The sequence below is a fragment of the Oenanthe melanoleuca genome, chromosome 20 (assembly GCF_029582105.1).
Source record: "Oenanthe melanoleuca isolate GR-GAL-2019-014 chromosome 20, OMel1.0, whole genome shotgun sequence".
Classification (NCBI taxonomy): Eukaryota; Metazoa; Chordata; class Aves; order Passeriformes; family Muscicapidae; genus Oenanthe; species Oenanthe melanoleuca.
In genome coordinates this window covers 5,335,205-5,405,219 of record NC_079353.1, presented here as the reverse complement: position 1 = coordinate 5,405,219, position 70,015 = coordinate 5,335,205, and the positions used below count along the sequence as shown (strand labels likewise).

At 45.8% G+C, this 70,015-nt stretch overlaps 3 protein-coding genes across 5 annotated transcripts; 1 reads left to right on the top strand and 2 right to left on the bottom strand.

Moving 5' to 3' along the window:
- Window positions 1-722: 722 nt before the first annotated feature.
- BHLHE23 (basic helix-loop-helix family member e23) lies at window positions 723-1,398 on the top strand. Its single transcript, XM_056507583.1, has one exon. The coding sequence runs from the start codon at window positions 723-725 to the stop codon at window positions 1,395-1,397; it is 675 nt and encodes a 224-aa protein (XP_056363558.1). The 3' UTR covers window position 1,398.
- A 38,145-nt stretch (window positions 1,399-39,543) lies between these two features.
- SLC17A9 (solute carrier family 17 member 9) lies at window positions 39,544-59,239 on the bottom strand. Of its 2 annotated transcripts, XM_056507705.1 has the most exons (16): window positions 59,100-59,219; window positions 58,367-58,454; window positions 56,779-56,795; window positions 53,163-53,183; window positions 51,270-51,467; window positions 50,237-50,376; window positions 49,513-49,612; window positions 48,451-48,581; window positions 47,556-47,652; window positions 46,610-46,706; window positions 44,625-44,712; window positions 44,286-44,320; window positions 43,642-43,757; window positions 42,683-42,738; window positions 42,152-42,181; window positions 39,544-42,048 (listed from the first exon to the last, which is right to left on the bottom strand). In XM_056507705.1, the coding sequence occupies exons 1-16, from the start codon at window positions 59,186-59,188 to the stop codon at window positions 41,885-41,887; spliced, it is 1,467 nt and encodes a 488-aa protein (XP_056363680.1). In that variant the 5' UTR covers window positions 59,189-59,219; the 3' UTR covers window positions 39,544-41,884. The 2 variants fall into 2 exon arrangements, with proteins under 2 accessions (XP_056363680.1, XP_056363679.1); XM_056507704.1 differs by lacking the exons at window positions 53,163-53,183; window positions 56,779-56,795; window positions 58,367-58,454 and having other exon boundaries at window positions 59,100-59,239.
- Window positions 59,240-63,251: 4,012 nt separating this feature from the next.
- Window positions 63,252-69,797, bottom strand: GID8 (GID complex subunit 8 homolog). 2 transcript variants are annotated; one of them, XM_056507702.1, is made up of 5 exons: window positions 69,705-69,797; window positions 68,442-68,571; window positions 67,102-67,298; window positions 66,405-66,602; window positions 63,252-66,065 (listed from the first exon to the last, which is right to left on the bottom strand). In XM_056507702.1, exons 2-5 carry the CDS (start codon window positions 68,557-68,559, stop codon window positions 65,892-65,894), a joined length of 687 nt encoding a protein of 228 aa, XP_056363677.1. In that variant the 5' UTR covers window positions 68,560-68,571; window positions 69,705-69,797; the 3' UTR covers window positions 63,252-65,891. The 2 variants fall into 2 exon arrangements, with proteins under 2 accessions (XP_056363677.1, XP_056363678.1); XM_056507703.1 differs by lacking the exon at window positions 69,705-69,797 and adding an exon at window positions 69,365-69,479.
- Between the last annotated feature and the right edge of the window lie 218 nt (window positions 69,798-70,015).

Below are 70,015 nucleotides of genomic sequence, written 5' to 3'. Positions count from 1 at the left end.
CAGGGAAGGGAAGGGAAGTTTCAGGGAAGTTTCAGGGAAGTTTCAGGGAAGTTTCAGGGAAGGGAAGTTTCAGGGAAGGGAAGTTTCAGGGAAGGGAAGTTTCAGGGAAGGGAAGTTTCAGGGAAGGGAAGGGAAGGGAAGGGAAGGGAAGGGAAGGGAAGGGAAGGGAAGGGAAGGGAAGGGAAGGGAAGGGAAGGGAAGGGAAGGGAAGGGAAGGGAAGGGAAGGGAAGGGAAGGGAAGGGAAGGGAAGTTTCAGGGAAGGGAAGGGAAGGGAAGGGAAGGGAAGGGAAGGGAAGGGAAGGGAAGGGAAGGGAAGGGAAGGGAAGGGAAGGGAAGGGAAGGGAAGGGAAGGGAAGGGAAGGGAAGGGAAGGGAAGGGAAGGGAAGGGAAGGGAAGGGAAGGGAAGGGAAGGGAAGGGAAGGGAAGGGAAGGGAAGGGAAGGGAAGGGAAGGGAAGGGAAGGGAAGGGAAGGGAAGGGAAGGGAAGGGAAGGGAAGGGAAGGGAAGGGAAGGGAAGGGAAGGGATGCGCGCTGCCCTGCGATTGGCGGCGGTGTCCCCGCGGCCCCAGTCGCCGATATAAGTGCGGCGGGGCCGTGGTGCGCTCACTGCCCGCCCCCAGCCCGGGCGCAGCGCCGAGCGGAGCGGAGCGGCGGGGCCGCCTCCTCCTCCTCCTCCTCCTCCTCAGCGCCCAGGCAGCGGCGGCCGAGCGGGACTGCCGGCGATGGCTGAGCTCAAGTCGCTGGGCAGCGAGGCGTACCTGGCGCTGGCCCCGGGCTACGGGCCCTCGGCTTTCGCCTACGGAGCCGTGCGCGGGGGCGCCGAGGGCCCGCGGGGCGCGTTCGCGGGGGGCGGCGGGGCGGACTTCCACGGCGGGGCGATGGGCAAGTCGGCGGAGAGCAGCGGCGAGCAGAGCGGCGACGAGGAGGACGGCTTCGAGACGGGCGTGAAGGGCGGCCCGGGCTTCGAGCGAGAGGGGAAGCTGAAGGGGGGAGCGCTGGGCAAGAAGCCCAAGGAGCAGCGCTCGCTGCGGCTCAGCATCAACGCGCGGGAGCGGCGGCGGATGCACGACCTGAACGACGCGCTGGACGGGCTGCGCTCCGTCATCCCCTACGCGCACAGCCCCTCGGTGCGGAAACTCTCCAAAATCGCCACGCTGCTCCTGGCCAAGAACTACATCCTCATGCAGGCGCAGGCCCTGGAGGAGATGCGGCGGCTGGTGGCCTACCTGAACCAGGGCCAGGCGCTGAGCGCCCCGCTGCCCGCCACCCTCAACCCCTTCGGACAGTCGCCCGTGTACCCCTTCGGCGGCGCGGCCGTGCCCGGCTGCCCCGAGAAATGCACTGCCTTCACAGGAGCCGCCTCCGCCCTCTGCAAACACTGTAACGACAAGCCTTGACTTCTGCTTTCTTCGGGCTTTTCCTTTCTTTTCTTTTTTTTTTTTTTTTTTTTTTTTTTTTTTTGGTATTTTTTCTGTGCACTTTTCTTTCCACTGCCATCAGCCCTGGCTTCCTTCCATCAGTTAAGTCTGGGTTTTCTTTTTTGTTCTTCTCTTAAATCCCTCGCCCCCTTCCCCATTTGGAAATATTTGGCAGTTCACGTGGACCCCCCCAAAACGCCCACTTTCTACTTGATTTAGTTCCCCCCTCACACGCAACTTCATCTGTAGAGTTATTTCCTTCCCAGCCTGTCAGTGGATTGTGAGCGTAATGTTGCTTTTCGCTTGCTCTGAGCTACAAAGTTTTTGAGCAGTTTAGAAACAGAACTATAGAAAAACAGAGAGGGAGAGAGATCTGGAAATGGAAACCTCAGTGAATTTGCTTTGGCACGATCGACCTGTGTTAAAAATAGATTAAAAGGAGGGAGGGGAAGCAAAATCCAGCTGCAAACTATGCAATGTTTCAGAATCACGGGCAGAGGGGGTTCTGTGTAGCCAGCTGGGGTTGGACTGCACCCCCAAACCCAAACGGAAATCATTTGGTCAGAGCTCACGGGAGGGGGGAAGTCCAGTCCAGTACTCTCGCTAAAACAATTGATGCTTCAAAGTAAGATGCTTTTTTTTTTTTTTTTCTCTTAAAAAATTAACCCGTTCTTGGACTGAGAGGAGCCTGTGATTGTATGCTAATGCTTGCTGTTTGCCTGTTTCTCAGCTTGGTTAAGTTTTCCAGATGATTTTCCAAAGTTGTTGCTCATCATGATAAACAAAGCAAAAGGTGACTTAACATATTTATATGTATTTATAATAAATAAAAGACATGAATAACCACTTTCTCTGTCCTACATGTCTCTAAAACCAGCTGGCAGTCCCTGCTAAACCCCTGCTGGAGTTAGGTAAAGCAGGAATGGATGCGACAGGAGCAGCCGAGTGAACTTAGGGGAATGATCAGAATACTTGGAAAAAGCTTGTGGATGTTCAGCTCCTTATCAGCAGGGATTTGCATTATTTTTTTCTCAGTTTCTCCTGAATTATGAGCCCACAAAAAAACGTTGCTTATGTCTGACTCTGAGTTAAGCAGGCAAGGGTTTAGGTTGTGTATTCTGTGCCCTGGAAGTGGTGTTTGACTGGGGTTATTGCAGCAGCGAGCTTAGCTCTGAGCACACCCATGCACAACATGCAGGGAAGGAAATTGCTTAAAGACTCTGCTTATCCCTCTGGCTTGGTTTTCTGTTCTATCCACAGCTTGACCCTAGATCTGCAGCTGGGGTTTGGGCCACTTAATATCACGACTGAACTAATGATCTCTTGCAAATACTGTGTTTGTACAAGTTACAAAGTGCGTCTCTCGCTGGCTGAGTTTTCGGTGTGGCTTGTCTTGGTTTACTTTGGTTTTCTGCTTTGTGTTGTTCAAAGCTTTGGTGCCTTGTATGCTTCACTAGTCATTATATAATTATAATAATAATAATTGAGGTGCATTCAGTGCTTTCTGTTGGGGTTGGAAATACCCACCCAATGTCAGAGCAGCCACGTAAACTGGTACAGTCGCAGCCTCAGGGGCTCGAGCTGTCCGTGGCCATTTGTGTTAGGAGTGGGGTGTAACTATTTAGGGTTATTAAACCAATTTCCATGCCTGTCGCTAGTGTTATGCTAATTTGAAAAGGACTGCCATCCCTCTGAAGCGCTTGTCCATGGCACTTAATTTTAATTAATACATTTCCAAAAGACTTTTTGTGTTTGGAAAACGAAGTGTGTGATTAAGCCTTATTCATAAAGACATATGTTTAAGACTGGTTCCTGCTCATTTCCATTTTTATATCTTCATTTCTTTCCTGTAATTAAAAAAAAAAAAAAGAAAAGAAAAGAAAAAAAAAGAAAAAAAAGCCAGCAGTTTTACAGAAGAGTTTATCTCTTGTACATTTCCATAAAAGAAAATTTTGAAAATGCTCTTAAAGCACGTCTGATGAAATGAAAGCCAACCAAAACCCCTCCTGAAGCAAAAATGACTGGAAACCGCAGATCAGCAAAGGTCACTTAAAATTTTGCAGACTGAGTTGTTGCTATGAAATATTTTGGGGGGGGAAAAGGGCCAGTTTAACAGAGAATCATAATTTTTAAATATGCAGATGTATGTTACTTCTAGTTAAAATTAGAAAAGATTGAGGATATTTAAATGGAGATTAGCTTAACTGTTCATTTTTACCAGAACTAAAATAGTTGGAGAATAAAGTATTTAACAGCTCAATATTTAATCTGAGTTTGGTTTAGTTAAAGACTTAAGGCTAAAAATAATGGAATTTGTAATCGCTTCTTTGTCAAATAATTATGGCCCGAAAAAGAAGTCTTACTAATTTCAGAGCCTAAAAACTCCTCACAGTCTGAGACAAGCTATTTTTGGAATGATGGGTTTTAGTGCAGTGATTGTTTTAAATATCTTCCTTTCATTTATGTTAGTAAAAACTTACTCACACTATCATACCTACCTAGAATCCTAAAATTCTCCCTTCTGAGAGTCCTTGAAATATTGAGAAGGCTTTTCAAGATCCCACTTGGAATTAAATGATCTCAGGAGGCTAAGTAAGGAATTTCAAATACAGAAGAAAAAACCTCCATTAATTTTTTTTTTTTAAAGGAAAAATAGCAAGTTAGGCTGTTTAAGTGCTGTTTAAAGGCCAGGTATTAAAAACAAGTGCAGAACTTATCAAAACAACACTAAAGGCAATTAACCTTAAAGTACAACGGTTCCAATTCAAAAGGAAAAAGAAGATGAATCATAACTTTTCCTGCAGCAAACAATATTAAACAGAAACAAAGTTGACCAACTTCTCAGTTAATCTGGACGTTCAGTGCTGTGAGCTGCTTCTGCCCAGCCTGGACTTGCAGGATTTAGCTGGTGCTGAGGTGGAGCCCGTCCTGAGCCCTCTGCATTGCCCACCACAGGAAGGCATCTGCTCCAAGGTGATTTACACGCGGCTGAGCTGCTGCTAAAACTGCTACCAAGTGAATGCCTAATACTTCTCGAAGATTATTTTGTTGGGAGGGGATAAATGAGCAGCTGACCATTGCATTTGTGTGTGTGAAGCATCACTGCTAACCTTTGCAGATTTGTGTGGCTATCCTGAGGATGAAACCCTGTATCTGTCATTTGTTTTTCCCCTTCTCTGACAGATTTTGTGTACCATGTAATCTTTTAAGTGTCTGTTTTCATTTGGTGTTTCAGAGAATATGAAGGAAGGGCTTGAGAAAAACTGAAGATTTTTTTTTCTGCTCAAATGTTCTTGTTATGATGCCTGCTTCTTTTTTTTTTTTTTTCCCAATAAGGATTTATTGTGTATGCTCAGATGGAACTGAAATGCAGATCATGTGTTCTAATGTACTTAATATCCTGATTTGTTCATACTTGGAAGAAAACATAATGCCAACTTTTAATTAAACATAATATATTGTTTTCTAACCTCACTTAGTTTTTATTTGAACTCCAAGACTGAACAGCAAGAATTGCCAGAAAGAGGAAATGCTGCTTCACTGTCTGTTGCATTTTTTAACTTGTGTAATTCTGTCACTAACCAAAATGAAAGATTTACTAACTAACACATATAATGTCACTAATAAGGGGTTGGAAACTGCATCAGGCCAGGTTTAACATTAGCAGTCTTGAGCCTGCAAGGTAAAATGTTCTTTAACCAAATACAGGGAAGCAACAGGTTTGAAGATGGAGCTGTCTACCTCAGAGACCAGCAAAAAGTTAAATCAGTTGGAGTTCCTGGAAAGAAGTGTGAGAATCATGAAGCTTTCCTTGTGCTTTGATCCGTATCACTGATTTTGTGGCATTTTCTGACAATACCTGAATACTGCTGCACGCTGGGCTTGTTTCCAAGACTTTAGAAAGTGATTGCTTTCTGTTCTCTGATCATTTTTCTGGTATTGTCCTTTACATATACATTTCTATAATTTCCATTTTATAAGAGCATGTGACATTTTTCAGGGTGAAATGAATGTAGAGCCCAGCCCTGGTGCTGCTTTGCACATTGGCAGCGTTGGTGATATTGGTGACAGCAAGGCAGGGCTTGGCACTCCGGGGCACAGTGGTCATTTCTGACCCAACCAGCCACCTTTAGAGGCCCAGAAAAATGTGTGCAAGTTTTAAACCCTTATTATATCAGCCTTGTAGCATGTGTAAAGTGTAGGATAAACCCCTCACTGAAAAGCTTTCACCCTGAACCTGCCCATCAGTCTCAGCACATCCCTCCAGGCTGAGTCCTCACATGCAGCAAGTTTCCAGCCCAGCTTGCCACAGCTGGAATTATTTTACAGTTTAGGAGAACAAAACCAAGCATTGCAGGTTTCACTTCCACAGCTTTGTGTTTATCAAGTGTGTTCCTTGAGTGGACTCTTGAAAACAAGAGGCTGGACACTGCAGTGTTCCTGAAATTTGTTTTACCTGCCCTTGTTCCTTGCCATGTGAGTTATCAGCAGAGAAATCATTGCTTTGCTCTGAATCAGGGAAAATGCTTCTGAAGAGTGCTAAAATGCACCAACCAATATTTTCAATTTTCAAAACTGCTTTTATATTGTTCTCTGTAATTTGATAGAAATTTGATTAGTATTGCACAGTAGAAAAGTTGGGGGGGGTTTGTTTTCACTAATCCTGATTAAGGCTAGAAAAGACTCTTGATTACAGTAATTTTAGTAATGTAAATTTGTTTGTGATATGTCTTTATTCTTTAATCCCCTTTGGCATTCCATTCAAAGGGAGATGAAAATTTCAGGGATTTATAACATTTAAATCAGTCATTCCATGAATGTTTCTCAGGCAGTTTTTCTCCTACCTAAAATAAAAAATGCCTAAATGGGTATGTAACATATTTTGTGATCAGATTAGAAATACATTTGCATGTGGTTTTTGTGGGAAAATAGCTTAATATCGAGCACTTTTTCTTTACAATAAAGTATATGTCATAAGAAAAAATGTAACCAATTATCAAAACCAATAATATATTTGAGATCTTTGCCATTCTTTCAGATGTTTTAAAGTAGGATTTTCACCGAGGACTTTATATAATCTTTTCATAATCAAAATTAATGTTAATTCTTTTAGCCATTACTCCAAATTCTTATCTCTATTTGTATTTTTAAATACATACAGTTTTCAAATTATCCATTTAATTTTTAAGTAGTCTTAGCTTCACTTCACATTAGTAAAATTTGAGTTAATGTTTATTCCTGAAACACTGAACAATTTTGAATGCAACCCTCATATTTCTGTAAAGCCGAATAGATTAATCTTAAGTATTAGCTTTACAATAAACTAATGTATGGAGATATTTAGTCAATTTAATTCAGGGTGAAAATAAAGGGATTTATTATTTTTTGCTATGCTGAAGGCAGTGAAATTTGCAGAACAAAGACTTGCAGAAGACAAACCACAAGTACTTAAGGTCTTACAACACAGAGGAGGGGAGTGTGCTGCTTTTCGAACTCCTTGCCGTGTGAAGCAGCTCAAATATATCTATATTTAAATTATTTAACAGCTTATTTTAATTTTTAAGTCTTCCAATTCATCAGTGATTCATGTTCATTAAAATCTGCTCTGTTAATGCCATTAGTATTTGCTCAATTCCTCTTCCCCCACGCTAACATTGATGTTTTGTGTGTTTGTGTGTATCGATACAGAATTGTACTACGAATATAACCCAACCTTCCTCAGCTACCAATAGGGGAAAAAAAACAAACCCCATCTGCTCTTTTGCCTTGAGTATTTCAAAGGGAAAAAACATGGCTGAGCATCACCCCAGTTCTTCCTCCAAGCCCACTTTTGTCTAAAGTAATGAGGCCATAGTCAGTTGGCTCCAAGGAGCGCTGTGATTTGGTGTGACGTACAGTGAATCACTGCAGATCCATTCGGACTGCATCCCTTGTTTTAATGAGACCCAGGCAAATCTGGGGTTTGGCCGCAAACCTTAAGATGCAAGCATAATGTGAGATGGTTGTTGATTGCCACAAGGCAAGTGACATTATGGATTTTTATCGCCATCATTATGCGCTTTAAAACTCCGCGCATCTTCAGCCCCTTCCCTTTCCTCCCGCCAACGACAGGGAAGCCACAACGCTGACATTTAAAAGAGAAAAGCTCATCTATTTAATTTCTGGGCTTATTAAAACCTTGCATTGCATCCTCTGGTCTGCACTTTTTTTATTTTTTTTTTTTTTAATTCACGCTTTGCCAGAGGAGGAGGAGGAGGAAATCCCCCACTGCAGCGCGGTCACCCAAAAAAGGTCACATTCAGTTGGGCGACAGCAGCACTAGGTCCCCACCAGCCTCTGCTTGATGTAGTACAAGAAATGACAATGAGGCGGGCATATCTGTGCCCCAGCAGTAATCACAGTAATGGTGCTCATCAGAATTTACCAGTGCTGAACTTTCCCAGAGTCTGGGCAATGCCCCCTCCTCAGTGCTACCAGTAAGGGATTTATTGTGCTTGTGTTTGCCTTCCAGCAAAGGGCACCCATTCGATTGTTGAAGGAAACACTTTCAAAATTAGGTTGTGCTGGTAAATGTGGTTGTGTGTGTGGGCATGTTTGTCAGTGTAAAATGCATGTGTTGATGCATATGTGTAGAGTCTTCATGTGTGCCTGCATGAATGGGTGTTCCTATAATTTGTTTACCTTCTGTGTCTTTTTCCTGTCATTTTTTGGTTGCTTTACTGGCATGGTTTTATTGTGTTTTCATTAAACTTTGTGTAACATCATTTGGCTGTAGCACAGGAAGTGCCACTGCATGAAAACCACTGGTCTCCTGAAAAATTGCTTTGGCCTATTCAAGCCAACAAACTTGGAATAATATTTTTCATCCTTATATTTAATCCTTAATAAAAAGAAGTGATGTTTTGGGACAGTACAGGGTGTTGGTTTCCCATTGTGCCACTGGCAGCTTTGCAGTGAGAATGACAAAAAACCAGCACACCTTTACTATCCCTGGCTTCCAAATGCATCCATCCTATTTTTATTGATTTGCTGAAAGTAAATCTCACGTCTTGGGCTCTTCACACAGATGTCGTGAAGAAATCCTTATGCCTTCCATTTGAGAATTACATTACCTTAAGTATTTTTTATCTCCTGGCAGCTTCAGTGTAAAGCAAACTCCCCAGCTGACAGCCATAGTGGGTGCACTCAGTGTTTACAGCAGAACTGAGGCTGTAGGGGAAAAAGATGAAAATCTCTTGCAAAATGTTAAAATGGCTGCTGACTTGGAGGCCTCTGGCTCAGTTTTACATCCTTTCCAATGTCCAAGAAAATACAATTTTACTTCTAGCAAGTTTTCTCCCCTCGGCTTTTTCCCTCTCGTGCCTCAGTCAGTTTCCTGGAAGATTTGAGGACAGAAAACACTTTAGTTACAGGAGCTCTATTACTCCCAACAGTCCCTGTTGCAATTGGATGTGGCACTGTATAGAATAATCTTGGTACTTGGAGATTGCACAACACAGGAGAGCTCATTCCTGTCTGACTTGACTCCTCCAGGTGCTTGCTTTTAGCAGCCCACAAAAACCCTTTTTGGGGGCTGAGCAATGCACAAAGAGCAGCTTCTCCCTGCTGTTTGTCTCCTGTGCAGGTTCTTGGAGTCCATCTTGCATTTTATTTCACCAAAAGCAAGCTCAGAATTCCCTGTCAGGAAGGAGCTTTTCCTTTTTGTTTTCAGCTGCTTGTTGAAGTTCTCATTCTTGCCAGTTCTCTCCCCTGTAAATGCTTCTGCCCTCGGTGGGTTTCTGAACCAGCCTGTAGACAAACTTGCTCCTATAGAAATACATGATAAATTAATTTTTTACTACATCGAGTGTGCGTGCCTGTAGATATTTACTTTGTTTTGGTTTTTAGAGTTAAATCCAATTTGGAAGCAGCATCTGATCATTTCAGTGAAATTCTGATGCTCTCGACTTCCTTCTCCAGTTGCCTCGCCCCGAGGCACAGAGAAGATCAAGACGTGTGCCCGTGGACACACAGTGACTGGAGCGAGTGGCTCACCAGATCTGAATTTAGATGATGTGTGCTTGCTGCTTCCCTGGCTGAGGCGGGCAGGGCTCTGCCTGCCCCCAGCATCCGCGCTGACATTTCCACATTTCCTCTCTCCCTCCTCACGCTCGGCTCCCTGCGCAGATCAACCCTCTGTTGTGGCAGTGGTGTCACCCAAGTCACCTCCTGGTTCCTTCTGGAGCGGTGACAGCCAGTTGGAAAGGAGGTGTAGCTGCATCTTGGCCATTTTCTAGCAGCCTCCTGCTGCTTCCATCGCCTGAGGCGGCTTGAACCTGCCCTGGGGACCAGCCAGTCCCCAGCTGCTCCGGAGCGGAGGAGCAGAAAGGTGGCTCCAAGCCATCTTTGTTCTCCAATCCTCGCCTTGTGCTGAGCCCGGGCAAGTCACAGGGGAGGATCTGGGCCAGAGTTTATGGAATGCTTTGCTGCAGAAACTCGCCCTGGCTGCCAAACGCATCTTTCTGGCTCTCTGAGCTCCCGTGTCCTGCCCCTCTCTGCCTGCCCTGCGAAGATTCTGGTCAGGATGCTGAAAGCCCCGGTCTGTAACGTGAAGTGTCATCCCTGGGCTGTCCTCTGCTGCTTTCTCTGCCTCTCTGTCACTGCTGGAGCCACAGGCTGAGCCCAGAGAGCCTGCACAGAGCTGCTAACCCCGGGAAGGAGCAGGGCTGGCACACGGTGGGAGGAGGAGGTGTTATCACTGGCTGAGCAACTCCTTGGTTTTCTTTTTGTGAGGAAAACGGGCTCTTCTAACAGGGATTTTTTTATTTGTGTAGTCACATCCCTCCTTAGCCTCTGGTTTTGAACCAGCCTCGGTGCACACCAGTCTGACACACAGATTTTGGTCCTCATGCCATGGAGTTAATCCATTTCTGACACTTTTTTGCACCAATATCACTCTCCCAGCTTCAGAGAATCTTCTCATTTTCAAATGAGAAAAGAGCCAGCATCAGGAAATTCACTTTTCGTGATCAGCAATTTTTGAGCAGATTCTGATACTTCATTCTACTCCCTGGGCCTTGCTGTGATTTCCTGTGTAACACCTCAACACATACACACAGTTCTGCTGGCTGAAACACTCTTAAGGCTGGGTCTAGTCTGGAATAAAAGAACTATTTTCATCTACCCAATGGCATCAATGGAACTGACACGAGGAATGCTCCAGTTAAAAGGAGACAACCCAGGTGACCAGGCTAAGGCATGGAAAACATTTTATTCAGCCCAGACAAAAAGGTGTGTCTCTGCTCTTTTGCACTGGAGAGTCGTTCCCATCGTGTCCTGCAATAGGAGTAGTATCACTTTTTCACTTTAATATAATTTAAAATTAATTTCTGAAAGCTCTAAGGGGCTGTGGGCTGGGGTTTTGTTGGGACTTGGCCAGCACAAAGTGGCTCATCCTGGCAGTGATGTGAGGGTATCTGCTCAGGCAGGAATGCCCCAAACCAGTCCCATCATGGCCAAGGCTGATATTTATTTCGTCACAAATATTCTGATGACTCTCTAATGGCTTTCAGTTGGTTTGCTGCACTGACCTATGATTCATTCACCACATTATCCCAGCTGCTGGCCTGAAATGCTCTCTTTGAGTTAGAACTGAAGTTTATTCTGATCTCAATTTTCACTGAGATGTGGTTTTATCCAGAGTTTGGGGTTTAGTTTGGTCCAGCTGTTAAAATTCAGGAGCAGTATACCCCAGATTTGGAAACAGGGGAGGTGGAGTTTAACCTAAATATGAAAAAAGCTCCAACACAGTGGACATTGATTTTGAGGTGAAAGCATGAATAATTTCATGTGGATTGGAGAAGCTCTTTCCACATAAACTTGGTCATCACAATTGAGAAATCTTGATTTCTAGTGTCTATCTAAACAGCCATGTACAGAGCAGACAAAGTGTCTTCATTCATTCAGGAGCTGAAAAGTGGAAATTACATGTCTTTCCTCTTCATTTTCTCTGGGAAAATCTTTTAACTAATTTATGGAGTAGTTAATCTGGTTTCGCACGTGTGTGGGTAAATGAGCATGTCATGTGTCTTCATGTGCAGGAGAAAAAATTATTTCCTGATGGCAAGATAATGGAAACATATTGGGGGTGAGAGAAGGGTTTCATTAGAAAAGCACAGCTTCATGAGTACCATCCTTGCATATGAATCATGACTCATCTGCTCCAGAATGAAAAAAAAAAAAAAAAGAGAGAGAAAAAAAAATCACTGGGAGTCAGATTATTGTACCTAACTCAACATCTAAAAGTCAGACAACTAATTAAGCCTGGGCTGTCTCCATCCTGAGGAATAATAGATAACAGCTTCCCAAGGGTAATTCATGTCACTGTAGAATAGGTGGACAAGTCGCCTTCTGGGGATGCTTATCTCTTGGCATTGACTGCAGAAGCTGCACAGATAGCTCAGAATAGATTCCTGGTTTTCAGGGGCAGGAGCACAGTGAGAGGAGCCCCTGCCTTACAGCCTAGTGCTAGAATTAGGACTTGAAATGAAAGCTTAAAAGGTCGTGGTTTCCTAGCAGTGAGAATAATGTCCCCAATAAGCAGCAGCCCATCAGCAGCCAGAATAACCCAGGGCAATGTGAAATTAAAAGCAGTTTTCATTAAGGCTGCCAAGGGAAAGTGTTTGTATCTGTGGGAGGCAAGTCTGGTCACTAAATAATATGGGATGATAACAATGAAGGAGATAAATGAATAGGGGCACATGGAGTGAATTATGGTGACAAATCTTAGAGTTAAGCTCTGAAAGTTGAAGGTTGTGGACAGTGTCTGCCTCTGGGATTTGGAGTGTTCAGCCAGGTCAGAGCCTCTCTCAGAGGCCCATTAGAAAGATCTACAGAGTCACAGAGTCCTAGAATAGTTCAGGCTGGAAAAGCCCTCTAAGATCATCGTCCAACCATTAACCCAGCACTGCCAAGCCACCACTAAACCATGTGCCCAAGTACCACATTTTTAAATCCCTCCAGGGGTGGTGACTCCACCACTGCTCTGGACAGCCCCTGCCAGAGCTTGACAACCCTTTCTGTAAGGAAGTTTTTCCTAATACCCAATCTAAACCTCCCCTGGCACAACTTGAGGCCATTTCCTCTTGTCCTATCATTACTCTGGAGAAGAGACTGACCCCCAGGCAAACTGAATTTATCACAAGATATTTGAAGGAAGTTCAATTTATACTTCTCAGTTGCCCAGGAGCTGTGAGCTGAACATGGTTGATGTTATTTGCTGTAAGGAGATGATGCTCAGACACACTGCAAAAATCAACCAGAATGGAGTGAAAAGTCCCAGTTCCAGAGCTATAAACTGGGAAAAAAGCAGTGCACATCCAAGATGGCATTTTGCACCTGAGAACACAGCAAACAGCAGTGCATTTCTGAAATGCATAGTATGGCACTGCACTGTGCACTGCCTCTGCCTAATGCCATGTGAAAGTGGCCTGATGCAGGGTGTTATTTGTCCTGATGTATTCTGGAGCTTCTCTGAACAAATGCTAAGGAGGCTGTGAAGCTGTCACGCTTTGTAAAGGCTCCTCAAAGGTTGTAGATTTAGTAGCTGCAATTTTAAAATGCAGTCGTGTTTTCAAAGCTTTTCTTTTCCCTGGGTGGAGCCTTCACAGACACCCAGAAGGTTTTTTTTAATTGATGTCCATAACTCTTCCCTGGTTGAAGCAGGGCAGCAGAGAGGGCACTGAACTGCAGTTGCACTGTGATTTACTGCCAAGCTTTGACAACAATACTCCATATGTATCCACTGGAAATGCTCTTCATTTTCCCTCAAACACAGCAAGTCTGGCATCTACATCTACAAATTCTGAAATTCAGTGATGGAGCGAGGGCGGAGAGAGTCATCGTTTAACCCGTGACTGCCCCATTTTTCATCCTTACAAGGACATTAAACACAGTGAAACGAGTCCTGGTGGAAGCTGTGCCTCCCTGAAGTGGGCAAACGATAGGTTAAGAGAAAGCAAATGAAAGGTAAGATTAATAGCATTTATCATGGCAGATAGACTAGCAGTTTGCTAATTAAAGATGTTAGAACATAGAAGCAGCCAAGGATCAGTGGCTTTTAATGAGGATGTTGTAGGGTGATTTAGGTCTAATTTTCTGCTTAATAAGGCTGGTTTAAAAAGTAATTTTGTTGGGATGTGACTCTCCTAAACCTGTTCATTATCAGTGATGGGACTTCACTTCAACACTCCAGGAAATGTTGTGTTTAATTAATATTGTGTCGGCAAGTGGATATGCTGACAGATGAGAAAAAAATTGATGAAGAACTTTCAAGGACATTGACTTCATTACACAGCTTCATTATAGCCTGAATAACTGGCTAAATATGTCACTGGAAAGATAATGTGCCACTTTTAACTCTTTTCTGCATGTTGTTCATGTAAGTAAGAGGATTTCTTTCAAAATAGCCACTATTGGAAAAAAAAAACTCATCAAGGTATCACATCTGCATTTTCTCATTGCTTCATTCTCTTTATGAGATTTCTAACTGATGGTGGAGATGTAAAGCAAAATACTGTGGATTATTTACATTAATTCATCAACTGTTTTGCTTGGGCAGAGTGTGATGTTAGTAAGTGACATTCTTCACCATTGGGTAATTTTCCACAGTTCTCCTGTAGACAGGAGTACAAATTAATTTAGAAGATTTTTATTTCTCTGCACAAAACAGCATCCTGAGGTATAGTGATGAACTGATCAGTGCATATATATATATATATATATATATATAGGGTACCTGGGTGGGATCTCAAATGAATCTTTTCACCTCAACTCAGAATTGTTGCACAACAATCCTGTTCCCCACCAAGGAACACCACTTTTAGCTCTCATTAGTGGGTATTGTATTTGTCTCCTGAACTGGCAGCCAATGCTTCTGCAGCATCCTTTAACTCTTTGCTGATTTTCTCTGCAGACTCACCTTTCCCTTGGCTAAGGTTAAGCTGTGAGAAAATCACCCTATGAAACAATTGAAAAAAAAAAAGACACTATTAATTCAATTAAATTTTGGCCACTGTAGTAATTCACAGTAGTTTGCAGACCACCTTCCATCACCTGACTGAACTTTCAACCAGAAAAGAAAGCAAAAATAACCTGTTTCAGACTAAACTATGTGACCTGAGTGTGACCTCAGAGACTTTGAGTTGGGGTCTTCCAATCTCTTTTTGCAGCAAGGGAAAAAAGCTTCAAGTCTGATCTCTCAAATAGGAGTTGGGAGAGAAAAAGGAAAGAACTGAGCACAGGGTCTGGAGCAGTGTTTAGCTGGGGGTTACAGAAAAGAATCCTAAAGGTCTGTTACAATTTTCCTGGTGGAAAACAGGTCCAGCAGCAAACCATTGACTTTTCCTGGGTTTCAGTCGCCTCTTCTTGGAGAAATAAGACTGTTAAAGAAGAAGAGGGAAAATAACGAAAGCTCAACCTTTGAGGCTGAAAGCAAAAGAAGAAAAAACTGTTTTCAATCTTAATCATGAGGGCTATTAGCCAAGAGAAGAGGCCAAGGCAGGGGAAGGAGAAGAGACGCTGACTGGAGGCGACAGCTGGAGTTTATGGGATGCGTCAGTTCTCTTTAACACCTCCATTTGGTGGCTGCTGTCACCTTCAGATGAGGGCTTTTACAGGATGGGATTCAGGAAAGCATTCTGCCATGTCAGCCCTGTTACACACCAGGAGCTTTGTCCCCATCCCAGGATTTGCATTGCCCCTTTCCCCACGCTCCTGTGTCCGTGTCCTTGTGCCAGGGGTGGCACTGGGCCCTCCCCCAGCACCTCAGAGCTCTGCCCACGTGCCAGCACCCTTTAATAATGACTCATTATTTTCTTACCCTCGGTAACAGGAAGGCAACACTCAGCCCAACTGTTCCATGAAAGAGGAGCCGACAGCATCCTGTCATCACCGCAGAGCTGAACCTGCTCCAGCACCTTCTGCCTGCAGAAACTCACTGAGACATCCTGGGGCTGCAAAAGAGGGAAGGACCAAGCAAAGCCACCATCCTGTCCCCAGGATGGCTCTGTTGGTACCTGCATCCTGCTCTCCCTAAGGGGTTTAAATATCTGCACTGCCTGGCAGTGCAATGATGCTCTGGATCAGCCCGTGGGAGAGAAGGTGCCTGGGGGGTGCAGTGCTGGCTGAACCTGTTAAACGTGCATTTGGTTGGATATGTGGCATCCTGAGTAAAATTCCACTCATGTGGGATTTTTTTTTCCCTTGGTTTTTCAATGGTTGGACAGCCAGAAATACCACAAGGACTTAATTTAAAATAACATCCTTCCTTACCTTGGTCCATGGAGGGATGTGCCTTACCTGTTAATCTGCATTTAATTGCATTGTTATGTATTAAAGCTAAAAATCTGCTTCCTTCCACTTCTAGCTGCCTGATACCTGCTGCAGTCAGAAAGAAGCAGAGATTTTCTTGGAAACAAATTATTTACAGAAATTTTTTGTTATTCCCAGACTGGCACAGCTAAGAAGTAAATGCAGAAGTTTTTCAGAGCCTGTTAAGCTCAACATGGGTTGAGATCCATTGGAAACCTTAGCCAAGTGGGCATGGATGAGGCTAAAGCTGTTTAAAATTGGGATGAATAAGTGTGATGTGGGAATTGATTTTTTGCTTGGGACAGGAAGACCCAACTGTCTGGATGTTGTGCAGTGGGCACCATGTTCCAGTTTGGATGCAAGATTCCCATGTCAGGGACCCTTGGCTTCTGTCTGACAGGCAGGAAAATCAGGATTTTATTCTGTTTGGCTTTTCTTGTTCCTGAGCTCTGCACTTAACTGTTCCCTGGCCAAGGGGCTAATTAATTCCTATGCAGGGCAATTAAAACACATTGGATGTGAGCAGTTTTGCAGCACTGACAATGAGGTGACACAGAATGCAGCCCTGGACAGGGAACAGACACATTCCTGTTTGCCTTCTGATCTTGCTGCAAACAGAGCTGGATCCCCAGGGTGTGGGGCAGCTTCAGACTGGGCTCAGGTAACTGAGGCAGCCACATTTTTGAGGATGAGCTGCTCAGTTCATCCCTTCTCCTGCCCTGGGTTTGGCAGGAGGGAGCTTGGTTGGATCCTGAAATTGAGATCTCGGCTGTGGGGCAAAATCCCCAACTGCTCTGCTGGGCACTCACTGTTGTGTGACAGAGTCTGGGTCACCTCCAGCACCCTGTGGGTTGTGTCACAGTGCCAGCACACAGGGAGGATGTCACAGTGTCCCCACACAGGGACAGTGGGGAGCTCAGTGGCATCACCTCCTGAGTGGCTGGATGGTGCAGGTAGAGGAATTTGGAAGCAAAGGGTAGCAGGACCCAGGTGTGCCAGCAGCACATGCACTGGAGCTCAGGAGGAGCCTGTTGCTCACTTGTGTGGTTCCTGGATCATCTCAGCTGAGCACTCACCTTCAGGGCTGGAGCAGAGTCCTTCAGCCCACACTGTGTAAATACTCAGATGAAATTTTGAAACCAAAGTGCAATTAGAAATTTGGCTCTTTGCAGACTGTTGTATAATGCATTACAAGGCACAATTATGTAATTGTCAGTTATCCAAGAGTTTAGTATTTTGCAGCATGCCAAAATCAAAAGCTTGCTCTTATTAACATCCCAAATGTACTTAAGTGTTTGGTAAATACTGGGAGATACATTTCTTGCCCTAGAGAACATACAGTCTAAAAAATTAATATTGATTCTAGACAAATCAATGTTTGCTTACTAAAATCACGTGCTGAATACTTTATAAGCACCCACCCAGCTGCAGGGATGTTGCAAGCTCTGTCTCCCTCTGATGCCATAAACACAGCCTGAGTCTGTATTCAAGGCTTCACCTCACCATGCAGCTTTAAAATTGTGGCAATAATGTTATTTAACAACATCTTCTGTCAGGGAGAGTGAAGGCAAAAACATTCAGACTTTTTTCTGCAGATCCCCAGTGGGTTTCTTTTAGGCAAGGCCCATGTACATTAATACAAATCATATTTTATGTTACTCACAGGACATAGAGATAATCAGAAAGCTATCTTCATAAACAGAGGGTTATTCATAATCCCTCACATGGCATTTCAATTATCAGTCTGATGACGATGTGACATTATGGATGAGGTTGTGATTAAATTTTCTTGTGTAATGACCCTAAGTAAATCTTTGCAATTTTCATTTTGCAGAGATTTAATATAGATTGGTGGCCTGTTGTTTGGCCCCTGTTTAATCCAAAATCGCTCATTAAATTGGGACCAGTAAACATCTGATGATTGCATTTCATGGACTCAGCTATGAATTTAACATATTAAATCTACATTCCAGATGGATATAAGCATCTGTTCTCATTATGGTTATTGGTGTTAATCTGAAACCCTGACCTGTTTCCCCTAACATTACTCATATTAAATTCCATCCCAAATTCTAACATATAATGGCATGAAGGCAGGAGATAACTAAAATACCTTCACGTGCACATAATCCAGTGAAAGATGAACAGCAGAAATTAGGGGACAAATGCCATGAACTTCTTGCTCTCAGAAGGTGGCTTTCACTGCTGCAGGATGTAAAACAACTCCTTTTGTTTTCCAGCACTGAAAAAAAACCCTGAAAAAAACCCAGCAGTCAATTCTATTTGACCATGTACTTGCTAATCACCGGGCTTGAGCTGTATCCTTTACAGAGCAGCACAGCCCTCATTTGCAAATCTGATTTGTCACTAAATCTCGTCAGAGTTTGACCCAGCATCTTGCAGGCACTTGCCTGGCAGTAGCCAGACTCCTCTGCTCCAGAAACTCTCAGCTCAAAGTCAAATTAATCGGTGACTTCCAAAGACCATTAGGAAGAAGATATGTGTTCCAGGGCTGCTGAGAGCTTCTCCACACTGCATGATTCATGTTTATTGCAGCCAGGGCATTTATTTATTAGATTGCTCAGTGTAATGGGAAATTTAAAATGACACACATTGTATTACAGGGAGGCTTAGCAAAATATTATCTCCCTGTTATTGTAAATCAAACAATTCTCAATGTCAGAACAGATCACCTTTGCTCAGCAGAAGTTTCTCCAGAGGGTTTATATAATTCCTTGGACTTTTTTTTTGCTTTAGTTTCAGGAAACATGCCCTTTTCCCAAGCTGAGACAGGCTGCACAGCTCAGTGCTGGGTTGGGATCCTGGCTGTAATTCCAGGTTTACCCAGGAATTCACACCCAGGTCCTGTGCCTAAAGGATCAGAAAATTCAGCCCCGTGGTATAAAATTAGTCAGAAAGGTGGATTTAGTTTTTGCCTTGAAAAGGGGAGTAACAGCCAATATTTTAAAAGATAAGAAGTGGATTTGTTTCACCAATCTTGTACCAAAAGGCACAAACCCCTCCCAACACCTCATTAACTTATTCCCTGGGGTTTTCCTGGCTTGTTAGGGCAGGAGGAATCTATCCTCTGTGGTGGTGGGAGAGGGAAAAACAGCCAAGAAAACTGCAAGTACCAGGAAAGTCTGTCTGAATTCTAGCAAAGCTGGGCTGGAGCCAAAAATCTGAGTTAAGCATTCACTGGGGTTTGGCCTCCTGCAGCATCACACAGACCATGAGTGGCTATAGCAGCAAAAACCCTGAGGGGGATTTTAACTATCTGATATTCACCTGCCACATAGGAACATTGTCCCCGAAGGACAAAGTGTTGGAAAAAGTATTAAAGCTGTGGAAGTGAGACACAGCATTTCCTGATGGCTGCACTGGGCAGTCACTTGTCTGTAAAATTTCCCTGTGATTTTAACAGGTTGAAAACTGTAGAAACACAAATGTTTTCTTTCCAGTATGGACTGAAGCTTGCACATAAGGGAAAAGGGGATTTAAGTATGTACTATGTATTAGAGAGTGCATCATCACACAGAGAAAACTGGCATGGCCTCATGTACCCATTCTGTAATGGGAAAACAATCTGATCTCTGAAATACTCTGAAATACTGGCTCAAAGACCACAGAACAGAATGGGGAGGAGGTGAAAGAACTGCAGTGTCCAGTGGGTGAAAATACCCACCAAGGTGTGCATTCACTATCACCAGTGCTTGTAACAGAAGGACAAAAAAACCCCATTCCTGTCATTAGTAATTAGGGCTGCATCACTCAGGGCAGAGCTGTGTGTGTGCAATGAGGCTAATTAGCATCACAGTGCTGTCTGACTCGGGGAGTTTGGACAGGCAGCACAGCAGAGGGGCTCAGCAGCCAGGCTGGGTGCACTTCAGTCCCAGCAGTGTCACCTGTGCTCCCTGCCCTGGTGGTGGGTTCAGAGGTGGCCAAAATGTTGGTGGCACTCACCAGCAGTGAGTGCTGGGATGGCAGCAGCGCTGGGAGGGCAGAGCGAGGAGATGCTGCCTCAAATGATCAACACAAAGTTATTTTTGCTCTATAAAATGTGCTTTTTATATCCAGGTGCTGCTCCACCAGGGTTTTGCCAGGTTGGTCTCAGGATGAATTGGCAGCAGAAGTTTGGATGTGTGAGCACCAGCTCATCAGCCTGGGGAGTGGGAGGAGGCCAAGGAGAGGGGTCCTGGAGGAGCTTCTCTGGCAGAGAGGATTACAACAAGTGCTGTTTGTTTGGGTCATTCCAGTGGCAGACATTCCTGCATGGCAGGGGTTTGCAACCACTTGAACTCTGAGGTTCAGTTCACTTCCAGCCTCAGCCATTCCATGATTCTGTGATGTGATTCTGTTTGCTGCTGCTTCCCCACTGGCTACAGCCTGCAGGAGCAGACACAGAGTGGTAGATAACCAGCAAGAGATTTCCACAGCCCAACCCTGGAACAAGAGAGAAAGCCAGAATTAAAATACCCTCCCTAAGAACCAATTCACACCATTTTAAGCAGACCAAGAAACTATCTATTCCAGAGAAGGCACTCCTTAAATTCCCCCCAGCCTCCAAAGCGAGGATTTTTAAGAGGGAATAATGCTGAATGCCGATTCTGGGGAACTGTGATGTAGGTCCCAGCACAACAGACCAAAGATTTTAATTGCTTGTTAACTACTATCGTGGCACACGAGCTAGCAAAGCTGAAGCCGTGTGACATAAATCACATGTCCCAGCCCCATAAATCTCCTCTCCAAGTGACAGCTTTGCAGACAGCAGTGAAGGAGAGCGGCCGATGCCCAGACCTGTGCGTACAACTGCGCCTGGAACCCTGACAGATCTGCTGAGACCAAAGCACTTGGCACTCTGCTAATGTCTGTCATTATGGTGATTGATACAGCCCCTCTATCACACTCCGCACTTGTCTGCATTTCCAAAGCTTTGTTCAATTACGGCGTCTCCCAACTGTTATCCGGCATCAGTAGGAGGAAATGACCAAGAGCACTCAGGGACAAGCTGAGGTTTTTTCAGCTCTGAAGAGCTGGAAGGGGTGAAAGCAGAGGGTTTGCTGGCTTTTCTCTACAGGCTGAAAAGCTGAGTTCAGGGTTACCTTTATGCATAAAGGACAGGAGCTGATGCTGTGCAGTGGAAGGGCTGCTGCTGATAAAAGAAACAGGTTATTTATTCCACCACTTACAGCTTGGCAGGACCAAGGGACTTGCTGCTGCCTTCACCGTGCAGTAATTGTCAAGGTTGAAGGATTTATTTTGTGAGCCCTGGTGCTCTTGGGGCCGGGGTTATCTTAATGGCTCTGCTGCAAGTGTTCCCCTTGACCTACCTTCAGTGCCAGCCCCAGGAACAGGTGCCATTAGAATATATTCCACCCCACTGAAAGTCCTGTCTTCGTGGAGACTTTAGGAGGAAGAATATACAGATATATTGTTTCTATAAATCCCCTGATATTATCTTTTATCGGTAGTAATAAATGTCCATATTAATTAACTTAATGGTTTTAACTGCAGTAATGACTTTGTATTAAACTAGTGAGCTTTCATGTTCCACATAAAAGCTGCAATAATAAAACTCATCTACAGTATTTTTTTTTTTAAACTTCTATTGTGCTGAAACAAAGCAAACCCATTGCTGGAATATTCCAGCCACCAAAGGCAGCAAATGAATCAACCTTGGTGTAAATTATATCCATTTTTAAATTGACATATATTTCAAATTTGGAAGATTTTTGAGCAAGCCACAGATATGATACAAAAACGGGGCAATCACTTTTCCCTTTTTTTCCTGTATTTTGCTAATAAACAAGTGAATCTGGTACTCAGTCTTTCATCTGTTGCTGTGAACATTCTGTGTGTTCCCATAAATATTTGAGAAAAATTCATTGGTTTTTGCAATCATTTTGAAATATGTGTCAGTGCCAGAGCCAAAGCCAGAGGAGGTGTTGGCTACCATTAAGGGAGAAGGAAATACAGTGTCTGGTGAGAGCAGCAAGAGAATATCAAAGAAATATCTTCAAAATTTCCTTTGCATTCTCCAGCCTGAAATTTCTATACATTATATGTGAACTCATGCAACTGGAAAGGTGGAAAATGGGGATTATCTGTAGCCAGGGCAGTGGTGCAGGAAAAAAAAGCTTATCTCCATAAATTGACATCTGTGAACAGTTTTTCCTGGTTCTACCAGGACTGTGTCTGAGCCAATTTAGTCCCTGGTTTTCTGTGGATTTAAACCAGCATGACTGTCTTCACCATCTGTGTGAACTGGCCCCATTTTATGATATATTATTTTATATATAATGTATAACTGACTGCTACCAGTGTTTTTCCCAGCTCTAAAATGCCTGGGCAGATGTGTTTGTTCACAGTTCCTAAACCCTCCTGAGAAAGCCCAGGACCCCTCCTGACACCCCAACACCAGCTACACAGTTCCTTCCAAGGAATTTCAAATGAAATTGCAGATAAAACCTCCAAATTAGAGCTTCTGGACAAACAGAGAGTGCTGCTTTGCAAAGGTAGTTTATCTTTTTATTCCATTTGGGATATAAAGATGGGGGCATCAGAGGGAGAGGTCCACAAATGGAACCCAACATCCATCCACATGAACCTCCCTCGTGTCTGAGCTGCACTGGAGGACAGCTGAGGCTGTGCATAACAGGATTGGATTTGCACTCTGACAGCAATGGATCTTTGCAAATTAAAAACTTCTCCCTAAACTCTTCATGCTTTCTAATAAAAGCCCATTGCTGGCACCAGCTGGTTAAAACAGAAGTGGAAGCTCAAGCAGGGCACAGTGAAAGTTTTCTAGTCTGGTTCCTAATCCCAAATTCTAAATAGTGCAAATTAATCTCTAAATTCTCCAAGAAAAAAACTGCTGGATTGCACTGGCCCTTACAGGCAACAAGGTGAATTAGGAAGAAGCTCCCAGCTCTTTGCATGGCCACCAAAAATCAGATCTCATTCCTCCTGCTGTCACCACTGAGCCAAGCTGCTCTTTGTGTCACGGAATTTAGGCTCAGCAATTATCATTATTTATGGGAAGAGTTTGCCAGAGAGCTCATGGTGCAGCAAGGAATGAGGATTTCTTGGCTGGTTATGATGGGTTTGAGGTTTCTGAGCAGCTCCAAGCAAACCCCAGAGCACCTTCCTGAGAAAAAGATCAGGCAACATTCAGGCTCCTGATAACTTCTTGAGATCTTTGTACCTTTTGATGCAGGAGCTGCAGCTGTGGTTGCAGTTTGGCAAATCTGAGCCATGTGGGGCTCTGCAGCCTGGGGCAGTGGAGCTGTGTTGGGGGACCTGCCAGAGCCTTGCCTGATGGCTCCCTCTGGGAGTGCTGGTTATCCTGCAAGCTTTATGTAAATATTTTTAAGTGGCACATCTGTCTGAATTACCACCGTGCCCTCCTGGATTGCTAATTGTAGGTTTTAATTCAGCTCTGACGACCAGTTTACATAAATTAGGGAGCTGGCAGTAAGCAAGCTTTGAGGAGCTGGGATGTGGATTTAGTGAGGACTGATTTTTTTTCTCTCTGAAATGCTTCTCCTCACAATCTAGTGCCTCTTCCCTTAGCTTAGGAGAAAAACAGAGTAATTCAGCTCTGCTTGGGGAAGGGACACAGAACTGTTTTGTCTTCACCCCAGAGCCAGTGTGCCCAGCTCACACCAGTGGTCTAATTGACTTTAATTGGCTATAGAAAAAGAAAAGGATTTGGCATTTAATTTGTGTGGCACAGCCCTCTGGCAGGAGTCAGAGGCAGTGCAGCTTGGCATGGCTGTGCTGGCTCACCGAGGGAGGCTTGGCTGGCACGAGCACCGTGTGCAACCCCAGCCCATCCCTGCTGGATCCAGGATGTGCCAGAGATTAATCAACCAACAGGCTGGTGCTGTGTGAGCAATGACAACCTTCCAGCCCTTCCCCAGCTGCACAGGCTCCAAGCCAGAACCCCAACAAAGGGGTCAATACCCAGCCCCATCCCCTCTGCAAAGGACTGGGACTGTCCACTAAGGCTTTGTGTGGATGCTCAGGGAAAATTCCATCATTAGGATTTTCCCAGGCTGAGAGCTTTCTCAGTCCCAGCTCAGGTTTTTTTCCCAGCCTTAAAGCTTTCTCAAAGGTAAACATAAAAAGAGAAAAAATTATAACAAAAAGAAAAAAAAAAAATATATATATATATAATATTATTTTTATATATTATATATAAATAAATAATATATATATAAATAATATATTTTATATTTTTTTAAATTATAACCTGCTGGATTCATGAGAGCCCTGACAAGGGGTGTTGCTTTCTCTGGACCAATAAGCTATTGTTCTTTCCCTGTCTCTGATCCTTTCTATAAATGTAAGACTGGTTTGTAATAAAGTGTTTCTTCTGCTGCTTCTTCTGCATGGAGGAAGTCTTGTTGCTGTGTTCTTCTGCTGCTCCACAGCTCTCACCCATGCTGGCTGCATTAACACTCCCTCATTCTTGATGTGGCCAACCTGAAATTCAAGATTTTTTGCACCCATTTCCAGCAGTCATCAAGATAGACATGCCTAAATTAATTTATTTAATGCTGCCTGCTTGGAAGCAGAAGTTGGCTCAACAGAGGGGTTTGAGAGGGATCTGGAAATATCCCTCCTTGAAGCCAAAATCTTAAATGTTTTGTAGCCAGATTTCACCAGGGGAGATCAACAACCCCTGATTTTAATTCTGCCAGCCCCTGTGAGGTGCCACACCCCTGGGGTGGATGAAAACTCTGCTCCATTATAGCCTTGTTCACAAGGAAAATATCTAAGTCCTTATATTAAATTACAACTGAGGTCTTGTGTCTTGTGGGGAAATGACATTTTAATATACATTAGAGCCCAAAATACAACAATTAGATGGTTGAAGAGAAGCCATCTGATCATGTGTCTACCAACACCAGAGAGAACAAAAAGCTGTAATTTCACATTGAGTTCCCAGTTTGCATCTTAGGGAGTTTAAACCTCAAACAGAGATTAATCAAGCAGGTCAGTATTCATATTCACTTTCTCCAAACTCTGGCCTTAGGACTGTGATGCCTTCAGCTGATAAGCTCATCCATGTCATTCCCTGTCTCCTGGCTGGAATTAATCTGGTCAAGAGCCATTTTCCTGCTGTCACATCCTCCTGCTCTCCCAAGCAATCATGCATTTCACACCACAACCACTGACACGACTGATGCAGCCCTTTAACCATCAAGACACACAGGATTTGTCCCAAAGCCTGTCAAATATCCCTTGCATGGATAGAACTGTCCTACAAATGTAGACAGGAAAGTCAGAGTCTCCTTTGGCAGCTTGTGTTTGCAAGGGTTTTTTGTTTTTTTTTTTGCAAGGTTGCAAAGTATTGCTGCCTTCAAGCAGCAGCAAACATGTATTGTCTGCTGGGGGAAACATCAGTGCTTTTCCAATAAATACTCTGCAAGTGAATGAGAGAAGGTTTTTTGTTATTGTCTGCCTCTTGCATTCTTGAATCCCTCCTTTTTTCAGGTGTTTAGCAGCTTTAAAACAAGATTTACAGAAATACCCTCGTCCCTCCTCCTCAGGATGTTGATGTGCAGTCACCCAACCACACAGTGTGCAAGACCATGGTGCTGCACCTGTGAAAATAAACCATCTGCCACCTGGCATGTCCCAGCACCAGCACTGCCATAGCCACTGCCCCTTTAGAACCAGCTTTGCAAGAGAAACAGAGGAACCAACGAGCAAAACTCATCTATTTTATGAGTGGCTCTTTAGAAAAGTCAGAGGTCAGGGAGGATGGGCTCAGAAATAGATTCAGATTGAAGGGAGGAAAGAATACAAGGAGAACAGGCTGGAAATATCCTGCCATAGTCAACCTGTTGGCACACAAGCTTGAACTGAAATGCTGACTAAAATAGTTGCTGCAAATGTATTTTGTGCTGTGACTTTGTTTCATCTCAATTAGATGTCCCAAATCTTCTAGATGGTTGGAGAATAAGAAGAATATAGCACCTCCTTAAAAATATAAACACAGAAAAACAAAACTAGATAAAAATGTGGAATCAGGAGAGCTGGTCACTCCCTCTGTCCTGTCTGAGATGAGGCTGCAGCCCCTCAAGGCACCAAGTGATGCCTGTGTGCTTTCTTTTCACTTCTGAAAGATGCCTCCCACGTGTTAGACCTTCTAGTCTAGTGAGAACATCCTGATCCTCGCTGCCATTCTCTTTTCTCACATTCCAGACTGAGCCTTAAAACACAACATTGTCTCAAATCCAAGGAGCCAAACCCAGCCCTGCTCTGATGGATCTGAACAGGACTGCAGCCAGGTGAATTTTTGACCCTTTCTTCACAACACATGCACCAAGAGCAACGAATTTCCTCCACTCTGGCGACAACTCAGCTGCATCCAGGTTGGTCCAGAGCTCATTAAATGTGGCAGGAATCTTTCCATCACTCCAAGAGACCTGGAGCCAGCCTGCTGCCATGTGTGCTGCAAGCGGGTGCCACTCATGCTGAAGCACAGTCCTGGTGCATCACTGCATCCAGACTTTCCAGAACAAAAGCTTGAGGGGGTTTTTTTTTTGCTCTGTCTGGCTGATACTTTTTATGGTATCACCCAAGGGCCAGGTTGTAGTTCTGTAATTGTACAGGGCTGTCATCCTCATAAATATTAAACACCACTTCCAAGTGAAGCTGCAGCTCCTTTCATTGCACAAAGCGATGGATATCCCAGCTGAAACCTCTCTGCCTCCTTGCTGGTGCCTGCTGAAAAGTGACTGTGGTTCAAAATATTTATTGATGCTTTGTTGTATTGGGAGAATGCTCAGTGACAGATGGACACTCTCTTTAAAACCTCAACGTATGCAAATCTCCATACAAAAGAGCCCAGGATGTTTTTAATATCGCACACTTGCCTCAGGACATGTTTTTAAATCCCCACTTACCAAGGGGCCTGGCTTTTTATCAGTCAAACGCCTTAAGCACTATGTCAATGTGGACATCTGGCCGAGTGGTTCAAAAATTTTTTATTTGCTAAAATATTTAGTGATGTGACAGGGGTTTTAGCTGGGGACATCAGGTCTAATGGCATATGTTTCAACCCAACTGCTCAGAGAGGAAAAATTAACAAGGTAGCTTTTGGGGCAGTTTACCTTTTAGAGTGTAGTAAGCCCAAAAAAAAAAAAAAAAATGAAGGGAGAAAACAAGAACCAGGCATAATTTGAGGGTATAAAGAATTGGGGTTTAATGTGCTGAAATAGCTCCTCAGGGTTATTCTGATTCCTTTCCATCACTTCAATGTACAAGAGAAATTCTCCTAAGGATGTGTTTGGGTTTTAAGAGCTTCTTCTTCCTTTTCAGGTCAAGGTTGGCCAAGGAGATTGTCTTGAACTGTTCCCATGCAGGAGCCTGAGCAGCTGATAAGGGGTTTGGAACTGGTGGGAAGGGGTGGGAGATGATTACCAAGGAGTAGATGAATGAAAAATAACAGACTGAAAGGTGTCATGAGTCCTTCAGGTTTCTTTCCAGCCTTTTACACTTAGCACTCAGCAGTGACAATTCCCACCCAACACCATCTGGAGAGCAAGTCTCCAAACTTCTCGCAGGTTTTGGTGCTCCATCAGCACCCAGACCATGAAAAAGAATTGTGATCCCAGCAGTGCCAACCATCAAGCTTGCTTTCCTCCCAGCTAATCCTAGCAAGCAGTTCTTGAAGGAATTGTCAAGCTGGGAAGGGCTTGAAGCTGTTGAGCAAAACCAGCCTGGTGCCAGAGGCCCTTTTGCTTCCAGAACAGCCACCTTTTATCTTTAAAAATTAGATATGCAAAAGTGATTCCCAGCCTACAGATGTGCCATGGTGTGTTTGCTAAGAGCAGCAGCCTCAGCTAATTGTTGCTCACCTGCTGGAGCTGTTCTGCTCTCAATTAACACCACTATTATTAGGAAGTCACCACATGTGAATTGAAACACCAGGAGTGTTTGCCTTTTGCATGGGCAACCAGGCAGCCTGAATTGCTTAGAGAAATCCAGGCTTACTCCCCTCAGTGCTGATGCTAAATCCAAGGAAAGTCATTTAACCCCTTTATAGCTGTCCCTTCACAGGGTTTGGTGTGACACTGTGAGGAAAGAGTCACATCACTGCTGTCACATTTGGGTATTGAGGAACTGCTTCATTGGAGGGCAAAAGTTTCCTTTCCCTCCATTCAGGGAGAAAAATGAACCAGAAGAACCAAGCCAGTGTCTGACCCTTAGTCTTGTATCCCTGTGATATCTGCATTTTATGTCACTGCAATATTCATGTTTACATTTGATTAACTGAGACCCCCTGGGTTGAGTGGTGTTCAGTGCAGCTGCAGGTATGTCAGTGTGCACAGTTTCAGGTCAATATGTTTGAATAAATGAGGCCACTTTCTCTTAAAAAAAAAAAAAAAAAAAAAGGAAATCTGGTTTTTGTGCTGGCTGGCAAAGGTTGCATCACTCCATTTCTCTGGGAAAATGAATGAGAAAATGAATTTGGCAGAAGAGCTGCAGATTACAATGCAGTGTGATGATGTAAGGCTAATGAAGAGTGAAATCCATGAATTTCAGCTCATTTATGCAGAAAAGGCCAAACGTGTAGGAGCCATTCTCTGCCCATATTGGTGTCCTGTCTCCAGCTGTGACCAGAGCTCAGCCAGAGGTCCCACAGCCCCCAAAACATTGATGTGACCAAGTCTGGTGATGGAAAGCCAGCGTGAAATCTGAACACAGCACCACCAGAAATAGGTTTGAATCCTGGAGCACATCTTCCTTCTAAAGAAGAAGATGTCTACTTTTTCCAAAGTGCTGCTTATTGTGATTTACAAGAGGAAAAGGCTGATTTAAATGGAGTTTATTAAAAATGTTTTTAGCTGGGAGTTGCACAGATGTTAGAGTGGAGCCTGAAAGGTTAGACAGGAGATACCTGTGCCCTTCTCTGACCCTTTTTGTGATGGTGGGAAGGGGAGGATTTCTGCAGGATGGGCCAGCAGCTGACAATTGCCTGCAGAGCTGGTCCTGTTCCCTGTGGTCCTCCAGCCACTGAGGGCTCCACTTCTGCAGCTGCTCTTCCCTCACAGGGAGAGATTTTGGCTTCACCCCATCCCTCTTCTGGAAAGAGACAAAATGTCATGGTGAGATCCAAGGGATATCAAAGGAGTGAGACACCGTGGTAGGCACCAAGCACTGTGATAGATCTGCTGCTTATTTTCCAAATGAGAAGGTGATATCATTCTCCTAGAGCTAAAGCATTTTAGCAAACCCCCAAATTACTTTTTTTTTGTGCAATAAAAAGTTCTTTTTCTCTAGCATACATTACTTTCTTTGTGTCATGTGCTTGTCTTTGCTGCATTCCTCCTGAGAGCAGTTGGTCACTCTACTTCTATGAAGTATTAATACCCCACCAGTGATATTTATGTACCCAGATCTCTCTCTCTATTTTTTTTTTTACCTTTAGATGTTCAACAGCATGAATATTCTTATTTTTTATTTAAAACTAATTTGGAGTTCTCGCTCTCTAAGGGGTTTCTAATCACCAAAAAGTGCCCGAGGCTAAAACTGATTGACAGGAAAATGTTGTGGCTTCTGAAAAGTAAATTGTCTATTGACAGAGCAGTATACAAAGGAAAATGCTAAATGCTTATTATTTATGAGCTATTAGGGAAAATGTTATTAGCATCTGTTTCCCACATGGGCAAAAACACCTGTCAGACATCAGGAAACTATAAAACGATGCACAGTTAATAGTTACTTTGTTTAAAAAGTCATTAAAATTGAATGTCAGCTAAAACTTAGGAAAACATTATTCTTCAAAAGACTTTTAATCTTGCTGTTCAAAAAAACAAAACATAACAAAAAAAAAAAAAAAAAAAAAAAAAGAAAAAAGAAAAAGACCTTGCCACATTTTAATTTCTGGGAGCAGAAAGGAAGATGTTTGATTTGAAAGCGATGAGGCGACTTGTGGTACACAACAAACAGGGCAAGAAAAGAAAAAAGCAGAGGAAGAAAGGGCCAGGCTGGCTCCCTCCTGGAGCTGTGGGGCAGCAGAGGGAGAGCAGGGCAAGGTCAGGTCTTTACAGGGGCTTTCAGTTCATTTTGGGGCTGTTTGGATTTCATTTAAACTTGTAAATAGGGCAGGTCTCTCTTTCTTACAATGGGAGACTCACACAACTAGACCAGAATTTCTCACTGTCGGAGAAGAGGCTTAGATGGAATATTTGGGAAGAAATTCTCCCCTGTGAGGGTGATGAGACCCTGGCACAGGTGCCCAGAGCAGCCCTGGCAGTGCCCAAGGCCAGGCTGGGCAGGGCTGGGAGCAGCTGGGACAGTGGGAGGTGTCCCTGCCATGGCAGGGGTGGCACTGGATGGTCCTTAAGGTCCATCCCAAGCAAACCCTTGTGTGTTTCTGTGACCATCAGCCCCAAATTGCAGCTGCCACAAACCAAGACCAAACTCTGCTCTGCACAGGGTGGGTCACATCCAGGCTGGGCTTTCTTGCTGTGTCTGCAAATAAAAAGGAAAGTTGTGGCCAAGATTTCTTATAGAGACCAGCCAGCCTCCTATCCTCCATCTTCATTCCATCTGAACTGGGGTTTGACTGGATTTTGATGAATTTTCCATGGGCAGAATTGGCAAAGAGCTTTGGTTTGTTTGCATATGGAGCCATTTTCCTTCTAAAAATTCATTTATAATTTTCCAAGCAGCCATATTCAGGAGACAAACCCATTCTCCATATTTCATACATAGCTGAACACAGCAGCAGCACTTTAACAGCAATCATGGTAAAACCAAAGGCTTTTGTTAGCACAGGCTGTGATGGCATCTTCCCTTCCAGCTTGGTCAGAACTTTAGTACGAGTTGTAAAACCAAATCCAGGGGATGTAGAGGCTAAAAGGTGAAAATATGCCTAAAATGTGCTGTTCTGAGCAAGTGTAACATCAAAATGTACACACAGAAGCCTTAGTGGAGAACAGAAACATGGTCCATCTTCCCACAGCTGCTGTTGCAAAGGAAATAAATCACTTCTCTCTGCACAATTTACATTCCTAGATAGGAATTTCAAAATTGGAATTTTACTTTGGGAAATATGAAAAGAAAAATGGATATTTTTTGTAACAATCACACACCCTGAAGTCACTCTTGGTTTTCCTCACAGTAAATGGGATCTTACTGATCCAAGGCACAAGGACAAACCCCCTGTGACACCAGTAAAAGTGCCAAAGAAATATACTATAAAATACTGCTTGTCCATTTAAATTATTTAATGTTATTAACATTAATTACCATACTTGGATACCCTGAGTGATTCACACGTTCTCCCTCCCCCCAGCCCTCTCCTCCAAAGCTGAACTCTGAATTTCGAGAGTTTTCCCCACGGATTTCCTTCAGGCAGCAGAAGGGATTTGGCAGATGGTCTCTCACCACCCCAGTCCACTGTGCTCCAAACTCTGTTTCCTCTGCACCTCCTTGTTTTGCTCCACAGCCACCAAGGCTCAGCTTGGTGCCTCCCTGTGTGTCCCAGTTTCCAGCTGGGACATCCATGGGGCACTGGGGGGCTGGAAGGGTTTGGTCCCTGCCAACACCCAGTTAGTGCTGGTGGGTACCAGGAGCTCTCAGATCTCTCTGCATCCTCTCTGATGAGGCTGAAGAGATGCTGGAGGAGTTCAGTGCTGTAGTGCAAGCTGAGGGTTGTATTCTAGCCTGAAGAGCAGCATAAATTATCTTCACCTGGTGGAAGTACTGGCTTTTATGGCTCAGTTTTATCACAGTTTCTTCTGCAGCCCATAAATTGAGACAAGGTTTGGCCTGCTCATTGGAAATGGTGTGAGGGATGGAGGGAGCAGCCTGTGCTCCTGGGGGATTGGCCATCCCCAGACACACTGGGAATGCCCCAGCAAGGTAAAAGACACCTCACCCAACACCTTCTGGCAATGGCCAGGTGAGGAGACAGAAGATGCTCTCAGTTCTTTGTTAAATTCATTTCTGGGACAGGTGAAAGTCACAATTACACTGCTGACATTTCAGCAGGGCAAAGCAGGGGTTTTCCAACCAGCATCTTTAGCTGGGACAGGCAAACGAGCCTCCCAAAAACTCTGCTGTCCTGCTCCAGATGCCAGGTGCCTTCATGAAGCTGTGGGGCTGTCTCTTGCCCTTCCCACCCTCTCTCCCAGCAGCAGCCACAGCTTCCACCTTGCCTGATCCCCCCAGGCAGGAGCTCTCCTGGGTGGGGACTTCAATATGGGCTGGAGCTGCCTTTGAAGTGCCATTTTCCCTTTGAAATGCAATGTCTCACTCATCCAATCCTCATCACATTTGGGAAGCTTCTCTTCAGTCCTTCAGATCGAGATGTCAGGGGAGTAGAGTTTATTTTTGAAAGGGGCCAGTTTGAAGTTTTTTGTTTTAAAAACATAAATGTGTTTTTGATCACAATGTAAAGTAATCCTTTTGGTGGGTGAGCCTGGTTGGGTTGAGGTTTTATTGTTTTGTGGGGTTTCAAATTTTTTTGTTTGGGACCGTAAATCGCTCTCAGGCACTTTGGATTTGTTTTCCTAAACTTTCCCCTGATGCTCATTGTATAGACAATGTATTTCAAACCTCCCTGTTGCCTTTCCCACCATATGTGTGGGCTCATTCCAGAGAGAGCTGTGCTTAGAGAGAAACCAATGCAGTGCCCACTCTGGTCCCATGGAGTAAATCCTAACCAGTGGAATGTGCAAAGACTAAAATCTGGAGTAATTAATTCCATTTGGTTCATGGAGAAGATGCATGTCTCAGGAGCAGCAGGGACTTTCCTCCCAAGGAACCACCACGCAGGATGGGAGCTGTCCTGTCCCCAAATCCCCCATCCCTGTGCTTTCCCTCAGCTGGACACAAATGCAGCTCAAACACGGTGCAGAGCAGCTTCCAGTCACACCCTGGGTGCCAGGCTGGGCTTTTCTTGGGCCCAGCTTTCCTCACAGACCCTACAAGCACAGCAGCTTTTCCTCACCCATCCTGGAGCCAGGACCAGGGATTTAACTTTGAAACTGCTTGCACTCAGCCTGCTTTTCCCCACACTAACCTTTCCTCCTCCCAGCCTTGAAAGTTAGAAACATCTTTTGTATTCCAGAGGCCAAAGGGCCAAACTTGCCTTTAATTAAAATGCATATTCTTTAATTAAAAGCCCCATAACACATGAAGGGCATTCATTGAAATACGATGTGTGACATAGTCATTACCCTGCTGTTAATTACTAATTAATGAAGCTATTTCAATTAATAGCTTCCCCACTGTCACTCTGGCTTTGACAGGGCTCCGTGCTGAGGAGCTGCAGAGGAATCACAGGCGCTCGTAACTCCTGGAACGGCACCAAAAGGCATCAGCTGAATATTCATGTCGGGCGGCGTTAACACTTTTCAATTAAACATAATAAAGTAAAAGCTCCGTCAAAAGTGTATATCAAACATGCCTCAGCCTTTCCCTCTCCTCTTCCAGCTTGTCAAAAATAACTAGAGAGAAGTAGGAGGGGGGGGAAAAAGTGGGTTTTTTTCCTTTCCTTTCGACACTTCAGGCTGGAGCATCGTTTATCAAGCAAGCGGTGCTGCTGCTCAGGAGAGGATTTACAGCGAGCACTTTCCTCTCCCAGGGCTGAGCTCTGCATTGCACTCCTGTTTTCTCTCCCTTCCCTACAGTAAAACTGCAGTGGGAAGCAGGAGAGGCCTCCCCAGCTCTGAACAAATATTTGGGAGCTGAGGAACGCCGCGTTTCCCTGCCCTGGTTAAAGGAATCACCTCCCCAGTGCAGCTTTGATCACAGAGCTGGGTCTCCAAGGGGGTGTTGCAAGAAGCAGCCTGGAAAAAAAGCTATTTTGCAGTTGATGATAAGTTATATCAGACCTGAAAACTGCAGAGAGGAGGAGAGCTCTCTTGGGCGCCATCTGGTTGAAGTTTTCCACTCAAAACACTTGGAAAATGAATCCAAGAGAAATTCCCCAGGAGCATTTCCAAATTGAACCCCAAATGTTTTGTTTGAAGAGTTTGTTTGGGTTTGTTTTTTTCAGGCAGATCTTGGGAAAGGGGAGGAATCTTGCAGAGAGATAACATTATCTGCAGAAAGCTGGAAATTGGGAGAAAAGGAAGATATTGTCCAGCTGTCCCTGTTTAGGTAGTCAGGTACAGAGAAGTCTCATATTCTGCTTTTGTTGCAAAAAAAAAAAAAAAAGATGATGACTTGGTGTGGGACACTTCTGCCATAGGTACAGGGAAGGGAGATTACTGTGATTCCTGCAGGAAAAGGGGAAAGAAAACATGAGGAATCACAAAAATATGTTTCAATCTGTGTCTCAACTTGAAGTTTCTGTCTGAAGCTGAGCAAGATAACACTCCTTGCATTGCCTGTTGGCAATGCACTGCTGAGGCATGAGCTAACACTCATCATGTGAGGGAACTAATAAATAAATCATGTGGTTTGCACTTATTCTTTGTGTCAGATCATGTTTCTGCATTTCAGTGTCCCAAACACAGCAGTGGCACACCAGGCAATGTCCTTACTGCTGAGTGCTGAGCATCAGCTGGAAAAATTATTCCTCCAGATTCCTGGTGGCTCTGAAAAAATGCAAATCCATTTGTTCTGTTTGTTGCTTGTTTCAAATTCTTGCAAATCCATTTGTTCTGTTTGTTGCTTGTTTCAAATTCTTGCTTTGCTCTCTCTGGGTTCACTGCCAGGGGTGGTGTCACCTGCCCAAATGTCCCTGGGTGGACAAACCTCCCTGGGAGCCAGACTGAAGCAGGGAGATAAGGAGAGGTAAATGTATTCACCACTGGGATTTTCCCACCCACACCACTGTCCCAGCCTCCTGGACAGATCTTTGCTGCTTGAGGAGTTAAAATCCCCATTCTCATCTCCTGCTCTGGGTGCTGGGCTCCATCTCAGCTCCCATCCCAACCCTTCAGCTTTTCCCACCCCTTGTACCGAGCCAGGCAGTGGCCCTGTTTCCTTCCCCAAGCTCACAGACACGTAGATGATTGTCTTTAACACTTCATGGTTTCCTGCTCTGCTCCTCCTAAGATGAGACTGGAAGCAAAAATCAAACCAGCTGTTGAATCCAAGAATTTCAGACCCAGAAGAGTGTGGCTGTGACACCCAGTGCTCCCTTGGTTGGAGGACAGCAAGGAAATGATGATCCTTTCCCTCACTGTTCTCCTTTACTCTCCCACATAACATCTGAATTTTTTATTCCATTCTCCTTTCCTTTTGACCAGACCAAGCCCTGCTAAAGCTGCAAGGGCAGCCCAGCTGATCTGTCCAGCACCACTGAGGAGCCCCCATTGTTTGCCCAGCTGCTTGACATCGAAGGGCTGGTCTCAGAGGTCTCAATTAGGGCTTGGGGCTGACTCCTCTCCACCTCTCCTGGGAAGAGGTTTTGCCTCTTCTGCTCAATTATAAACATCATCTCCTCCACGTGCAAGAGAGACCAGGAGGGACCAGGAGCTTTGGCTCTGCTTTAGTTGTTGCCTCTGAAGCATCATTCAGAGATATGCATTGCTATAAGACTTCCCAGATCACTCTTATAATGTAATAGGCCCTTGATCTATGTTTGTGTAGAGCACAGAGGCCAAATTAATTAATTGGACAGAGCCCCATTTCTTTTGGATGCTGTGCCCCTCTCTCAGAGGGTGCTGCTGGTGGCAAGTGATGCCTCACAGAGATTTCTCCCCATTTCCCTGCAGTGACTTCTACACCTGCCTGGCATGTGTCTGGTTTTATTCTTTATTATTAGCAGAGTAAAGAAAAGGCAAAATTCACACAAATCACCTTTCATATATTTACATGAGAAATCCTGTTGTTTCAAAAGATACCAAAGCTCAGATAACAGTGCTGAGAACATCTGCTGTCTCCTGCCATCCCCATTTGGGCTCTTTCTTGCCCAAAAAAGAAATTTTGGGCTGTGTTGAGAGAAGTATTGGCTGAGATCGGAGCTGCTTCCCTGGAAATATTAATCCAACAAACACGGATGAATCTCCTGGAATAATCCTCTCTAATGCACGTTCAGGAAATCAATTCACTGCTTTATTCTTTAATCCAGAAATCTCCAAGGAGGAGGAGGAGGGAGAGGATGAACAGAAGAGGATAAAAAATTGGCACTGCACTTAAGGAAAAGAGAGAAAACTGTGTCTGGTGTGGGGCAGTGACATGTAAAAATTCACCTGCAAACACGAAAGCCCTGGGAAATGCCAAAATATATAATTTCTTGCTCATGCTCTAGTTTTCAGCTCTGCATTGAGCCTGCCAGAAAAGGGTGGGTGCTAAAGCAAATTTAAATGTTGTACTCCCAGCTGACTCCAGGCAGAAAATCCCCAAAGAACAGGCACCACTCTGGAAGGGTTTGTCGTGGTCCTGGAGCCAAACCCTGTGCCCAGGTGCAGAGCAGCCCCTGTTCCACCAGCCTGGCTCCCCTGGAAGCACAGCCCAGGCTGTGCAAACATTTCTCAGGTCATCACTTGGCTGTGTCCTACTTAGAGAATTCTGTAAAATGAGATTGCAAGGACAGGAGTTTACCCTGAGCTCTCCTGGTCCAGGTGGCTCCTGCAGTGGGAGCTGCAGCCTCCAGCCCTTTCCAAAGCACAATTGTGTCCCAGATGGGCTGAAATAAAATGAAATAAGAGATCTCAATAAATTACTCATCTGAAGACCTCCTCTCTGGTATCTGATTATGCCCCTGCTGATAATGCTTCTGGTTCAGGGGGTTTATTTTGCTAAATAACCAGTGACTGACCAGGGTCAGGGATGCACAGTAAGAGGACACATCCTCCCTGCCATGAGCCTGGGGACACGTGGGGGCCTTGTCTGCTCCCCAAAACCTGCCAAGGGGTTTTGTGGAGTGGAGCAGGGGAATGGAGGAGCTGGAGGGAGATCTGCAGGCTCTGAGGAATAGGCTGGCTCAGCAACAAAACCACACAAATGTGATTGAAACCAGGAAATTCGTGACACCAGGTTTGTGGGCAAAATTAAAGCAAAATATAGAAAGGCTCCTGTGCCCAGCCAGGGTCCACAGCAGCTCTGAGCATCTGAAGGGCTGAGGATGAGACTCACAGAGCATCCACCCCACCTGTAGCTCTCACATGGGAGAGGCTGTAAATGAGTGGGTTTGTCTGAAACTTGGTAGGAGAGGGGCAAGAAAACCTGACATGAAAGGAATTTAACAGCTGCAACGAGCCTAGATGGCTGCACAGGAAAATCCCCTGTCACCCACAAACAGTTTGCCTTTAATGAGAATGCAGGACATGCGTGAGTAGGCTGCTAATTCTTTGTGTAAAATCCTCCTGGTAATTGCTACACGTGTTCATTTCCATTGTCTTCCATGGAAGTGGGATTGCAATCTTTTTTTCCTTTGGAGCTGAAATGAAAAACAATTTTTTGGAGAAGAGGGAATGTCAAAGTTGCACAAGATCGTGTCCAGCATTGTGTTTGGAGACACAAGAACAAGTCACCCATCTATTGGGAGTTGTAAAGAGCAGGGGAAAGCAATTCGGGAAGGGATTCAAGGGATCAGCAAAAGCTTTTCTGGCAGCTACTTCCTCAGTCAAATCATTAATTTTTCTTAATCCTTTGCAAAAATCTGGTGATTTGGGAACAAAATTTTATAGTGTTTTGGTCCTGCTTTAGAAGGCCAAATCCAATTACTGGATAATGGGACTTTGGCCTCCAGGAGCAGAGACACTTTGGAAGATGTGGGTTTATATGGGGGCTTCATCTCATTCCATTATTGGATTAAAACCTACCCCACCCTTAATCCTGCACCAGGAACTGTGTAAGCAGGAGCTACACCAGTCTGGAAACCAACTGGAGCATAAAAGCCCTGGCACTGCTCAGACACCCCAAAAACTGCACTGCAGGAGGATCGAGAGTTTGGAGGCGTTGGTGGAAAAAAATCTCTTTTTTAAACCAAAATTGTACTTGTGGGGACTAAGACTGTTCTTCATGTGCTTTTTCATGCTCTGGGGATGGTTACAACCCAAACCAGAAAAATTGTTTTGAGGAGAAAAACCAAACAGAGAAGAAAGGGGAGAACACATGAAGCTGTGGTGGCAGCTTGATGCCCTGGACTGCAACTCCCTGCCACTGCCCCCCCACCACCCCATTTTTAATTACAAGCAGCCAAACTGTAAAGGCCTTAATAGACATCTTAATTATTGCATTAAAGTTTGAAATGGAAAATTCCTCATTACTTGCCATGCAGTAGGTCACGGCTGCAATAAATGGTGATATTTTGCTTATTACAGGACTGGGTGCCCTTTGAGAGCTGCTGTCTTTGGGGCATGTCCCAGCCCTGGGGAGCTGCCAGGTGGATGTTAGATCAGATCTCTGCTGTGAGAGCATCTGCTTGTGTACTCCAGGCAAAACTATCAGTGAGGAGTGCTCTCTGCTATCCCTTTTCTCCTCCAAATATTGCTGCTTTCCTCCTGTGTTTTGCTTTCCATCTGCTTGAATCTATTTATTGATTTAGTGTTATGCAAACTGCAATAAAACAGGATCCTTCCAATGATCTCCAGCCAGCTATGGAATATATCCCAAACAATTTAAATACAAACCAACCAGCAGCAATACAAGGTACCTGTCAGCCTTTAAGGCCCTTTTACACTGTGCCTGCCCCTGCTTGCTCAGGGCAGGCTGGAAAGCTGAGATCCAGCCTGGGACACTGACAATTTCAGGAAAGTGGCAGAAAAAAGACTTCTAAAAGGAAAGGGAAAAAAAAAGACAGAAAAAAAATACAAAAACCAAACCCTTCTTTTCTCTCAGGCTCTGCACATTGAAGAAGAAGGGCAGGCTTTAAGGTGAGTCTTTCTTGGAGCTGAAAAGCCTTAAATCACCTAAATGACCTAAAAGGTCAAAAAAGCTCAAATGTGCATGTCAGGGATTATTGATACCTCTGTAAGGAGAGCGAAAAGAAGGGAAAGTTGAAGATAACTTGCACTCTGCTCAATTATCCTCAGCATCGTTTTTCTGCCACCAAGTTTCACGTTGGCATTTTTTCTGAACACATTGATGAGAAAATTAAAAGGGGTCTACAGCAGTTAAAGATATTCTCTTGATTACATGACCCTATAGATGAGGTGTTAAAATCCATTTAATAGCTGTTTCTCCTTTTAAAACGTGTCCAAAACTTTTCCACCCCACAATAACTGCAATTGTCCTGTGAGGGGTGAAAATGAACGCTGGGACAGCAAATCCTGGGGCTCCCAAAGGCAGCCAGGGCTGCTCGTGGGCTGTGCCAGCTGTGCCAGGCTCTGCCAGCTGTGCCAGCTGTGCCAGCTGTGCCGGGCCAGGCTCAGCGCTCTCACCAGCCAGGAGCTGCCACATCCCAGATCTCACAGCTCCCTCTGTTGGCATCTGCTCGAAGCTATCAGCGAGGATGTATAAAAAGGTGGAAGTGTGTTTTTATTTGTTTTTTAGCATGATCGCCGCGTGGAAGGTGATCTGCCTGCGGGGTGTGTCCCACCTCACCCAAGACTCTCTTGTTTGTGTCATTCTCTTAACAAGTGGTTCTGGATCGTGGCTGCTGCTGCTTTACTGCCCACACCTTTGTGAAGGCAGCTCTTCATTCATTTTCCCCAAATCAGTGAGAAGATGGAGCTGGATGAACTCCGAGGCTGATGAACAAGTACACGTGAGGATGCTGTGAAAATCTGCCAGCCCAGATATTCTCCCTGCACAGCCTCCCCCGGGAGTTATCACATCAAATGTACTCCTCTGTCCCTCACTGATCACACAAATTAACACCTCTGCAGTCAAAGGCAAACCACAGTTTGCAAATGATTCGCTGCCTTTATTTTTTTTTTAGGTCCTTCCATAGCAAAAACTCGCAGACCACAAGCTTTGGCTTAAACAAATAACAGTACAGATATGCAAATCGGTTTCAGTACTTCACTGAAGAGGTATGATGATGAAACAAGCCTCAAGTGCAGGTCAAACATTTAATTTCTTAGCCAGTTACAGAGACAGACAACTTGGACAGCTCACTGGAATGTTAGCTGGATTCACAGAGAAGGCACAGCCAAACATTTGCCTTTGAAGATCAGTTCCAAATTTCCCAGCTGGCAGATCCAAGGGGTGGCCAAGCATCCTGATTCAAATGTGAGTGATTTAAACTCATTAACTCCTCCACAATAAATGGTGCAACCAGCAAAGAGAACCAGAATTGACTCCCTATGCTCCTGACCTGCAGCACTGAATGGCCAGGGAAGATACTCTAAAACCCACAAAACCCATGAGGGTTTGTTTTGTTTTTCTATAGAAAAGGCCATGCAAGCAATCTGTTCAGACTGGACAAAGGACAAGCTGACAGAGATGGCTGCACTGCCTCAGGCCTCTCTGGCAAGCCTGGCTGTGTTTGTGTTTGCTGTTACTGGGTGTTCTTCCCAATTTACCCTTCTCAGCTCCTGGCTCTGCAGCACCCCAGCACAGAGTGGTACTTATGGTGGCAAACAGCCTTTCAGAGAAAAAAGAGCACAGAAGGGGAAAAATAAAATACTTTCTTATCTCTCTGTCCCCAGTCAGGCCACACTGATTCTTTATTCCCTTGGGAAGACATCAGGCAGCTGCATCCTTCTCTAATTCTGCCCATTGGTGACTCTGCAATTAAAATGCTGTCAGTATTTTCACTACAAATCAGGCTATTCAAAAACTTTACATGGCTCCAACAGGTCTTCCAAGAAGAAATTTGGCCAAAAAAGGTGAGGAAGAGGATAATGGGAGGGTTTTTTTTCACCTGAACCTATAGCTTTCCTGCACTGCAAGGTCCTTGGGAAACCTGCTCCTCAGCCTGAGTTTTCTGGTAAGCACTAGAGAAACCCAAGGGATCCTTTCAGGCTGCAATCAAGGGGTTGGAGGAGAAGCAATGAGTTGCTTTAATATAAAATTCTCCTTTAAATTTGATCCTACAGACCAAACACTGGAGGCTGGTAGATCCTCCCCTTCAAGAAATAGTGTTGGATTTGGTGGGAGTACCACTCAAAACAAGCATGCAGAATCAGGCCTCAAGTACATAAAATATAGGATTTGGAGCTTAAATTTTAAAATATTTATAAATAACTTTAAGACATTCAGGCTCAGAGGTGTCTACAGCCAAGTATTTCCCTCTTGGGAACCACAGGGATCCACATCCCTGTGGATGCCCGATGCAGAAATTTGATTTATGCTTAACACAGAAACAAAACCTGCCCATGCCAAGCTCTTTGGAAAGTCTCCCCCAGCCCTTTGAGAGCACGTGGGGGACACATGTAATCATGCAGAAAGCATTTGGGAGTTGCAGATCCACAGCAGAGTGTGACCAGTTCTTCCCATCCACTCACAGCACTTGACAGAACAGCTGCAGAGGGATTCCTCAGCTGCTGCTGCACAGCCCAGCTAAGCCTGACCTGAGCTCAGCTCTGCTCTCAAGGTGGAGCTGCACCTGGGCTCAGGGCTGGGTGAAGCCAGCAGGGGCAGAAGGGAGAGCTTGGGTGCTTGAGCAAAGCCAGGCTTGGCTTGGAGCCCTCTCCCAGCTCTGTGACAGCCCCACAGCCCTGGCTCCAGGGCACACATCCCCTGAAGGAACCTGGGATTCAGCTCACAGCCCTGGGAGCCTGGCTGGTACCTGCAGCAGAAGGAAGGCACACATGGGGTTAAGGGCAGAGGTACTCGTGGGGACATTCCTGACACACCTCAGAGGACACCTGGTGGCACAGCAGCCCCAGAGCCAGGTGGTCCCAGGACATGGAGAAGCAACTCCCCTCAGGAGGGCATGGAGCCACAGCAGCCTTGGGAGAGAAGCCAGGTCAGCTGCTTTGGCCACAAGGATATTTGTCCACGAGACACAGACTGGGACAAACTGGTCCCACAGAGCACATCCTCACTGGAAATGTTGAGCTGGACGGCTCTGCAAGCCACCAGCTACAGCCCTGAGCAAAAAAATGAACCCTAAATTTCTCATCTCCCATGAGTTTCATCCAGACCCATTATGTACTTGGTTTCAGCATGTTTTTTCCCTGTTAAAACACCTAAAAAAAAAAAAAAAAAAAAAAAAAAGTAAAATGTTCTTTGGCACTTGTGCAAGAATGATCCGTAGACGTGACACTTTCCTGTCCTTCAGCTGCTCCTTGGGTTCATCTCTAAAGATCCACATACACAGAGTCTGTGTCCACCCTCTGGGCCTCTCCAAACAGGAGGAATGTGCAGAGCCCAATGCTGTTCACAGCAGCCACCAGGTTGAAAACAGAAATCCAGGAGCCAGTGGTCTCAATCAGGTATCCAGCCAGGTACACACAAATGACACCTGCAGAGAAGAGAAGCACATGCAAGGGCTCTGGATCCTGCCCTCTGCAGGGAGAGGGCTCCCCAGGAAAGGAGGAGCTGAAAGGATGAGGGAAGTACTTTACCTAGGAGGGCTCCACCTGTATTTGCAACCCCTGGGAAGAAAAGGTGTGGAAAGAAATCATGAAAACCCACAGGCATGAGCAGTTTCATCACAGCTTGCACCAACCCCCAGCCTGCATGCTGGGCAAAGTTCTGATCATGGAATCACTGACTGCTTTGAGAGGGATGGGCCTTGAATCTCATCTCATTCCACCCTCTGCCATGGGCAGGGACACCTTCCACTATCCCAGGTGACTCCAAGCCCAGTCCAGCCTGGCCTTGGACACTTCCAGGGATGGGACAGCCACAAATTCCCTGGAGAAGTGGCAGAGACCACTGACACAGCCCCAGCCCATCCCTGGTGCAGCAGAGCAGCTCACAGGTACAAAAAGGCACCTTGGTGGTGTTGCCTGCCCCCAGCACTGGCAGTTTGTCACAGAAGGAAGCTGAGACTGCACACACAGGGCAGACACTGCCCAGAGCTGCTCCTGCTCAAGCCCTGATGTCCCCAGCAGATGCCACCTGTCCAGCACAAAGCCCCACAGCATCCTTACCAAACAGCAAGCCAGCACACGAGGGGGCCAGGTCCTGCACGTTCACTGAAATGCCACTGGTGAGAAACACAGGGGGGAAATAAATGGCTGTTTGAATGGAACACTGTAGAAGATTTTACTTCCCCTAAAGTAGGCCCCTGGGACTCCATTCCTTAAGACAAAGAAATTCCTGGAGATGAGGCCCCTATCCCTTATCAAAACTCCTGTTATCTTTTAGGATTCCTATTGGTTCTTAAAGTGTCACAATAATTGGTCCTTTTCTTACTTAGGATTTGAAGATAATTGGTTACTTTGTAATGTGTAGATTTTATTGGTTAGAAGTTCAATCCTCTAAAAACCTGTAAATACCCTTTGTTGTCTGATGTAAGTAGACTGTTGTTGGCAATTTCCCTTCGAAGAAATAAAGTTATCTTTGGAACTGTTGCAGCACAGCCTCAAGCCTTCATCCTTTGCTAGTGAGTAGCTGAATGGTTGTGCTACCCAAGTTCTGAGCTATCTGGACTTTGTGTAGCTACCCCGGGGGTTGGAAGGCATCCAGCCCCCCAAAACCAGCTACAGAACACAACTGCTTTTCCATCATTTACACACCTTGCTTTGTCAAACACAAGGAAAAGTCCTGGACAAGAAATGGCACTGGCAGGAGAAGGGAGATGCTGAGAGCAAAGCAGGTGAGTATCAGAAGGAAAACAATTCAACTCAAATGTTCAGAGGGGCCACAATGCAATTCCCCTCCTGCTCCATCTCCCTCATACTGGCTGGTCCAAGCCCTCCCATGCTGGAGGTTTGCTAGATGACATCCAACCCACAGGGCACTAAACTCCACCAGCCCCACAGGGTCCCAAACACAATGCTCAGGGAAGTGCCAGCTCTTGTTCTCACAGTCAGGATGGAGGCAGCCTCCTCTGAGACCCCAAAATGTGCAGGGCAGCTGAGGCCACTGTCCCCATGGCTCTCCTTACCTGTGGTTAAAAGTCTGCAGTCCAACAGAGGCTGAGGCAAACACTATTGCTTTGCAGAAACTGGAGGTCTGGCCCAGGCACAAAGCAAAAATGCTTGAGACACCAGAGCCAATGACCTGGAAAAAAGGGAAAATTAAACAACACAGCATGTTTTCTGTAAAGAAGAAAGCAACTCCTGCCACGAACAAACTGTTCCCTTTTCCAGTGCCATGAGTTTGTGTGCACTCTCTGCTCCTCTTTTTTTTCCCCCACAAAGTCCTTCAGTGTCAGAAGTCTGTCCAGAAGGATGTGCTGCTGCAGATCAGAGGACACACTGTGTTCTCACCCAGCATTTCTATTTCTGTCACCCTTGTATTGCTACTTCCTCAGCACCTAAGGGGTCATTTGGAATGAGCAGGGACAGGTTGTGAAAGAAAATCCCTTCAGAGCACTCACTGTGCTCGTTAATCCAGGCTCTGCTCCTCAGCCAGGGTTTTCCTCTGGATTTCCTCTCACACATCCTGACCACCAGTTAATGTGCTAAGCCAGAAAATCTTCCCTTTTTCCATCTATAACCCCCAGCCCAGCCCCATGCAAGGTCTAGTCTGCCATGTAATCAGAGTTTATCTGGAAACTCAGGTATCCCACAGCTTCAGCTCTCTTACCTGCATGAACTTACGAATGGTGATGGTTCTGTACCCTGGAGAAGAAAGGGACACTTGGAGTTAGGCACAGCTCACCTTGTTTCCAGCCAGGAAACTACAACAGGGGTAGATTTCAGATGCCCAGATTTCATCTCTGGGTGGATATTATGGATGAGGTCACAGGGAGCCCCAAACACATGGATGGGGTTTGGACACTGGAGAATTAATTTTGCTTTTGTATCAGATACTCACATTGTCTATTTGCTGTGTCTTCTCCCTGCCAGCAAGCCACCTCCTCCCACCCAGGTTCTCTTCCCACATCACATAAGAGGCTGAGGAAAAGCCACAAAGAGCTCTCACCTTGACTGACTAAGTGATCAGACAGAAACCCACTGAACAAGCTCGTTGGAATTGCAACCAGCCAGGGGACTACATTAAACACCCAACCCTGAAAAGAAATGAAAACCAAGAGAGATTTGTTGTCAGAGTTTGTTTGCAAATGTTTTGACAGTCTGTGGTACCTGTAGAAAGGAGAAATAATGAAGCACTCAGGACTTTTTGCAGCACCTCCTTTGCAGAGCCAGCTCTCAGCTCTCCATGCCCCACTCCAAGCTCTTAAGGAGCAGGTGCATCACAGGCTTGTGGCATTTGGACATTTGTTTTTTTGCTTTCCTTCTTCCCCAGCAATGCTGCATTGAGGGCAGAGGCAGAAAACTCTGGGAAAGAGGGATTAAATGTGGCAAAATTAACTGCTCAGCAGGATGATGTGGTGGGGAGCCACAGAGCCCTGGGAAGCTCAGTGTGGGTTTCCTGTGGGTTCCCAGAAAAGCTCCTGGCAAAATTTCCAGCTCATTAGCAGTGTTACAGTGTGAGGCTGAGGGAGCAGAGCTGGATTTCCTAATGGCAGGATTAGGTAACATTATGGGTAGCAGCATCCTTCGGCCTATTTTCAATCAAGTGAGCTGCAGCTGTAATCACAGACATTAGTGCTCAGCTGGATTACAGCTGCTCAGAGGCACTTTGGTGCCCAGGTCCCACAGGAGCTGAAATCAGCGTGGGCTGGGCTGGATTTCCTCTCAGCTGGTTGAACCTACTCCTGCATCCATGCATCCATCACCCCCAGCATCCCCTCTGCCCAGAGCCAATCTCCCTGTGGAGGCATCTCCCCATCCTGACTGGATTTGGGATGCATGGGAGGGCTTAACCATCTCCTGGAAATCACACCAGGGTCCATCTGCATCTTTCCATGCCTTTGAAATTTGGGTTTTGGTCATTTTTGACAATGTTAGCCCATGGGTTTTGTGGGGTGCTGCTTCTGCTCTCTGCCAACAGCTGGGGCTGCCCAGCACATCAATCCCAACCTTGTCTCATCCCACAGCCCATCACCCTCACCCAAACCTCCACCACCTTCACTCAGGTGGCACAGGCAGCTGCCCAGCTCACCTGCAGCAAGGGATTTTGGCCAGCAGGTGACACAGGCTCCCCACATTCTGGATTCTCATCTATCCTTTAAAATCAAGCAGCCTCAGTCCCGTTTCTAACTGCACAAAGTGATTTTCAGCTGCAGGAGCACTCTGTAGAGCATCTTACATAAGGGCACCATGATATAATGCTTAACAGATGGTAAATTACTGCTGCACAAGCACATTACTCGAGGTGCACAGATCTTGTCACAACAATATGTTTGCTGGTTTAACACATGATTTTAATATAAATATCAAGTATGCCATAAAGAGCTTTACATGTGTAATATGAAAAGGCATTTGTAAGCAGCTCTGGAAATTGTAAAAACCTAACAGAGCCATTGTGGAGAAGACTGTCTGAGTTTCTGAGAACAAGAAGAAAATACCAGCTCTCAGCCCAGATGAGTACTGCCTGAAAAATGGAGTATCATTTGTGCTGAGGAGAGGGAAGCTTTTGTAGTATGTTTGAAGAACACGTTATTAATGGTAATTATCATTTTCAAAAGCAGGTCTGAGCTGTACAATGTCAGTCCAGCTAAAAACCCTGTAAAAAAAACTAGGAGTGAATGGTGGTTATTTGCACCAGCATAATGCCATGAACTTTGTGCTAGCTGGAAATCATCTTTTCCTCAGAAGAAAAGCAGTCTATAACCCAATACAACCTGCTGTTCCTGCACCCTTCAGCATCCCTAAACAAGCAACCAGAAACCTCTGCAGCCTGGAGAGATCTCTAGAAGTATCTGCAGCGATGCCATGGTTCCTAACCCCACAGGGGAACCTCCCAGCTCCTCCTACAAATCCCTCTGCCATCATCTTCCTCCCCCTCCACCCCTTTTGGCAGGTACCCAGCACAGCAAAGCCTCTGCTTTGCAGCCAACCTACCTTGGATTCGGGAAAAGTTTCCTTAAAGAAAGTCGGCAGCCAGGAGAGGAGGGTGAAGAAGGTGCTGGCCGTGGAGAGCTGAGCGATGATGACAGCCCTGAAAATACAGAGCTGAGAGGAAACAATCAGCAGGGACAGGTCATGCTGGCTGGGAAATGGGCACTGGCTATTTCAGCTCCTGACTGAAATCCCTGAGGTTTTTCTCATGGATAACTACTCCTTTTGGCTTCCTGAGGTTTTTATCATGGATAACCACTCTTTTCAGCTTTCTCCTTGCAGCTGGCTCCTTCTCTACCCCACCGCACAGCCCCGGGGCCAGGCGAGGTTAATTGAAGTGCTAATTATGGCACTGGTCCCTTCCAGCCCTGCAAGAGCCCTCCTGCTCCGTTTAGGGTTTTCTAGGGATTTGTTGTCATTGTTATTCGAGGCAGGAATGGATTTGCTGCCCTGCAGCCCCATCCTCCTCCTCCTCCCCGCCTTAAAACAGCCCTTGGGAACACACTTGGACGAGCTTCAGTACCCACTGCAGCATCCCAAAGGAAAAATGGCCATTAAAAAGATGTTTGCCAGCAATGAGAGCACAGCCCGTGCCACCCAGTGCCCCCGAGCAGCACTCCTTAGGAGCCCATTACAATCAGCATTTCTAACAAGACCCGTGGAAAACATCACTCCAGAGGAGCACAGGACTCATCCAGGGGGAACAGCCTGGGAACGAGAAAGATTTGCCAGTAACAAGATTTGCCAGCCTGACAGTCCTCTGGAGCACAGACCACCTCTGCCAAGCTTACCTGTTCAGCTCTTTTTTAATACAGAAGGAATTAGAAAACTGGTTCTGCTTCTCAAATATATAAATAAGTGGACAAAAGCCACAGAGGCAGAAGAAATAAGCCCAGAGAGGAGAAAACAGAGGATGCTCCCAGGCTGGCCAATGCATGCAGCTGCCTACCAGATTGGTGCCTTCCTGAACAGCTGCTTCCAGGGAACTTTGGTCTGCTTGGGTATGGAGAGGCCTCTCATTAAATAGTTCATGGGGATGGTGAGTTCTGCATGGAAGAGAACATCCAAGGAGAGCTGTGGTCAGTAATTACCTGTGCAGCCCTGGGATGTTGCTGTACAGCTTTTAATCTCCTTCTAACCCTTGGATTTTTGGCTCTACCAGCACTGAATGCTCATGAAAACATCTTGTTAACAATGACCAAAATTTTTCCACACCCCTCCCTACCCAGCCACCTTCACCCATGTGTTATATCTCTTTTATAATTAAACAAAAGTCCCTTGGCAGGGGCCAGGTTTGGGCTCTCTTCATCACCAGGCACACACCCAGCTCTCAGTGAGCTGGGCTCCTACATACCAGGTCACCCTAATAATGCTGTAGCCAGGTGTAATGGTTGGTCCATATGTGGAATTACTCCTAGGCAGTTATTTGGGAAGAGATATTGTGGATTAACTGGTTTTTAAAAGCTCCATGTGTAGATGCTCTTAGTTTAGGGTAAGTATCTTGCCCTGCTTTAGCTTAATCCACTTTGAAGATCATGCTCTGTTTTGTGTTTTCACTGGTGCTTAAAGAGTAGTGAGGAGCCAGATCAGGCTCTCAGCAATGATATAATCCAGCATGGGACTTGAAATAGGAAATCAGCATTGCAAGAGCTCAAATCCTCCTTTTTGGGTTGGGGATCTTGGGTGAGACACAGCGTGTATTATAGAACAGATCTGACACAAGCCTTTGTGTGAAACCAGGCCTGATCTTGGAAACACACAGGATTTGTAGAAAATAACAGAGAGGAAATCAGTTCCCAGATCCTTGGGAGCACTGCCAGCCCCAGGGATGCAGCTGCACTCACCTTTCTCACTCAGGAGGTATCTGCAGGTGCAATAAACCCAGAGCAAAGTGAGCAAACCAGAGAAGTAGAAAACGCTTTCCCAACCATACCAGTCCAGGAGGAGAGACCCTGCACCACCAATCAGCAGCGTTCTGCAAGGGAAACCACCAGATTTACTGGCCTGGCTGAGAGCTCAGACTGAGCACATCGATGGGACACTCTCCCTGGGGCCAACACTGCTGTCACTGAACCACAGAATCCTAAAATTATTTGGGTTAGAAGGGACCTAAAGCTCATCCCATTTCACCCCTGCCACAGACAGGGAACTTTCCACTATCCCAGGCTGCTCCAAACCCCATCCAGCCTGGCCTTGGACACTTCCAGGGATCCAGGGGCAGCCACAGCTGCTCTGGGCACCCTGTGCCAGGGTCTCATCACCCTCACAGGGGAGAATTTCTCAGTCACTGCATGTGTGCGTGCTGCCTCCAGTGCCAACATGGCTCTGCAACATGTCCTGTTCCCTGAGTTGCATCTCAGGCCAGATCCTCACTGGCAGGAGAAATCCCAAAGGGAACTCACTCTCACCTGCCCCTCACTGAAAAATGGTCATTGGGGAAAGAAAAGGAGGTTGCTGGTGTGCAGAATGTGTAAAGCAGCAAAAGAAATGGGAACACTGGAAAACTAAGTGATTCAACACAGTGATACTTCTATTTGGCTTTTAATCAGCCCTTCCATTTAGAAAGGAAATTCTGATGGAGATCAGCAGGGATGGAATTCTATTCTTCCCATCTGTCAGAGAGGACAGGTGACCAGTGTCAGGCTGACCCTTGCTCTTCCTACTGAAGTAATTAAATGTTGCAAACAGTCTTTCTTTTTTGAAAAGAAAGAGAAAACAATACATAAATCCTTGGCAGGCAGAACAGCAACTGCCCGAGGCTTCCTCAGCTGCAGCAGCAGTCCCTGAGGACCCATGAAGCCACGTGTACTTTGGGCTGTGAGTTTTGCCTCCAACTATTTAATGGCATTTCATCACACAGGATGTCCATGGACTGTCACTGGCTGCTCAGAGGCCTTTGGACTCACCCAAACTGAGATCCAGTCCCCACTGTGCTGTAGGTGAAGGCTCGCTCACCCTCCCGGACCCTCTGCGACAGCAGGCTGGCCAGGGAGGGGAAGTACACCCCTGGGAGAAACAGGAGCAAGGCAGGGAGAAACAAGGCAAAGCAAAAGCAAATTTAAAATATCAAGAGTGAGCTAAACACTGAAACAAAGCAGCAAAACCTTTAGTGAATTCAAAACAGGCGTATAAATTAAACTGAGTGGATCCATCGCCATCAAAGGTTTGTGCCTTCCTTGCAATCCTGTTTCATCATTACCACTGCTACTGGAAATCCACCAGTGCCAATGCACTTCCCAGTGCTGCAGCTTGGCAGTAGGGAAGGAAAATCACTCCAAATTATCCAAAAGTTTTGGCAAGGGCAAATTTTCTCCAAGTGTTTTGAAGGAGTATTAAAATGTGGAAAACCAAAAATGACCAGAGATGATTTCCAAAGCCGGCAGCCCCTGTCTGGCAGAGAGATTTCTACAGGGGAATGACTTGTCAGTGACTTTCTCTAGAAATGTCACTGTTTTTTCCTCTGGAAGTTCTGGATGTGGAGGCAGTTTTGAGGCAGAGAATTGCTCAGACACTCATGGGGAGGGTTCATGCACTGCCAGCCACGGGACTTGCATCTCAGTGTGCTTGCCTCTGGGCAAGGAAGCCCCTGAACAGACAGACACACAGACACAGTCAGGACAGGGGTCTCACCTTGCAGCAGCCCCATGAGGAACCTGGAGGAGGTCATAAAAACCAGATGGGCTGAAGTGATGTGTGTGAGCAGCGGGGTGAGGAATGTGAGGAAGCCCCAGGCTGATGCTGAAAGGAGGAGGACTTTCTCACCTCCTATTCTGGAAGACAGAAAACACATTATCAAACACAGGAGGGCAAAAGGGCAAAGCCCTGCAGCCAAGACTCAAGTGCCCTTCCCAATTTAGCCTGTTTTTAAGAGCAACCTTTTGGTCAAACCTGTTCTTCCCTTGGCCCTTGGGGAGTAGCTCTGACCTTTTCCCTTCCCACCTCCTGCCCATCCCACTCCAGCACTCACTGATCACAGAATCTGATGGTGGTGGTGGTGGGGGAGCCTGAATGCTGCCACCATTCTGCTTCTCTTAACCACTGAGGGTGTTTTCCACTTGCTCTTTTACGTCTTTTACCATTCAGGTTTCTCCGGGTGTTTTCTTGCAAACTCTTAAGAACCCTAATTAAATAGCACAGTGCTCTGCACAGATAATGCATCCCTTCCAGGCATGGGCTCCTCACAAAAGATTTCATAGAAAAGCTCTCTCACTAAGAGCAGATTGGCTGGGGAAAGGGACTCAAGCACGTAATGATTCAGATCCTCCCTTACAGCCAGCTGGGGAAATTGTTTGGTTTTTAATTCATATGACACAATGGAGACAGTTTTTCTAAACATGATGGAAACAGTGTATGGGGACTTGCTGGAGAAAAGTCTGCAAGAGAATATAGGGCAGAACTGAAAACAAAGATCACCTGTGAAGATCAAATCAAAAAAGCTGAATTCACAGGATCCTAGAATCACTTCCAGGGATGAGAAATTCACAGCTTCTATCTGGACAGTCTAAATTACCCACATCCCTTCCCAGGCAGAGCTTCTCCCACGGACACACCTGACCCTCCACCCATCGCTGTGAAACCTGGCACTGCCACTGCCCAGAACCGAGGGGCCAAAACCAACCCAAGCCTCATTCAAACAAGAAAACACGAGAATGATTTCCAGTACTGATCACTGATGTGTCCTCCAACGATCTGTGTCAAGCAGTAGCCCCAGAAGAAGCTGCTGAGCACGAGGCCGAACTGCTTCTTGTCCCAGTGGAAGTGGGAGCTGAGGGCCAGGGCGCAGATGGGCACGGTGACACGGGCACAATACAGCAGGCACGTCCCCAGCAGCAGCAGCAGCGTCCACACACGGCTCTGGGGCCTGCAGGGAGGGACAGCAAGGTGGGAGAGGGCAGGGGGATGCTGGGCACACAGTGGGTCTGTGCACAGAGAGGATTTAGGGCTTGGCTTTGTAAGCAGAGCCTGCCTCGATAAAATGAAGGTCAGCACAGCTCTGCCGAGGCACAGCCTCTGACACAGAGTGTGTCCCATCTGCTGGCTTTCAGGATGCCAACCTCATCCCAAACACTGCCTGACCCCAGCAGCAAAGGTCTGTCCATAGGCTGCAAGGTGGAACAAGCTGCTTGGGCACCACTGGCTGCAGGTGGAGGGAAAGGCAGAACAAACCTGTTTGTTTGCTTTTCTGCCCCCAAACTAGAAACTGCTCTTTAAAAGATAGCAAAGGAAAGGTCAGGGCATGAGGTTGGAAGCACCTGCATGAGACACACCCCTTGCTACCAACATTGATTATTTGCATTTCTACCCACTCCTCAAGGGAGGTGCTCTGTGTGTTACCCTTCCTAAAAAGGAGAGATATGCAGGAATTCTTCAGAGACACAAGACTTGATGGGCCTGAAGAGCTCAGAGAGAAAAGCAAAATAATTAAGCCTGGACAGATAAGAAATTTTAGATAATAAAAGTCAAAATATGTTAACAGAATAGATACTCCTGGTGTGTGAATTCTCAGCCTCAAGAAAAGGGCTCCTACAGGCTGGAAGTAAGTGAGAAGCAAGTCAGTGATGGCTTCTGGAGCAAACAAACACATTTTGCTGCAAATATCAGGCCCAGGCGTAGGCAAATCCCTTTGCCATGTCACTTTGGGTCCCCTGCTTTGCCAGTGAATTACAGAGCTAAAAGCTGAGTAAGAGCACCCACTATTGGTACTGTCTGATCATTTCTATGCCCAGAGGCCAGAGAACCAAGCACTGAGCTAACAGACTCTCTGCTCCAGAGGAATTCACTGTACCAGGGCAGTAACCTCTGGGCTTTCCACCCTGCTAAACACACCCACCCTGTGGGAAACAGCCCGGGTCACCTTTTATATCAAACAGAGCCTTGATTTCTCTGTACTGGGAATATGATAAATGTGGGTTAATCCCACACAGCACAAACCCATTTATAAAGGTGCAAATGGGGAGGTGAAGGAACAATGAAGAGCAGAACGGGGCAGGTGAACCTGCTGGAGGTGGATTTATTGCTGTTTCCTGACAAGGCAGATAAGCAGCTCGGTGCTAACCTCTGGCAGGAGGAACTGCAAGTGTTTCAGCTGCTCTTCAGAAGGTTGGAACTGTTGTTACTGTGCACACGCACGAGTGCACAAAATAGCACAGGAACTGGCACAGCTCACCAATCTCTGCTGGAGGAACAGTGGCCAGGGCTTGACCTGCCCCAGTCATTTCCACCAGCTGGGAAAGGCTCTCAGAGCCCCTCCTGGGCTTTCCCTGAGAGGAAGCTCTTTTCAATCATATCCCCATTTGCTGCAAAGCCAAAGTTGGGCAGGTTTTTAACCACCAGCCAGTTCCAGGAACAGTGGCTCCCCTGACTCCAGCTACAGAAAGCCCAGGGAAATCAAAGGCTCCAGGACCCTGCATGTCTGGGTCAGAGAAACCCCAGCAGGATAATATGGGCAGGAGTTTTGGGGCATAGAACCCCCACCAAAGGCAGGTGGGGATAACCAGCCATGGAAAACCTTCCACAGAGCCCTCAGGGTTGGGATAACTCCAGGTACAACTCCTGCCTGCCCTGCCCAAATGGGCTGCTGCAGTCCTGGGCCATAATCTCTGCTATCTCCAGCAGCACAGCACTGGTAAAATTGAGCTATTGAACCTGCAACAACCGAGGTGACAGAGTAAAGCACAGCAGCCAGTGATGTGTGGAGGTATTTTCTATTATTCAGCCATCAAGATAATTTCCTAAATAGTGCTTTTCCCCTGCAGCAAAGGGAGACCTTTATGAGCTTCCACTGGAGTGGGGCTGAGCTGTGTCTCTCCAGTCATTCTGGTGTGCTCAGAATAACCTGCAGTTATCCTGATAAGCACAGCAGCATTTTAATAGCAGATCAACAGTTCTTCCTTTATCCTAAACCCTGTATGGCTCTGCAAGGTGTAAGAGGGAGAGAAAAAGACCTGAGCATCTCAAGGGGTCCTTACTCTGTTTCTCTCTCAAGAGCTCCTCTCCAGCTGATGTTCTGACAAAACTCCAGGGATATATTTTTCCCTTGACTTTTACTTTTATTCCAAAGCACTAAATAAATCTCTGGGTGTATGACACACTCTCAATGTTCTCTTTGGCCGCTGCTCCATTCTATACTCTCTTCCTTTATGTTTAATTACATCAGTAGGGATTGTGCTCACAAGTGGAGAATATAAGGATGGCTTCAGACTACCACTTCCTCCACAGGCACATCCAGCTAGGAAAATCCACCCAAGGATTATGAGTGTCAAATGTAATCAGTAGCTGCTCACACCCACCTGGAAGCATGGCAGGAATGATTTCCCTGCAAGGACAATGACGTGCTTGCATCACAGGAAAGAGCTTTGTAAATGCATTTTCTCCTAATTATAGTTATCACAGAGGCTGCAGATGAGTCAACGCTCTGCTCAGTGCAAAACAACAACAGCAGAGGTTACACAGGAGGAACCTGGACTGGCACAAAGACAGGAATTAAAACTCTCCTTCCAAAACTAAGGAATAGTGACAAACCAAAGTTTTCGTGGGTGACATCAGTCACCTGAGAAGTGAAACTTCACCGGTGTTAACAGATAAGATCTAAGGAGTGCCCTGATGAGGGAGGGAGACAGGATGTGCTGCAGACAAGCACCCTAAGCCAGAGCACAGGAAATCACAGGCAGTGTTGTCACTGGTGCCACCACGCCCCACTCACCCACCAGACCAAGCAGCACCTCCCAGCAAGCATCCCTGGGCAGTCCTGGCTGTATGAGAGACACTTCTGTGAGAGGGCCAGCCCTCCACACCACTGGCAGGCAGTCCCTGGAGCTTGTCTGGAGCCACCTAATTGATGTAATTTGGTGCTGTGTGATGGCAGTGGCTCCTCAGTGCCCAGCCTGTGCCCTCCTGACCTGCAATGCCCTTCTCCCCACAAGAGACAGGCACTGCAGGTGCATCCTCTCCTGCACATCACCAAGACCCTCCTCACTGAGCAAAGCAGCCATGCAGCTAGAAACACTTCCTATTTCACAAACCTCCAACCACCACCCAGACTATAATTAGCCAAGCCCTAATGATACTTCCTGGGTGGCTTTTTGAGCTGCCCAGTCTGATGTCCCTTGGTTCTCCTCCTCCAAATGCAGCCTTGGGCACTGGGTGGGAATGGCTTTGCTTCCAAGCATCCACTGATTTCCCTAAGACTCAGCTCCCACCAACCAAAAGGATCCCCCACTCAGGGCACAGTGGTTAGGATGGATTTTCAAGGATGCCTGAGATCCCCAAAGGGGCAAAAAAAAGCAAGCTGAGCTGTCTGGCAGTGGAAGCAGAGCCAGCAGCACAGGGTATCTTTATTTGCAGTGTGTTTTCCTGCTGGAGGAATTTCTCCAGTAGATGCCACAGAGCAAATATTTATTCAACTTTTATTTCTCTTGACTAGCCTCCCTCCTTTCCCCCAGTCTGCAGGGCTTTGGCAGACACTGCAGGTCACTGTTGAGAGGGACTCTCAGGACTTCAGGCTGTCAATTATCCCAGTTCAGCCCCCTCCCAGGCACAAGTCTGGACTGCCAGGTATTTTCAGGTGGTAAGAGAGCTGTGTTAGACAGCAAGGCTACAAACAGCCTGTCCCAGCAACAGCTCTTGGCCAGAAGCCATCTGCAGTATCTGTGGGTGTTTTCCATAACTGGAAGAAGAACTGGGAGCTGCAGCTCCTGATCTGCACAGGGTGGGCACAGGGGCCATCAGCAGAGCAGAGCACCCACCTCCCAGGGAGGGCATCTCTACCTCAGCTCCCCTCTCTAAAGTAAGATTAGAACCAGCTCTGTGGAGATGCAGAGGGAGCACCTCAGTGCAGTCACCCCCAGAGCCCCCAGCCCTCTCTCTTGTCCCAGCCACCAGCAGTGGGCACTCCCCAGACCCTGCCAGAAGGCCAGGGCAGGATGGGGATGAGCCCACACGTGGTACTGAGCTCCCAGCCACACCACCAGCTCCAAATCCAGGACACCCAGCAGCCCAAGCACGAGGCCACCTCCCAGGGAATGTCCCCAGCACGGGCAGCTGGTGCCTGTGCTCCCTCTGTGCTTGCTCACCTGTCAACCATGCTGTATCAGCACTTCCCTGCTCATCACCCATTCCCAGGGCATCATTTCCCTTCAAAGCCACTCTTTTCCAGCTTACCTGCCTCTAGCTTTAATTTACAGTCACCTCCACTACAAGCAGGACTGACTGACACGGCACCAACACAGCAGCAGTGCAGACACTCCTGTGCCAGGAGATAATACCCAGGTTGTTATTTTTAACCCTGTTTGACAGTCTTTTCACTTCTCACTCTTTGTTTTTCTCAACAATTTCTCCTTCAAAATCTAACATGCTTGTCAAGAGAGAGGCTTGGAGTAATTTCCACCCCTCCTCAAACATTTTGTCATGCTGCAGACCAGCTCCAAGCTAATGATTTGTCACTGTCAAAAGTAGCTTTGGGGTTTAGAGGAGAGTTGTTGGATTTTTTTTTCCCAATCCAGCTAGCAGCCAACAAGAGCAGCACAGAGGACACAGGGCTTTTTTTCCTGGGAAAGCTGCTGGCTTCCTGTCTGCCTCCTGTGCTCAAGCTCCCTCCACAGGGCTGCAGATGCCAACAAAGTGGTGTTCAGCAAAACGAGCTCTGGGTTTATTCCCTCTCTTCATTTCTTGCTTTTGGCAAAAGCAAAGATGAAATTAGATTTCAGCAGCTCATATGAGCTGGAAGTAGTTGTTGAGCCCAGGTGGAGGTGATGAGAAAACTTAATAATAAAGCAGAGGCGTGCTTTGCACACTGATCTGAGGGCATACATGGATCAGCCAGGAATTAATTGTGTGGCTTGCTTGTGTTTTCCATGGGAAAAAAGTTCTCAGCAAGGTTACTATTAAACCCAGGGTGAGGAACTTATACAACAAAAATTCCAACCACCAAAAATACCCCAACCAACTAAAGCTGCAACACCATGTTTGCAAAAGATGAGGGCACAGAACTCAGAAAAAACAACTGACTGTTGTCTCTGGGCAAAGATCAGGTGACTGGAGACCAGCCTGTGGCCAGGGTAGGACTCCTTTTATCTCTGGAGCTTAAAAAACTGCTATAATCACCCTTTGTCTTCAGGTGTAGCCAGAGGCTGGGAGATGCAGAGCGGCTTCAGGAGTCATTTGCTTCCCAGGACACAGAGAGTTTTTCATGCTGCATTTCCCTCCTGGAGGCACCATCCGAAATGTGAGCCCCACATCCACTGCTGGAGCTGCTGGTGGCTTTGCCTGCAACCTTCAGCAGCTGATTTCTCTTCTCACTGCTTTGGTCTTCCCTCAGCTAAACCAGAGATGCTGAGTGGTCCTGCTTTGGCATGTTAGGATCAACATTAAGAAATGCTCTCTATCTGTCCAGATGTGCTACATAAGCACGAGGGCTTTTTCAAGCCCCAAACAGAAATCTCCAATGCTGTTCTTGGAAGAGATGTGTGATAGTGGAGCCACTGGAAACCTGGAGAAAAATTTGGGAAAGGCAGGCAGGAGAAAACACAAGGCAAGAAGAGTGGAAGAGGAAGGAAAAGCCAGTTGAAGAAAGGGAGGGCAAAAGAAGTAGCATGAACAAAGACAAAATAATCAACCTGCCAAGATAACTCTTATCTCTCCTTGCACTGACAGACCTTGGAACCCTGCCTGGCATGTCTTTTGTTGGAGCATGAAAGGAGAACCCATGCCACTTCCCCCACTTGATAACACCTTGCCTCCATGGCAGTAACTCACTGCTTGGAAACTACGAAAGTTATTTATTTATACTGTTCACAAATTGCCTACCAAATTCACTTCACCCAATGAGTTGCTTTATACAACTTGACAAACCGGCTGGAATGATCTGATGGCTCATTGCCCTTTCTGCCCCTCTTACTCACCCTCCACCTGCCCAGTTTACTTTAGGCGATAAAACCTCCATAAAACCTCCCCAAAGAAGGGCGGTGACCACGCGTGTGTCTTCACTAAACAATGGGGACATGATCGCATTTCTGTGAACTGCAGCAATATAGATAATGATCTGACATGCCTTGGGGTTATCCTGCTGCTCCTTCCCATCAGCAGGATTCTCTCAACTATTAGCAGCACTTTGCATGGCAAGAATCACTTCAAAATCTGTCTCGATCAACAGGCTGTGTTCATCCCTTTTGTTTTGGAAAGCGTTATCTATGTTTTGCATTTTTCATAGAGATTTGAGAAACAGGAGAGCTTGTTCCGGTCAAATTGTTTTTTCGGTTTCTTTTTTTTTTTTTTTTTTTTTTTTTTTTTTTTTTTTTTTTTTTTTTTTTTTCCCTAGAGGAGAAACCTATAAACTAAAATTTTGCCTCATGAATATCTTGTGTCACTTCCCAAAGACTTAGGGGAAAGTTAGCAAGGGGGAGACACAGTGAATGAATTTTCTTAAGTGCTTTAAGGGGAAAGAATCTTCAAATGTTAAGCGCCTCTGTGCCGAAGGTTTTCTTTAACACCCACCCCGTCACTCTTAAGGTGAGCGTGGATTTGGTGAGACTTCCCAATCTCTGACTGCAGTGTGCCCCAAGGCGGGGGAAGGAGGGAGCCCCAGGTGCCACCACGGTGGCAGCCAGGCATCGGTCAGCTGAAACCGAGCCAAGTTCCTAAAGCACACGGAGACCAGGGGCTCCCGGTTTGAGAAAAGACTGACCATGAATTCCAGCTGCCCCACTGGTACTTTGGAATCATCATCTCAGGATCAGCCCCTTCTCCCACCTGAGGTCTTGGTGCTGGGGTGACTTTCCCGGGGTGGCAGAGAGGAGCAGCACCGCCCCAGGTGTCCCAGTCTGCTCCAAACACTGGCTCACCCTGCCTCTGCCTGTGCCCCTGCTGTTAAAAGTGTTCACTTGGGGTTTAACTGCATTTTAAGTATTTTAACGACTTTACATCAAGAGCAGTTCACGCTGTCTAGCTGCTGCCCAGCTCCTATTCCAGACTTTATCTTAATGAATGATATCGCCAGTACAAACATCCCCACTGGAACACTTCGATAACAACCTCATAGCGGTTTGTTTTTAATTCACTGATTACAGGCCAGAAATAAGATCAGTAGATTTTTTTTTTTTTCTTCTGTTATTCTGAGTAATTCCCTATCTTCCCCCTTCCTTCTACGGTCTCTGGAGTCCGGAGGAGTGAGACAGCGGGGCGGTGCGACCGTGTCCTATCCCAGAGGGCAGGAACGGGGACGGGGACAGGAGGGAGCCCCCAGCATCCCCGAAATCCTGTCCAGGAGCGGTGCGGGCCGCCCGACAACCTCCATCCCGGAGCCGCATCTTCCCCAGGGGCTGCGGGCGGCGGGCACCGAGGATGCGGGGTGCCGGGGACCGAGGATGTGGAGTCCCGGGGACTGAGATGCGGGGTGCCGGGGAAGGAGGATGCGGGGTGCCGGGCCGGGAGGGGATGCGGGGAGAGCGCGGCAAGCAGCGGAGCGGCTGCCCCGGGCTGGGAGCGGCTCCAGCCTTACCTGGACCAGTAGGGCTCGGCGCCGCCGTCCCGCCGCATGCCGTCGCGGGGGCCGCTGCCCTGGGGCACATTCCTGCCCCCCGCGGCCATGCGGGCAGCGCCTTCCGCCTCCCCGGCTCACATCGCGGCGTTCCCGGCTCCGGCCCTGCCTCCCTCCCCCGCCGGCCCGCGGCCACGTGTCAGCGCCTCCCGCCGCCCCCGCCCGCCGTGCCGGGAAGTGCCGCCCGCCCGGTGCCGCTGCTGCTCCCGGTCTGTGTCCCCCGGCAGCCCCGAACCCGGTCGGGACAGGTGCCGGCCCGCCGCGGGGGAGTTCGCCCCGTCCGGCACCGGCGAACCGCGGGGTTCGGCTCGTTCCCTCTTCCTCCGGTAATTCCTGACACCCCCATCGGCGGGGAGAGAGGGGACAGACCCGGATCTGTCCTCCTGTCCTCCACACCTTGGCAGGAAAGAGGGGATGGACCAGGGTCTTCCTCCCGCTCCCACACCTGGGCAGGAAAGAGGGAACGGACCCAGATCTGTCCTCACAGTTGGCCAGGAAAGAGGGGATGGACCCAGATCTGTCCTCCTGCTCCCACACCTGGGCAGGGAATCGCTCCCTCCTGCCGCAGCTCTCACGGGCTTGCCGGCAGAAAAGTCTCTGGTTTTTAAGGATTAGAAGCGAGTATGACATTGGCTTCCGAAGATAAAATAAATAGAGATAAGTGTTGTTACACTGTTGGATAGAGGCGCTGCCTTGCTGTATCTGAAAGAGATAATCAAACTCCTTTATGGAAATAAATAATTTGAGTGATGGTTATCTCAGTCCACAACAAGAGGACTTGCGACTCGCTTAAAGATCATGAACGAGCAGGCGGAGGAGCCCTGTTGAGGCATTGTTCAGGTGATACTGTGGCCGATTGCAGCCTGGAAGCAGGAACGGCAAAACTTCAGGCGAGCAAAGGATGGAGGAGCTCCCGCACAGCCTGAGCAAGGTCGTGCATGGCCCCTGGGAAAGGTACCAGAACTGTTGGGCTGCACCAAAACGTGCAGGTGCAGGGCAGACACCTCCTGTCCGCTATTCCTGCAGCCAGAAACCTCTAAATCCTCGGTGGAATTAAGCCATTAGCAGACTGATATTTAGGTAATTCAAATATCCTTCTCCCAACATGAATCCCTTGGCAGGTCCCTGATGAACAGTTTACTACATAAATCAGGAGGCATAGCACTATTACTGAGCTGAAGCTTTGAGAGTGAAATAGAAAAATGTTCCTTATACACAAAGACAGCTCCAGGAGAAGGAGGTTGCTGAAAAAAAGCAAAAAAACATCAAGCATGCTTTATCCTTTGATTTGGTATTTCTTCCTCAGGAAAAAAGATATCTGTCTCAAAAGGCCCATGGCATAGTCAGGCACAGGCACACAGACCTGCTGCATACACAAATACACTGAGGACACAAATATAATGAACTTTGCTGCAAGTAGAGACTGAGAGGAACCACGTGTAGTAACCAACTTAGCTTTCATTTTGTTGTAGGCTTTCCTCCCTTTATTTGAGCAGGAAATGAAACTAAGAAGTATTTTTATTCACTCTGCTACTGTCCCCTTTTCCAGAAGAGGGAGCCAAGTCATGACAAACTGCAGCCAAAAATGTAAACCATTGTTCAATGTATTTTGGGTTTTTAAAGTTGTGTGTATGCTTGGAGTTCAGTTAACTCAAAGCAGGAAGAGAGATGAGCTTTGATGCAACTACAGAAGTGAAATCCATGTAATAAGCTCAGAAAAGAGCTGAAGAGGCCTTGGGCATGGTAGAGTAACCACAGATCCAGAAAAGTTATGAACTCATAGCCAGGTATAAGGGATCCTGTGTTCAGTCTCACTGCTGAGGGGTGCAAACACTTCCAACACTGACACTGCAACAATGAATCATACTTTTAGTGAGTTAGTAGTCCATTTGGAAATCAAGCCCAACTTTTCATTATTTTTGTACTCTTTGGTTCCTCTCCTTGTCCTGCTCAGTGTCACCTCTTCAATTAGGAGCTTGATAATCTGCCTCTCAGATAAGAAGCTACTTTCACTGTCCAAACCAGCTGCAGTTGAAAGTGTTTGCAACATCCATCACATTCATATAAGTTTAAAGAGTGAATACAAAACATCATTCCTCTAATTGCTGTATGATTTTCTATAAGCAAATCTGCCACCAAACTGATTAAATGATAAACTGAATCAGCTCAGAGGACAGGTGCTGACTAAAGAAAATAATCCTGCACAAGAACACAACCTCCTCTCATTTTTCCTGTGTTCAGCTTAACCTGTCAAAAGATTAAACCAAACAAAAGATTATTGGTTACTATTTGACCTGACATTTACTATCCCTGCAATTTATCCATGTTTATTCAACAATGGTTGAATTATTTGAAGATTTTATGAAGTTAAGCATAGATTAGGATCAAATCCTGAAGGGGTGTGAAAGGAGCAATAGGTTCCTACACTCCATGAAGGACAATTGCTGTCTCCTGAAAGGAGAGTGACTGCAGCTTGAAAGCTTCCTAACCCAGAGCAGTTTCAATGCAACTTCTCCACACAATAAAGACAACACACGTGGGTTTCTACTGCTAAATAATCCACTTTGGCAAAATTACTACTGGCAATATACTGAAAAAAGCTGAATTATGAGAGAAGTTGGCAAATTGAGCCTGCTTGTAAATGAACAGCAGCAATTCATCCAGGTGAGATAAGGTATCAGGATATTGTTGGAATCCTCATGTAACTATTGCTGGAATCATGTTGTAATCCTCATGAAGAACATGACAGAACACAGTTCTTCCTGGTCTGAGGTGCCTGAAAGCATCAACATGCAGCCCAGCAGTGGTTCTGACCAACTTTGTGCTTAATCAGGTGAAGGCAGGAGGGGAGCAGAAAAAAAATAAAAAGTTTGTAGCACCTCGAGGTGCCCATGGAGAAGTACAAATCCTTTTGAGGGTGCTGTTCATGAGTTTTGAGTTCTCTGCTCAGCTGAGCACACCAAGCACAGAGCAAGGCTGGGGACACCATCTACACAAAAGCTGCAAACCCTCCTCGTCCCTTTTTGTTAAGAACAGCAGAGCAGAAACAATTCCTGACATGGTGTTGCTTCTGGAGGGAAGAGGGAGCTACAGTGCAGGTCAGAACCTGTAGCCTCAAGGCAGATTTAGGGCAAATAGGGCTCCATATCCTGTTCTATCCTGGCTCTCAAGGATGCTCTCAGCTGTGGCTGACAGCAGCAGCCCCATTTCCCGTGAAGACACAACACACAGGGATCCAACTCCATTTAATGAGCTTTGTAACCCACTTGGACACAAGGTGGTTTGAAATAAGTCGAACAACACTCAGCTAGTCAAGGATTTTTTTAAGTAATGCCTTTAAGCTTATACTCAAGCATACAAAGCATAAATTTTACAAATTAAAAACAATAAAATCACCCTGGAATAATGTAGTGGCTTTTCCTGTATTTACAAGGAGTGGAAAGGAGGCAGAGTTCTTTTCAATTTTTCTTTTAATATGGGTGAAAGAAGCTGAAAGTGTTTCAATGAAATCATCTTAGAGAGGTACTTCACCTGGCTTAAAGGTGTATGTTTGCTTCCTCAAAAGTCTTGAAAGGAAATGCTTTACTCAAATTCTGCTGTTAAGTTTCTGTGCAGCAGTCTCTGCTTTTCCAGCTACATAAAATTAAACAGTTCAGTAAGTATTTTTCAAAGTACCACCACAATTTCATCTTCAGGGAAGTCTGTGAACCCCCACCCTTCCCAAATCCCTCCTTTGTACAACAGAAGCAGCCACAGCTCAGCTTAGATTTGACACGCAGAAACAAAACACGGGAACAGCAAGACAGTTACAGGGAGGTGATGGCTCTGGGAAAAGGAGGGAGATTTGTAGCCTAATCAAAACACACTTGCTATGCAGCCTTTCTGCAGAAATATAAGATAGGATGTTTTACAATCCAGCTTCTCCACATCCATAGCATGAATAAAAAAATCTTATTTGCTTTCACCAAAGGCAAGGCTGGGGGAGGATGAGTGCACCACCTCTAATGATCAAATCTGTCTGCCAATGTTGGGTTTGGAACAAATTTTCTTACAAAACTTATTTTCATATTGTTCTAAATTCAGTGGAACAAAATATGTATTTTTACACTAAAGCAAACTGATCAAAGTGGCATTTAATAGTATTTGTTAAAGTGGTTATCTAACAAAAATGGCTTAACAAAAGCCCATTCATTAGTAGTCACCAAATAAGACACTTCTCATGCATATGACAAAATTCATTTGTGTACTGAGACATCTGTTTACTGTGTACAATATTTCCATAAATTATAATATGTTTCACAGCCCCTACCATTCAAGAATATTTCAAACAGATTATATATTATATCTGTATATGCAAACTATTTTATATACACTAATATAAAGATCCTTAGAAGTACCAATATCACTACCTTTATGCTTTCTCTAAAATGCATAGCTTTCGAGTATCTTCTTGCAGTTACCAAAAACTTTACAGATTAAAGCTGCTTATCAATGTGGCATGTTCATAAAAACAAAGTGAAATAGTTCTAGGCTAATTTTATATTAAACCCCTTAAAAAATGTGTTTATTTTTTAATGGAAAAAAACAAGCCAGTGAAAATTCAAGTAATCTATGCTCAGTCATTGCCCAAATACTCTATGGAATTAAGGTAGCGTTCTAGGAGGACAGTGAACTTCTCACCCAGGGTTGTAATACTGCATTTCTCATGGAGAAAAATGCTCATCATGCCACAAAACCGCACCACTTGCCACTTCACCCGGGAGAAGCTTTACAGGAGATTCAACAACATAAGTGTCAGAACAGAGAGGAAAAGCTGATCAGTTCTACATGAAGAAATTAGAGCTATTCCAGTTTTGTTTCTGCAGTTTGTTATTAAACAGTTACATTAACCATACAGTTTCTCACAAACTAAAAGTTATACATGGTTTTCAGACATCAACCGACTTCAGAAAAAAAAAAAAAAAAGCAACTTAAAAAACCCCAAAACAACCAAACCCACAACTGTTAAAAGTTTGGTGTTAGAATAACCAGCCTGGGTGAAGGAAAGCCAGACTGCTGCTGTAGCTGGGGGGCTACTGATAGCTTGTTTGTTATATATAACCCTACCACAAATGCCTCAAAGTGGAGAACAGAACGATCAGTAAGAAATGGGAACAAATGATTTTGTTACATCCATCATCTCGCTTAACCTTGGTGCTCTGCATCTCTCACAGCTGCTTAACAACGGCTTCCTCCCCAAAAATAGCTACACAAGTAAACAGTGTTCACAGTAATGCAATCAGTAACAGGTTTTGTTAGTTCCCCTAAGCCAGGTGTATCTGCAAAGCTTTATACAGTTTAATGCGTTAAGTATTCCAGTAAAATTAAGTGAAAACTAAGTTTCATTCTACAGGGTAATACCTACCATACAAGACTAGATTATGTACAGTATGGGACTGCTGTGACAACTGCCAGTGTCTCATGATGTTAAACTGTTTCACTCATCAGCTTGCTCTGTGCTTGGCAAAACTTGATCTATAGACCTAAAAATCTAGAGATAGATTTGGCAAGATTAGTGCTTCCTACCACTGGGTATAAACCAGTGTGCAGCGCTGCAATCACTCGACAAGAACATCCCATACCCAGAAGATTACAATTTGTTGACTTGAAAGTCTGGACTTCACATTAAAACTATAGTTCTAACTGGAGTGAGGACAGTCAGTAAACAAATACAGATGAGGATGAACTGCATCTCTTCAGAAAGGTATGGAAGAAGTGAGAAAACACAAACTTCTGGTTTTAGACAGCCCTGCTTTGCTTAGCTCAAGGCATAAAAACAGCCCAAGTAGCTCTAAAACTACAATTCTTATTCAGCAAGCATGAAGGCAGATCCTGCACAAGATGATACATGAGAGGCTTCAACAAGCATCTCTCCCCACCACTTGATTTCCTAACATCAGTCTTTCAGCTTACAGACATCCAGTGGTCTTCAAAGCTGTAGCAGCCACCTGGAATTGCTGCAAATTTAACAGAGGGGGGAAAAGGCCCCTGTTAAAAAAACCCTCAAATGCCTCTGGGGCCATTTTGGTCATTTTTGAACATTAAGGAAAAAAACCTATTTCCATCAATACTCCTCCTGAAAAGATGGGTCACTGATCCATTATGAACATAGCTCTCACCATATAAAGCACCAAGAAGTCAGAAACAAGGAAGAAAAAAAAAAAAACCAAAACAAAATGTTCTTAAATTATGATTTACAAGTTTATACACTATTTTCTAAGCAAAAAGTTGACCTTACTGCAAAGTTTATAGATGAAAACTTGACCAGTTACTTTTAAGGGGAATGTATATCTGGCTATAACTTAAAGGTAGAAAATATTCACTGTTCTATATACACATTTCAAACAGGAGACAGTTAAACTGAACAGTTGCCAATATAACTCCATATTAACTCACTGGCCACTAAACTAGGCATCAGCAGCCAATTAGAAAGCTTGAATTCTGTACTTTTAAAAATGCTATTTTTCCTGTCCTGTTTAATTGTTTTTTAAAAATGTATTATAGTGCATAGCCTAAGTCAGACTTCCAAAGAGATACAGCGCCTTTCAATGCAGTTTTTGCAGCATTTAAAAGGGACTTTTCTCCCTTCAAATTAGATGTTCATTGAAAAATCTGAATTGAGTGCTGTACTGTAGTAAAAATATTTCAGTCACAGACTGATATAAATGTATACTGTGCAGTACTAAGATTTTTTGATGTCCATCTGCACACATTTTACTTGGGCTCTTCAATCGTCCCCTTGCTGAGGTCTGTCATTTTGGGGTATTTCACTTTCTTCTGGTCCAGCTCATTCTGAGCCCACAGTAGTAGTTTCAGTAATTTTGCCAACTTGGGTGTTGATTCACGATTTTCATAGTCTAGAACAGCTTGATTAACTTCACTCCATACCTGGAAAAGAAAAACTGGAGTTCAGTGACTGTTTTCATACGACTGACAGTGCTGAAGTCACACAGACGCTGGGAAAATCACACCTAGCATGCTAATTCCTCAAAAATGGCCAGGACAGAGCTCCACAGACTACAGGCCTGGAGAAAGCAAGGAAGAGAGCCAAGCAGTTGAATACATTTGGAATATATTAACACAATTTTTAAAAATCTTGCTCAAGACACACTCCTGTTCTTCTGCGTATCTCTATATAAGCTTTTTTCTAAGCACTTCAAAAATATTTAGATTTTATTTTCATAACATACATATAAAAAACATCAGTTGCCTTTGAGAAAGGACTACCTTCTGTCGCTGCATCATGTTCAGCAAGTCTCCAAATGGTGATTCTTCGGGATTATCAAAGGCAAGCAGAGCCAGCGTGCGCTCCATTTCTGTCAGGCATTCCCTGCTCTCCTCCCCTTGTTCTGCTAATTGGGTCTGAGCAAATTCCAGAGCTGCCTCTGTCTCACGCTGCCGAATCAGTTCAATCAAGTGCTGTTGCTACACACGAAGGACACAGAAATATTAACTCAACAAATTAATAAACCTCCACTGTTTCAAGCCTGGAAGATTCAGACACTGGTGTGTAATTTGAGACAAACACTAATCTGTAATTTGACAGTTTGAGGTCAATTCATCTCAATGTGTGAGACAAGGAGCAGCAACTTGGCTGCAAAATCTACTGGAAAAGGGAACTTGGTGCTTCTGAGTAACATAGATTGAGAAGATTGGTTACTAAAGAAATCCAGACCAACAGCAACTGGAACCTGGTAACTCACAGGCCACTGCTGTTGTTACAAGTTTTCATGTTAATAACAGTATGTGGTGCTCCTGCACCGGGACAGAGTTTCCCATTGCTACAAAATAAAACGCCAAGAACAGCCACAATGTTCACCCATGTTCAGTCGCAAACCTCCAACATGACCTTAATTTCTTCACTACTTTCCCATTCTCTTAGCAAACTCTAAGACAAAGATAAAAGTTTGCCACCTGTCCTCACCTGCAAATGAAAGTAGAGATATCTGTTGGTATCCAGCAGCTCTGGATGGAGGCTGTTTATCAATGCAATGGCTTCCTGGATCTGTCCTTTCAAGATCATCTCACGGATTTTTATTCTTTCATCCAGAGTCTCTAAATCCACACTGGGTTCAATTCCAGACTCCATCCGAAATTTCTCTGCTGCTTCTTTAAAGCCCTCTGAAATAGGAACATATTACCCATAGAATGTATTGTATGAAACACTTCAGAAGAAAACCTATTATCTTAAATGAAAGTATTTGAGCATTGCTTGTGCAATTTGGGGGTTTAAAGATTAACCAAAAATTGTGAAAAATTCTTCTCTATATAAGAAGTAATTTATCCAATAGGCATCTAAGAGTAAATGCTTAATTCATTCTGAACTCATATCAGCTCACTCTCCAGGGAAGCAATTTGTAGTCCAGTAACTCTTAATATGGAAGTCTGTTTTATACTTAAATAAAGCACTGTGCTTATTGCAAAATGAGATTGTGAAAGTCACATTTTCAAGTGGGTGGTTTTGCTTTGCCCTCCAGCCCCAGATCTGTTTACACAAATCCAGCAGTTTTTCTGAGCAAAAAAATAAGACAACATAATAATTTTGCTTCCTTGTGTACTGCTTAAGGTTATACCAGCTCTTTTCACTCTCAGGTCTTAGGTTCTGATTTACACCACCCACTAAGATGCTCTTCCTTCAACCCAGAGGCTTCACCTACGCTCAGTGTAAACAGGGGTGTAGATGGATGCAAGCACCTCCGCCCTAGCACAGCTTCCTGGGATGGCATGCACCTAATTACAGCAACAATTCCTGAGGGGTTTGGGTTGTCCCAAGAATAAAGCCAGGCCATGTGCACAAGGGGTTAATATTCTGGTCTCAAATTATTTTGACAACAGTGCCCTTTCAGAGTTTATCTTTCTGCCCAGTTAAAAACTTGCTTCTGATAGTTGTTCTTGCAGCTTTCAGACTGTTATTTAACAACAGCAACTTATCTTGAGCTGTTTCAATGGCACAAAAAAGGACATCACGAAGAAGCAGGTCATGTTTACAGCACTGCAGAAAACACTTTGTTTTTTCTATCATTTAGCAGAAGAGTTCAGGCTCATAAATGTCATCTGTACTCCATGAGAACTGCTCAGTCTCTGACTCTGTCGGTCTGCAGCTAAGAGAACACCAGAGCAGTTGGGCTTGGCTGAACAGAAGCTCTAAGCAATCACAAAGTTCTCACAGCCCTTAAGTCCACTCCATCCAGTTCCATATTCTACTCCAAACTGATAAAGTATGTGACACACATTAAGAGCCTCCAGGCATCACCATGTTTTTACCTGTGACAAGGTAATTCATGATAAGGCGGTTCATGTCTGCTCTCTGGATATGTAAATTATTAAGCTTTTCCATCCATTCATCTTTCGTGATTTCATCAGGTTTTTCTGCATAACTCATTCTGGACTCCAACTACAAAAGAAAATAATCTAATTTAACATGGTTCAAGAAGAAATAAGCTTAATGTGTATAACAATTGTGCTCCTGACATCTTTAGAGTTGTCTATGAACTCTTTTAAATTAATAATCCAAAACTGACCTTTTATCTTAAACCAGAGTTTTGCATTTTTTTCCTCCTCATTCCTGCACTCTTCCATACCTATTTTCCAGGCTCTAAAGCTGCTGCCAGAAATCTCAGAACAAAAAATTCAAATACCATCTTCTTGTACTTACTCTTAAATCCACTCCACATAAATTTTTCATAGAATTTACACAGGACATGCAGCATCACAGTGTGAAACCAGCAAACCAGAGTTTGACAGCCAGCCAGAAAGACTGTGACAAACACTTATAGTAATGCCTACATAAACAATATCTGCTCTAAATATTCACCAAAACTTCGGACAGCTCCCTATATTGCACAGCTACAAAACTGACCGTGATATATTACCCAACTCAAAGCTTTACACCAGCTCAGCTTCACTGCCCCCAAAAGTTCTCCTGTCAGCGATACTAAAACGTTATCTCCACTATTTTTCTAGATAATATTCTGTCCGGTTCGGCAGCCAACGCATTTTACTAAAGCCGCATTTAATGATTTCCACCTCCAAGCCACGACCACGGGGGCAGGGAAAGGGGAGGCCAGGCGGCCACAACAACAGCAACAGGCACCGCCACCCCTGTCAGACAACACGAGCGGCAGCGCGACTCCTCATCGCGAGCCGCTTCCAACAGGTTCTCCCTTCGCTAAGCAGCCGCCCCGCACCCGGCAACTCCGGCAGCGGCAGCACGATCCGCCCAGGCCGAGATCGCTCCCGTCCCGCGTTCCACCGCCCGCAGCCGCGCTGGGGGAGCGGGGCTCCCGCCGCCCCCCGGGACGCTGCTGCCCGGCCCGGCCCGGCTCGCTGCAGCCCCGGCTTCCCCCGCCGCCCCGGCCCGGCCCTGCGCGGGCCACAGGGGCACTGGGCCCCGCTCGCCACAGGCCCGGCGCCCCCGCAGCAGCCGCGGCGGGCGAGCGCCGGCCGGGCCGGCGGGCCCGAGTCAGGGTGAGGGCTCCGCTCCCGCCGCGCCCCGAGGCCGGCGCGGCCCCCCCGCCGCCATCTTACCGCGCGCGCCCGGGGCCGCTCCGACGCACGAACGCGGGGCCTCCGCCGCCTCCGCCGGGCCGCAGGCGCGCGGGTCTCGCGAGAGCGGCGCTCGCGGCCAATCAGCGCGCCGGGAGCGGGCGAGAGCTCGCGACGGCCGAGCGGAGCCGGGGCGGCGCGGAGGCGGCGGCAGCGGCCATGGCGGGCGCGGGGCTCTGAGGGACGTGCCCGCCTTCTCCTCCTCCTGCCCTGCGCGCCCGCTCCGCGCTCGGCTCACGGCGCTGAGCGCCGGCCCCGCCGCGAGCAGCTGAGGCAGAGGCCGGTCCGGGCCG

Coding starts and splice junctions, on each gene's coding strand:
- SLC17A9 (XM_056507705.1), bottom strand. CDS start 59,188: ATGGCCGCGGGGGGCAGGAATGTGCCCCAGGGCAGCGGCCCCCGCGAC. Junction 58,455..59,099: donor GCCGAGCCCTACTGGTCCAG/GTAAGGCTGGAG, acceptor GCAGGGGCACAG/GCAGAGGCAGGGTGAGCCAG. Junction 43,758..44,285: donor CCATTCGTAAGTTCATGCAG/GTAAGAGAGCTG, acceptor CCTTTTTTCCAG/GTCATTGGCTCTGGTGTCTC.
- GID8 (XM_056507702.1), bottom strand. CDS start 68,559: ATGAGTTATGCAGAAAAACCTGATGAAATCACGAAAGATGAATGGATG. Junction 66,603..67,101: donor ATCTCTACTTTCATTTGCAG/GTGAGGACAGGT, acceptor CTTCGTGTGTAG/CAACAGCACTTGATTGAACT. Junction 66,066..66,404: donor ACATGATGCAGCGACAGAAG/GTAGTCCTTTCT, acceptor TTTCTTTTCCAG/GTATGGAGTGAAGTTAATCA.
- BHLHE23 (XM_056507583.1), top strand. CDS start 723: ATGGCTGAGCTCAAGTCGCTGGGCAGCGAGGCGTACCTGGCGCTGGCC.